The 53,529-nt window shown below is 34.1% G+C and overlaps 2 protein-coding genes across 6 annotated transcripts; one reads left to right on the top strand and one right to left on the bottom strand.

Moving 5' to 3' along the window:
- Nucleotides 1-1,304: 1,304 nt before the first annotated feature.
- Nucleotides 1,305-26,175, bottom strand: LOC149779449 (cilia- and flagella- associated protein 210-like). Its single transcript, XM_089940118.1, has 9 exons — nucleotides 26,034-26,175; nucleotides 16,546-16,754; nucleotides 15,814-15,987; nucleotides 14,135-14,340; nucleotides 12,691-12,901; nucleotides 12,006-12,091; nucleotides 10,369-10,561; nucleotides 6,531-6,695; nucleotides 1,305-3,468 (listed from the first exon to the last, which is right to left on the bottom strand). Exons 1-9 carry the CDS (start codon nucleotides 26,074-26,076, stop codon nucleotides 3,115-3,117), a joined length of 1,641 nt encoding a protein of 546 aa, XP_089796244.1. The 5' UTR covers nucleotides 26,077-26,175; the 3' UTR covers nucleotides 1,305-3,114.
- Nucleotides 26,176-37,998: 11,823 nt separating this feature from the next.
- LOC149779448 (pyridoxal phosphate phosphatase PHOSPHO2-like) lies at nucleotides 37,999-45,069 on the top strand. Of its 5 annotated transcripts, none has more exons than XM_089940115.1 (2): nucleotides 37,999-38,107; nucleotides 44,057-45,069. In XM_089940115.1, exon 2 carries the CDS (start codon nucleotides 44,057-44,059, stop codon nucleotides 44,795-44,797), a length of 741 nt encoding a protein of 246 aa, XP_089796241.1. In that variant the 5' UTR covers nucleotides 37,999-38,107; the 3' UTR covers nucleotides 44,798-45,069. The 5 variants fall into 5 exon arrangements, with proteins under 5 accessions (XP_089796241.1, XP_089796243.1, XP_089796239.1 ...); XM_089940117.1 differs by having other exon boundaries at nucleotides 38,017-38,107; nucleotides 44,352-45,069; XM_089940113.1 differs by lacking the exon at nucleotides 37,999-38,107 and adding an exon at nucleotides 38,123-38,255.
- Nucleotides 45,070-53,529: the final 8,460 nt, after the last annotated feature.

The following is a 53,529-nucleotide window of genomic DNA, read 5'->3' as shown; positions in this document are numbered from 1 at the left end:
AAATTCTATGCAATACATGGCAATGAAAACTAAATTCTATGCAATACATAGCTATGAAAACTGAATTCTATGCAATACAGGCAATGAAAACTAAATTTTACATAATACATTGCTATGAAAACTAAATTTTAATGCAAATACATAGCTATGAAAACTAAATTATGTGCAGTACATAGCTATGAAAACTAAATTCTATGCAATACATAGCTGTAAAACTAAATTCTATGCAATACTTTGCTATGAAAACTAAATTCTATGCAATACATAGCTGTAAAACTAAATTCTATGCAATACTTAGCTATGAAAACTAAATTCTATGCAATACATAGCTGTGAAAACTAAATTCTATGCAATACTTAGCTATGAAAACTAAATTCTACGCAATAAACAGCAATGAAAACTAAATTCTTTAATATTGGGTTTAAAAATCTGCATATATACTCTTCTAATGAAAGTAGAGAATTTTGTATGTGATTACCAATGTCAAGAAATATTGTTTACAGTATATATTTCATTATGAAGATATATTCACAAATCTTGTTAGATGTTCTTCTGTCAAAGTTCTTAATTTTGGAAATATCACTAAAATTTCCTCCAAGTCTATTTTAGGAGATGAGTATATTTGTTTCTCAAATTACAAAGTTATGAGGATGTTTTGAATTGAATGTGTATTTACTTTGTAATTATCTGTTAATGCCCTAATTGACCGTTTCTTAACTTATTGCCTTACTACCTATATTTAGTTTCTCTTGAGTAACCAAGATTTCATTTCTGAGTTTCCAACAAACTGTATTTGACTTATTAGTCAAACAATAACATCCCAAAAAGTCAAATACATGAAAGTTTAATACTGATCAATTTTCACATTTCAGGTAATCATTTTATACCTCAGCCCTAAGAAATAGGCAGTAAATAGGATTAAATTTGTCCCTTCATCCATCCATTCATCTCCCATTGGTATCTCAGCAAATATGTTTTGACCAAACTTGAAATGTGGGTGCGAATTGGGAAAAAGGTACATCAGCCAGTAATCTGATTTGTGGTAACTTAGTTAATTCAACATTTGTCCATAAAATTCATTCTGGGATTTATTCAGTAGCATGTTGTAATATGGGTCTTTCTTGGGATGAGTGTTATATGTATGTAAAGCTGGGTAGTTATGACCTACTTTCATGGTTTAATTCAAGATTAGTCAAGGTTGCATGAACATTCTCTCCTGCTCACTAAAAATTAGTTTTTCAAATACAAAAATTAAGGAAAAGTCCATTCTTGTTCTTACATTGAAAATAAATAAACAAAATCACTTCTTAGTGTGCTATATTTAGCATTTATTTGGTATTTACAATATTATTTCAACAGATATTAAACAATCATATTTTGATTACAGACCATTGTAAACAGCACTTACATGACTTCTTCAAACTCCAGCTCTCATCACATTGTTAGTTTTGTAGTCAACCAATAATACTCAAATACTCTAGTCGAATAATGAGGTTTCACTTCCTGACCCAAAACAGGACCATATTACAAATTTCATCTGTCAAAATATTACTCATAATGTACAAGAACAAAAGAAACTGCTGACCTACATTGTACAGACGAATACTTGCACTTTATTAGCTATTTACAAAATAGACTTCAGTTTAAAAAGTTTGTATCTCCAGTTTTAAAAAAAAATATAACAAAGCAAAACAGTATATTCATATGAGTGTATCTTACTGATGCCCTGTGGGAATATTCTCCCTGTATATGTGCATGTTACTAATCCTGAGGGAATATTTCCCCAATAAGTGTGTATATTACTGATGTCCTGAGGGATTATTTTCCCAGTAAGTGTGTAAATTAATGATGCCATGTGGGAGTATTCCCCCAATAAGTGTGTATATTACTGATCTCTTGTGGGAATATTCCCCTAATAAGTGTGTATGTTACTGATACATTGTGGGAATATTCCCACAGTAAGTGTGTATGTTACTGATGCCTTGTGGGAATATTCCCCCAATAAGTGTGTATGTTACTGATGCCGTGTGGGAATATTCCCCCAATAAGTGTGTATGTTACTGATGCCGTGTGGCAGTATTCACCCAGTAAGTTTGTTTCTTACTTTGGGAATATTCTGCTTATTTAAGTTCTTGCACCTAAGATTACATAATTTGACATGCCTGGAGAGATTTTCTCAAGGTGTCTTCAAGGACTTACTAGTTTTCAAGGAATATTTTTCTTACACAGAGTGGGTCAAGCTTGAATTGTAAATACTATGGTAGCTGAGTCACACTTGCAACTAAATTAGTCATCCAACTTCGTATGTCATCTGCATTCCATTACGCCTTCTCATAAGTCAATATCTTGTGTCATTTGATCCACATAACCATATCCCCTTTTTTTGTATAGTCATTTTTTTTCTTCAAAATATGTAAATGGTATAAATATTGAATTTAAAAAGTAATATATTTCATTTAGTTTTAATGTTTTATATTCCCCTCAGATAAATTCATAGTGTTTGATAAATTCAAGAACTTCTCTACAATAAATCCAATATTTTTATGTTCAAGGTAACTCCTCGGATTCAATGATTTTTCAAGGCTGGACAAACCAGGATGAAAGCTGAAGTTTTTATAAATGCATTATTGCTTACCTAATAATAGATAACCATGGAATTATGAATATCAGGCAGAATTACATGTGTTTGTGATTTTCAGATAAATGAATGTAGCTACAATCAAGTTTAGTTACCGCAAAATAATATTTCAGCTGAACACCATGATTTTGTGAAAGACTAAAAATGCCATTACTCTGTTGAGTGTACAACAAAGTGTAAAAATAATACTTCTAGAATAGTGCATTATGTATCTTCATTAATAATGGATAATTCTGCATAAAAAAAAGTACAACTTCAATTCATCAGCAGACCATGAAATCTCTACTTTAGGAATTTCAAAAAGCTAGTGTTTTCGCTTGCATCTTGAACTATAATGTTTCAAAAATGTAAATGCTGATGAAAAGTGTCAATTCAGGAAGAAACAGAAAAACAACCAAATAACACATTAGTATCCTTTCTTATTTACCACTCTTTACCTTCTCACATGAGTCTCTATTCATTTGTTTATAAATTATCTACCACACAAAGCCAAGCCTTTTCTTAGATGGTACATCATCATTGTTGGCTTTGACAGCTTTTGTGCTGTCTTTTTGGTAGTGGGGCATCTGTTTGCCTGATTGATCAGTCACCATGTAACTGGGTCTTATTCCTCCCTTCCCATGGAACTGGGGACCTTTGCCACCCCCAGCCCCACTCTGAGCTGCTTTCTTCAGTGGGTACACATTACGGCCTCCCTTCTCACAGTGCTGAATGACTTTCTGAGCGTACTCCTGGAACTGTTGTTCCTCTATTTCCAGAAGTTGTGTGTTAGCTGCATCTAATGCTAGGGCCCGCTCTCTCTCCTCTTGCTCTTTCTGTTCCCTAAGAGACTACAAGGAAATAAAAAGGACAAATGAAATAGTGTGATCTGGTTAGTTTTGTATTAAACTGGCATAGGATGAGAAATGTCACTGCACAGACTTGGGGTGGAGTATTTTTAAAGTACTCAAGTATATGTAGAATTATTAATAGTACTTCCTAAAAAAAGTACTCATTACAAATTACCTATATTTCTGATTTCTCTATATATAGTACATTTATCAACTTCTAACTTTTTATAGTGTTTAATGTACAGCATTAGGGTGGAAAAGTTCACAACTTTAATTGCCTAAATTTCTGTTGTACTCCAAAATGTAGTCTGGATTACAGGGTACTTATTTCATTTCAAAGCAAGAGTAAGTATACAAATATAGTAACTCTTTAAAAACAAGAGTATAAGTACTTGCATTTTAAGGACTTCTGAGTACAACGTAATTGAGTACAGTTACTCCACCTCATGTCTGATTACACACTGCTGATTGCTGCAAAGCATGGCTATTTATGTCACAGACAAAATCAAACACTTGAGTTTATCTGGACTCATGAGTACAAAGTAATTGAGTACATCCACTCCATACCATGGATGATTGCACACATCTGAGTCATAGTATGCAAAGTTTGAGTACTCATGTGGAAGGTAAAATCATGCACTGATATTCATCAAGAGTGTGTACATAGTAATGGAGTACATCTATTCTGCCCCTTTCTGATAGCACACCACTAAACGATGCAAAGTCTGGGTACTGATGTCATCGATAGAATCACACCATTCATCAAGATCCCACAGTGTGTACATAGTAATGAAGTACAGCTATTCTGCCATTGTTTGATTGTACATGTACACCAATGAACGATGCAAAGTCTGGGTATTGGTGTCATCAAAAGAATCGCACTAAGGTTCATCAGGACTTCCGAGTACAAAGTAACTTACAGCTACTCTGCTCCATGTCTGACTGCACACCACTGAGTTATGCAAAGCCTGACTATTATCATTGACAGAAACACACACTAAAATTCATCAGGCATGAAATTTATGAAATTCATCAAATAATAGAATATGCCACTGACTACAAGCAGCTTGTGGCATAACACACTGTTGAATATATTTCATAAATTTCACATCTTGAAAATATATCTGATATGAGATCCTCAATAGTTAATGTAGATTAGTTTTATAATGCCATGTGATAAATATCATATACCATACTATGGGCTTGCACATGGTAATGTACAAAGTCATGTTAAGTTTGTTTTCTATTTCAAGGCATGAAATGTGTAAGACTTGTTGAATAATATTACCACTAATCTGCCATTTTCTGCAAGCAGATTGTGGAGTTACTATGCAATAAATTTTTAACTAAAATCTTGTCTAACTTGCCTTTAAGACTGTCTATGAAAAAAGGAAGAGATATATAGATAAAAAATATGTAATGTTATCTGCCTATGGTCATCATGTTAGAGATACACGAGTTCCTCAAATGGACTGGTCTTCTATTGGTCAAAGTGAAATTTCTAGGATTCCATGATAATTCTGCTTATTTTATCTTCTTTTTTTTATCTGCTGAGAGCTGAGTCTATCTACAAAATGCTTGAGAACCTCCAATATACAAAATTAGGTAACAAAAATATTTTCTTACATGTAAGAGTTAACATGCACACAAAATAACACAAAGTGTAGTACAAAGTCCCTTCTCATTGTCATTCACATTCAGCTTGATATCATAAATAGAAGATCCCTGAGCATGGTCAACATACTGGTGGTATGATCAGCACCATTTTCTTTCAGGACCAACTGGATATAATAACAAGTCTTTTGTTAAAATCCCAAGTCTATATGACCATCTGTTTTGGAGATGTAGCAATAACAAGATTTTCAAGGTGTCTACCATGGCAGCCATATTGGATGTCTGACCTGCACCATTTTGTTTAGCTCCAACTGCATATTATAAAAAGTTCTTAACTGAAAATCCCATGTTGCTATGATTATCATTTTCAGGAAAAGTCTTTATGTTAAAGCTCAACATCAATAGATTCTCGAGAAGTAGTGAGAAAAACAAAAGTTTCAAGATGGCCACCATGGGGAGATGGGGCAATACTGGGTATCAAATTGATACCATTTTCATATGAACCAACCAGACACCATCAGAAGTCTTTTAGTCAAAATGCGACAATCCTACAGCCATCTGTTTATTTAGAAAAAGTAGCAGTAACAAGATTTTCAGGATGGCCACCATGGCAATCATGTTGGAGGTCAGATCAACACCATTTTCATACAGGACCAACTAGACATCATTAGAAGTCTTTTAGTAAAACTCCATAAAACCATCCATTTAGAAGAACAATAACAAGGTTTCAACATGGCCACTGTAGGGGGAATATGTTGGATATAAAATTGGCACCATTTTCAGTTAGGATCTACTAGACATCACAAGAAGTCTTTAGTGAAAACTCTATGTTGATATGACCATCGATTCAGGAGAAGTTGTGACAAGATTTTCAAAACACTGTTGTAGTGGACATTTTGTATGTTACACTGCCACCATGTTTTTAGGTAGAACCAACTTTACATTCAGGAGTTGTGGCAGTAAAAAGATTTTCAAAATGGACACTGTAGCAGCCATAACAGATGTCCATGAGGCACCATTTTCATAAAGAGCCAACTAGACCATTGGATAAATAAGTGTGTGTGTAAAATTTAATGGCATTCCTCACTGCAGTTTAGTTGTAGTGATATCACGCTTATACTAATGGTCAGATTATTGCAATCCCAAGCTCTTATGATCTTTAACCAACACAGCTAAAAAAAGTATTCTATACGCAGATATTTACAAGGCATTTTGGTAATTTTTCTGACAGAATTTCCATGATAAATGGAAAATTTACACTATCAAAGTTTTTAAAGTGGCACTTAAGATTTTAATGCTTACAGTTTGGTGCTTCAAATGTATTGCTTGAAAACTTGATTACTCTTTAGTCTTTCATGAAAGTTCAATGAAGTAAGTCTTCACAAGAATACAAGTTAGAGACAAATATAAGGAATTTTAATGTCTGAGAGAAAGTGTGGAAAACTTACAGCTTGATCTAAGTGGAATTTAGCCAAGGACTGTGCCTCCTCTTTTCTTCGTACTTGTTTCTCTTCTTCATTTCTGCGGAATATTTCATCAGCTGCTTGACGGATTCTGATGGTTTCTAGTTCTGAACGTCTCTCCTCCTTCTTCTTTATTTCATTCTCCTTCATCTGTGGAACAATAACATATTTAAATAAACAAAAGTTTTCAATGGGACAGACACTATAGTGGGCATAAAGAATGTCCAGAAATTCAAGATAAGACGATTTCCTCTTTTTAATTGTTGAGTGTTGAAACCATCGCTGATATTCTTCAGCAAAACAAAATTTTCAAATTAGCTGCTGTGGTGGACATGTTGCATTTCATATCAGAACCATTTTTATTCAGGACCAAGCAGACATCATTACAAATCTTTTGGTGAAAACCCCCATGTTAATATAACCATCTGTTGCAGCAGCCATACTGGATATATGATTGGCACCATTTTCATTTATGACCAACCAGTTATGTGCACAGTGTATTAGAAGAAAGTCTATTTGTATAAACCTCATGTTTATACATCCAGGAGAGAAAATATTTTCAAGTTGGAAACTATGGTGGCCATACTGAGGGTCAGTTTGCATGTTTGTGTGTGTGTCTATGTGTGTGATTTGGATTTTTAACGTAGCTTTAACAATTATTTCAGTCATATTGCAGTGTGGCAGTTTGTAGTGATGTCTAGCACTGATACATCATGCCGCAGACATGTAGCATGATGTACCACCCAGTCACATTAATCTGACACCAGGCCAACCAATCCTAACACTAACCTCTTAATGCTGAGCACCTAGCAAGGCAGCTGTTAGTACCATTTTTATAAGTCTTTGGCATGACTCCGCTGGGATTTGAACACATGACCTCCTGCATTCGAGACAGATGCTCTAACAACTAGGCCACCAGAGAGGTGAGGGTCAGTTTGCATTATTTTCATTTAGGACCATCTATTATAAGAAGTCTTTTAGTGAAAAACCATGTTGATATGACCATTCATTCAGGAGTAGTAGTGATAACAAGATTTCCAAGATGGCAGTCATGATGGCCATGTTACATACCAGGTCAGCACCATTTTCATTTAAGACCAACAACACATATCTTATGGTGAAAACCCGATTTCAGCATTAGACTTTCCATTCAGGAGTAATGATTATAACATTTTCAAGTTGGCTGACAAATATGGTGGTCATATTGGAGGTCAGATTAGCACCACTTTTATTCAGGACCTGAATTAGACATCATGAGAGGCCATTTAGTCAAAAGCTAATGTTGACAAGATTCCTGATATTCAGGAGGTCTAGTACTAACAAGATTTTTAAGACCGTGGCTGAAATAGTGGCTTATTTTCATTCAGTACCAACTAGACCAAGGCATGAATGTGTGTGCAAAGTTTCATGGCAACCCTCCATGTAGTTTAGGCATACTGATAATAAATTTGTGCTAACTCCAAGTTGAAGTTTTTATTGAGTCAAGACAAAAGGAATCAAAACAAAACGTGTACAACTTACTGATACTTCTGTCTTTACTTGATAGCTTTTGCCCCTAATTTGCATACTACTGTAAACCAGTCCACATTTAGGCAGTAAGATGAACAATAAATATTACATATTTATAACAAAGGGCCTTATTTATTTAATTGATGAACAATACCTACATGTGTAGCATGAAGAAAATTACCAAAGACTTCCTCACTATAAAATGTATTTCTGCCAAAATACTGAACATAGACAAGTAGTATCATATACATACACTGACTTAATGACATGTATGACTTCTGATATTCATCGGCATCTCGGCAGGAAAAAGAAATCTTTCCACAAATTAGAAACTGTTGTTGGGAACCCTTATTTATTTTATTTCAATGAATAAAATTGAAATCATATATAATATAACCCCATACCCACCCACCCCACTCCATTGCTAGATACCTAAAAGAGAAGTTTATGGTCTTTTAAGAGAGGTGGCTATTAAAAGGAGGGGAAATACCAATAAATCAGACCTAGGCTGGACAGGAGAATGTCAGTGTGAGGTATCCATAATATAGTTGTACAATTCTCCCTCCTTATGGAAATCATGAATGTGACCTGTATTTTATGGCCACTCACTCAAAAATCTGCAGCCAGATAACTGGAAAATACCCCAACATTTTGCCAGAATAAAAACTGGGCCATATTTGTTAAATATGAAGAAAATCATGACCAAAAGTGGTAAATGAAACCTTAATAGATCACTTGTTTTATCCTCAAACACAATGGCTAGTGTCTGGAAACTGGAATCAACATTATGAAATTCACAACTTTTGATGAGTCATATTTTTTGTTAAATTCTTTCCAAACAACATTCTCAGCACACTGTAAATAACAATATTTGATGAAACTGGATCAATGAAAAATGTCATTAATGTCTACTAATGACAACACTTTAAAAAATAAATACCAATTAAATAAATTTTGACAAGTGAACTCCATGTTTTTGTTCTATCTTTTAATTTGGTTTCATAAATGTAATATTCCTTCTTGTATCCAAATGTGAAAAATGTCATTCTACCATCATAGTTATGTCTATGAGTGTTTCTGTGAGAACCTAAATATGTGCCAACCAAGTTTTGATCTCCAACTTGTAGAAGTATTTGTTGTACTGTTACGCTCGTTTAAAAGCAAATCTGCTTTGGATTATCACATTAATAATATCTTTATATCAAATCAAATAAAGTTGTTGGAATAAAGTCAAAAACACTAAAGGCATGCAAATCAAACCTGCATAAGATCTAGTGGTCTTGGTCATGTGTCAAGTCAATTCATTTCAATTGATCAATTCAACACTGCTATAAATATTATTATGTAAAAGTAATAAAATTAAACCACCTTAAATTAGCTTACACATTCACAGTTGTAATCAAAGATAGCAAGCAGCCAATAAAAATGATTACTTGGTAAATAAAGAAGCTTTGTTTCACTGATACAGTTCATTATGGAGACGTGAGTTCCAGAGTTAGTACTGAACTTAAAATTCCTGAACTGGCACTAATAAATTTCCTCAAGAAGGAGAAATTTCACGATAATACTTGCCATGAAACCACCCACGTTTTATTAATAAGGAACATACCAAATATGTTTCAATGTTGACAGTTGTTTCACAAAATAAATGTCTCTGGTTTTGGAAAAAATAAATCTTGTTTTGTTGTGAATGAACACAGCAAAAAGCAATGATGTCATACAGATTTTGTGTACACCTGATGGTTGCTGAAACATCTTGCGGTTATGGTGATAATGATTTTTCAGAGGTATCTTGAAAGTAAAGGTAATTTACACAGAAGTGTTAACAACTTCATCAGGAAAAGCTCTTTATTTACAATTCTTCCCAATGTGATTATAAAAACAAGTATGCAGCCATTAAACGGCCCCCATAACACACCCCCATGCTGTTTTTTATGTCCAGCATAGATGTCATCCCCTTCTTAATTTTTGTAGGTCCTTGGTAACTTGCACCTTCACATTTAGTGCAGTCTATGTTTATGGAACCCACTGTATGTGAGTTATAGAGGGAGAGGTGTATTAAGAAATTCTACACTTTACACCTAGGCATGTTCCAACACAGTTGTGTATTAATACACAAATTGGATGTGTAACGATGTCAAGTTGCACCAAAAATGGTTCTTATTCACTAATAAAATTAGTGAAAATAAATTAAGTAGCATAACATAATAAAATAGAATATAACCAATTTAATGAGATCAATGACTATACATGCACCTGTTATAAATGAGACCACAGTATACTAATGACCATTAATAAAGACAGACCACTGTACCTGTTTGCTCCTATGTTCATTCTCATCCTGGAGTATTTTCCTCATTTTAGCCTCTTTTTCTGCCTCTTCTTGTGCACGTTTGGCCTCTGCCTCCTCCACGGCTGCACGAATTCTCTCATCTTCATCATCAACTGCCTGCTTCATCTGTGCTGCCAGCTTCCCATGGATCTGCTCTAGATGTTTCTGCTTCTCTCTGCAAGATGAAATCCAATCAAATGAATTATTTATTTATTTTTTAGACAAAGAAAGATTAATTTCATAATTCTATCAATCTATTCAAGCAACTAATGAATTCGTCAATGTGTGAATCAACACTTTCTGATCAATTACTGATGAAATTTTATGAGTAAATATGTAAATTAAATTTAATGTTAAAAACTTAAAATAAGCTAGTCAACAGATATGAACCTTTTCTGAAATGTTGCTGAACCTCAATTTGGAAACTCTTCTAAAAAGACAGAAAAACATGTTGTGAAACTGTTGATGATTTTAAACAGGTGATACATGTACAAATAGAATGTGTTGTATTTCCTCCCATCCAAAGTCAGGGAAAAATATATAGCTCAGTCTTATCAAGTTCAAACTTATTGAATGGTAAGCAATTTGCTAATGTATAGACCCCACCCCACCCCACCTCTCCTGCATCACTGATCTGCAATGAATATGAATCTGAAGTCAAAAAAGGACATAACTTTTCTGAAAAAAAGTGTGAGCACAATGACTGGTCTACATTCATATCTTCTAAAGATGGCCTTACTATACATGAAGTTTCACAGTGATCCATTAAAACTGCTGGAATTGACTTGTGTTCAAAAGACTGTCATACACTGCATTCAGTTGCATTTAAACAAAATGGTCAATAGCTCTGGCAAAAATTGGGAGCAGAAAGTAATTTATTGACATGGGCATCAACAAATGATGGACAAACCATGTACAAAGTTTCATGGTGATCCAGTGTGAGAAACTACCAGTAGTTGTGTTATACACTACATCTGGCTCCAAACCTAAAAGGGCAATAACTCTAACAAAAATAATAAAAGCACAGTGATTGTTTGAAATATACATCTTCACATGATTATCCAAACATTTACCAAGTTTTATAACAATCCACTCAAATCTTTAAGACCAGATGCATGCAAAAGAATTCTATCATAGACCGCATTCAGCTGCATATTAGGCAATAACTTGTGGGAACACAGTGATTTGTTAATTTATTGCATATTTGTATCAGGACTGGACAACAGGCAATGCCTACAAAAACCTTCTCTCCCAAACACGCATGCTTCAAGTAAATGACCATGATATTGTTTACAAAGTTTCGTGGCAAAGATTGTGGCATTCACTACAGCATGGTACAAGATAAAAAGGGCAATAACTCTAATAAAATGTGCAGGAACAAATGATCTGTTTATGTATGTATATCATCAGATCATGACTGCAACATTTACCAAATGTCATGGCAGTGTAGCAAAAACTATTGTACTAATGTGTGTACCTGACAGAAGGGCAGATTAGTGGAAATGAGGATTACTGTAGATGGGGTTTAAAATTGTCAGCAATGGTTGTGGATAAATTCCTACCTAAAATTCTGTATGAATTATATAGCAGCAATCATGGAAACAAATTTAATTCCTTACTCATGGATGTATTTTTCTTTCTCAGCCCTCAATCTCATCATTTTTCTCTTGGCTGCAGCAAAAATTCTACACTCCTCATCTTCTTCCTAAAGTTGATAAGAAATATGATAGTGGATTAGCATTTCATTTTAATTATCTGTATATGGAAAACAGAATAGCTATTTCCTGTAAATCACTGAAGAAATGTAAAGAAAAAGTGCAGGAAAAAGTATACATGTACTATAAGCACTCACTTATCAATCAAGTTCAATTGCAAACTGCATGGAACCAAATCTGCCATTGCATAGTACAATGTCAGATCTGGTTCTATGTAGTTTGTCAGGATCCATGTTGTCTGCAGTTGGACTGGACATGTAATTGAGTACATATGGAAAGGCCAGTGTTATGGGAATATGAATGTTCTGGTACCATTATCTTGAAAAATATGACCCAGCTCATATAAATTCTTTTCAAAGATAATTATATATCAGTTTGCTATGGCAACTCTAGAATCATAAAATTACATTTGATTTTATTAATGTAATTTTTATAATCATTTTTATGTGTAGTTTTAACCATATATATGGTAAATATATCCATCATACTTTGTCTCATGACTACTAATGATTTAACTCCTCCATCAGAACTCACAACATTGTAAAAGACCTTCCCACTAACTCAGTTATCTCATGATTTTTCACTGTACCTCTTCTTGCTGACTTTGCATCTGTTTGAGTGTTAACCGTTCACCTATCTGCTTGCGGTTATCATCCATGAGTTGTTTTTTCTCATCATGGGCGATTTTTTCCAGACGTTCCTTTTCCAGCTGGAACTGCAGTGCAAGCTTCTTTAGCTCCTCCCCTTCCTTAATGTCCTCCAGCTGCCCTTGCTTTTTATCTTTCATGTGCTCACGGATTCTAGACAATATGAAAACATAAGGGTTCATGAATAATTGTATTGTTGTGTTGGTGTTACTTGACAAAGCATTCACTGTATACACACAGATCATCAAGAACAGGAGTACTGAAAATGGTATGTCATATGCCACTGGCTTTCAGGATAATGGTCATTGTGACCTTGACTTAAGGATAATGGTCATTGTGACCTTTGACTTAAGGATAATGGTCATTGTGACCTTGACTTAAGGACAATGGTCATTGTGACCTTCACTTAAGAATAATGGTCAGTGACCCTGACTTAAGGATAATGGTCATTGTGGCCTTGACTTAAGGATAATGGTCATTGTGACCGTGACTTAAGGATAATGGTCATTGTGACCTTGACTTAAGGATAATGGTCATTGTGACCTTGACTTAAGGTTAATGGTCATTGTGACCTTGATCATAACTTTTTAATCTATAAACCATCTGGCTTTTTTGCTTCATCAAAGGAAACCTACCTGTTACACTTGGTAAAATTATGTTCAGGAGAAGAAGATATAAGGCAAAAAATTAAATTTTCCTTGGTCACACTGTAGTGACCTTGACTTTAGACTTTTTGATGTAAAATATAGTCAAAGGCTTCTTTATATCATCATGGGAAATATATTTATAAATTTTGGTGAAGGTACATGTTCGATTAATCACAATGACCCTGACTAGAGGTGCACAGTTTTACCAGCATTCAGGTCTACTAACATATTTTCTTCCAGTATGTTGCTGCTGGTACCATTTTTATAAATCTTTGGTATACCTCAGCCGGGGTTTTTAAAAAATGTGACCTCCCGCATCTGAGTTGAATGTTCTAACCACTTAGGTCACCGGAGTGGTCTCACTACTCTTCCCAAACTACTTCAAACAATCCCTTGAAACTTAACACATAAATTTATCCCAATATCAAGTTGATCCTAAGTGAAAATGGTGCCAGTCTGATATCCAAAATGGCAACCAATGCAGCCATCTTGAGAAAAAAAATTATTGTTACTCCTCTCCTCAGCCTTTGCTGAACCATGTAGCAAATGTTTTTAGCCTCATTCTCAGTTCTGAGTTTAATAAACATGTTTATCACATCAAGGGATGACTTTCACAAATATGAAAAACCTTAATGGAAAAAAAAATGTTCTTCTGTTTGTGCTTTTGACGTGACTCTCAAAACAATTCATTCAATGTTTTGTTTATCTCATTCACTATGAAACAACAAGATCAACTCACTGGGCCTTCTGGAAGTCCTCAGCCTCCTTTGCAGCAACCATTCTTTCCATAGCACGCATCTGGTCCTGTTGGATTGCCTCCTCATATTCACGCTGTGCAAGGGCCAGATACTCCTTGTCCTTTCCTTCATTTGCCTTTGCCTGCAGCTTCTTCAGCTCTAGCTGTGCTTCTCGCTCCTTTAAAACCTCTGTCAACATCAATGCACCCTGCCAATGAAATCAAGGGATATTACTGTAGATTATAATCTCTTTGCACTTGAAAATGTAAAAGATATGACAAATTTATGACATATCATTTTTAAAAATTAATGTAATTAATTATTTAACCTACATCTAATTGCATTCTGTCTTTACAGAAAATACTTTGCAATTTTGTTTCCAGATTAATTGTGTGTGATTAACTGAAAATAGAAATTAAGTTTATGTTTTTAAATTCACTTGTTTCCACTGCATCTTGAGTGAAGTAATAAAAGTCATATATATCATGTAGGCATTCAGAACTATTTCCATAATGAATGTCATTTTTTAGAATTTAAATACACATAGTTTCTGATGGCCATTATTCACTTTATTCAGACTATCATACATCCATATTCCTTTGAAAGATAATTATTTACATTCCCCAAGAAGCACATATCGCAAAATCAAGATTAACTGACCTGAACATTTTTGGACAAGGTCAACCTTAAGGTGTGATCCAGCACAAACCAGATTGAATGTTGTGTGCTGTGAAGTTACAATGAAAGCAGCATATGTTGAAAACAAAATTCATACTACACTGTTATTTGCTATGATAGATCTGACTTCCTTTTCTTGACCCTGTTTAGTACCTGGCTATGTGTAAACATCTGTAGCACTCAATAATTTTCTTATGGAAGATTTTTAATGATATTTAAGGTTCAGGGCATTCAAAAATCAGGATTGAAAAGACTTTTATTAAATCATTTTAATATTAAAGTTTAGAGTAAATGCACCTACATGACCACACTGACTTACACTTTAACAAAGATCAAATCTTAATACTTCAAGATTTGTCACAATTCCATCAATATTTGTGCTGGAAATTTGAAAATATGAATAGTCATCTACATTTACATGTTAAACATGATGATCAAATTAGTCACCTAAATTCACAAAGTAAATGGGATGGTCATCTAAATTCACAAAGGAAATGGGATGGTCATCTACATTTACAGAGTACACATGATGGTAAAATTCCTGTGAACTTTTCTCAGTGATGACTGGTCTTGATAAATCCAAGATGCCAGCAAAAAGAAAAATCTATTTAAGTCAAGAAATGCAATAACTTAATCATGATTAACCAAAATGAAGATTTAGATCAAAGGATCATGAATATAAAAAATAGTGCAATGTTCTAAATGTTATCTCTTTGTTACATTTTGTGTAATCATGCTGGATATTGAAGAAAAATGTACATACAAATCACATGTACAGTCATAAAAGATACAGCACAATTTATAATGACATTTTCTGCTCTTCCAAAGGGAGCAAAGAAGAACAGTAGAATGTAAAATGTGAGATAAAATTCATAGTTATCATCCAAAAAAGGATCAGTGGTTTCCCTTGGATATTTATTAAATGATTCCAACTATTATTATCTGCAATCACAATTATTAATTGGATTTTTTTATTAAAAAAACAACAAAATCTATCCCTCACATGAAACTGTTTGACTCTATCAGTTTGGTAGTATTGTAGAGTTTTGGCCTTATCAATGGCTTCTTTCCGCTGCTGGGCCTGATACTTTGCCTCTTCAATGTCCAGAAGTTTACGTTCCTCCTCCTCCTTTTGCTCTCGTAACTTCCGTGCCTCCAGCTTCCTATGCCGTGTGCCCTACAATTAGAAAAGCACAATGGTAGAAAAATAATAATAATAATAATAATGAGGACTTTGTATAGCACCTAATCTTTAGAAGTTCTAAGTGCTTTACAACATTAGACAACACCTATAAGATAAAAAACATATAATAATATTATTACAAAAACAAATACCATGAAATTAGAAAAATATTAAAAAATAAAAAAACATGCTGAGAAAACACTTTCATTACTTTCACATTACTTACAAAAAATATATTTTATAATATTAGACAGTGGAATTATATAATGTTAGCAATAAAAACATTACTCAATACATTTGTATTTACTGTTTATTTTATTTGAGAAGATGGCTTAGTCCCTTAATAAAGAAATAAATGGGGAAAACAAACATAAAATGTTGTAGTGCCATAAGATAATAAATTATAGAAATTTTAAGATTTAAGACAACAAAATTTCAAATATATTATAACTAGCTGATAAAAAAAAGAAAATTATTGTAGGTTATGTGCACAACTATATCATTTTGATGCCCTAGCCTAATGGCTGACTCACTAATAACATGTATACGTACTGCAATTGTGTTTCCCCAGTTTTGCACTACTTCCTTCGATCTGTTTTTTAGGTTCTCTCGGTCTTCCCTCATTTTCCGTAGTTTTTCATCCTCAATTTCTTTACGATGAAGCTGTGTTTGGATTCGCTCCCAGTCTGTTTTAGTTAACACCATAACCTGCTGAAGATCTGTTCCATCCTTAAGGTGCATACTGGACATATCTGGGGTCCCTAATTAGTAAATTATGAAAATAAGTATTTGTTTGATACAATGCACGATGAATTGGCCATTTAGTCTGTATCTCTACCATTTAGTGGTACAGCAGAATCATCAATGAAAACAAAAGTTCTGAACAACATGCAAACAACTAACACTTAAAGCATCTGACATTTCTATATAGAAATAATATCTCAGCAAAGGCAGTAAGAAAAGAAAAGTACAATGGCAGTCTCCTGCATGGTCCCTGTATTAAATACAGATAAGACAAATTTTCAGTAAATGCTGTAATAAAAAAGGTTGCACAAAAAGTTATAGATAAATAACATCTACTGTGTTTGCACTTTTTTCATAATTTGGGTACAAGACAAAAATGTACCTAAATTTTATAACTTAGAAAATAATAAAACAAATCCATCCAGCGCTACTCATTTAAATCTTTCTGGAATATGGGTGAACACGTTAATATTTTTTCTTTATAGGTGGAATCTCAACTTTTTCCTTCTGCATAATATAATGTCTGCAATTCTTCATATAATGTCGAGTCTAATAGATAGAGTCCAACTGCAAAACAACATTGATACTGATCTGTCATTGCACACTGCTGGCATATTAGGGTCTATGTTGTTTGCTCTATTGATGTTTTCTAACAAAATACATAGATCCAGGTCTGCAAGCACACTATGTAAAAGCAGGTCTGGGTTTGTGAAGTTTGCAATGGGACTGAGTATACTTTGAATGGTACTCTACTTTTCATACACCATAATTCCATAGAAATCATAATTATTTTTATCCTCTAATTTTTGATACAATGAACTATATCCTTATTAAAATTTTGTAAATTTATGGTACTTTAAGAGAATTAAAATTAATTTATTGAACAAAAATTATTCATACACCTAAAAGAATTATTAAAAAGTGTATGAAATATTTTCAATTGTTGGTACACATAAAAAATAATTGCCCTGCCACTGATCATTGTACATTTAAATGGGTTACCTCACTTTCCACATGTCACTGTCATCTAGACAAAAAGGTGTGTCTGTGACAGATGTGATACTGATTTAAACAAAGAATTTCCCAGAAAACATGCAATCCTACCTTTTGATCACTTTGGTCCCATTAATGTTATTTACTTAATTATGTTAATTCATGTGACTGAGAATGGTTTGGCTGATCCCTACTAGTCACAGTTCTCACTATCAATTGTGTTTCTAAAATTTGTCACATTATGTCCAAAATGACAGGCAGGTGCCATATTACACCTGTAAAATGAATTCGTCACAAGGAATTACAACAAGACAATTTAGATACCTTCCATTATGAAGTATGTTAAAATTATGAATTCAGATTTCTTATTTTAATAACACTTCATTTTCTGTTTCGAACTCTAGCAGAAGTGGAAAAAATTAACTAAACCCAATTTGCACAATTTATTTCAAGGCTGGAATGCATAAATTTGAGATAAACACCCGACATTTAGTTTGAACTGAAAACAAACTAACTGATTCCCACACCAAAATAACATTATGCAGTTGCTCTTCATCTACTATTATTCATAACAATTCAAATACCCTTCATTGGTCAACCTCTTAATCATGCAAATACCCTTCATTGATCAACTTTTAACCATGCAATTACCCTTCACTGGTCAACTTTTTAACCATGAAAATACCCCTCATTGATTAACTTTTAACCATGCAAAATACCCTTCATTGGTCAACTTTTTAATCATCAAATACCCTTCATTGATCAACTTTTTAACCATTCAAATACCCTTCATTCATCAACTTTTAATCATGTGAATACCCTTCATTGGTCAACTTTTCAATCATGCAAATACCCTTCATTGGTCAACTTTTTAATCATGCAAATACCCTTCATTGATCAATTCTTAACCATGCAATTACCCTTCACTGGTCAACTTTTTAACCATGAAAATACCCCTCATTGGTTAACTTCTTAACCATGCAAATACCTTTCACTGGTGAACTTTTTAACCATGAAATACCCTTCATTAATCAAATTTTTAACCATGCAAATACCCTTCATTGATCAATTTTTTAATCATGCAAATACCTTTCATTGGTCAACCTTTTAACCATGCAAATATCCTTCATTGGTAAACTTTAAACCATGCAAACACACTGTAAACACACTTCAAATCATGCTTCAACACCATTTAAACACCCTGCAATATAATGAAAACTGCAAATGAGAAGAGAAAACAAATGGTTATATGACCACCAAATTTAAGTGTTTTGAAGGGTAATTGATGGGCTGAGTGAATGTTGAAATGAAAGCTAAATGAAACACGAATTGCATGGTTTTGAAGGGTCTAAATATACAATCCTTCACATGGCATAGAAGAGGGTAAAAGGGGGATTGATGGGTTGAGTGTAGGGCTTGAATTTGACTGGAAGGGCCCTTTTGAATGGTCTGAAGGATGACAAGAGTTGAACTAAGGTTGAAATAAAAACTAAATGAAGCACCAGTTGCATGGTTTTTATAGGTCTAAATATAGAATCGTTCAAAACTACATGAAACAGAAGAGTAGCGGTGATTGAAGGATTGATTGCAGGTTGATTTGCATTTTATGACAAGAGAAGGAAATATAATCTTTCAAAATCCCATTGATACAATCAATTTTTCATTTTTTGCTAGTTGCCTTCCTTTAATGCAGGAGGTCTTGGAGTAAAAAGGAAAGTTATATACAGTGTATTTTCATATCAGTTTTAACTGTAACTTTTATTATCATTTTATGTAAAGTAACTATTATGTACCGCTGTATTGTTTGCTCTCATTTATAACTAAAGTCTTATTTTCAACAATTATGAAAATGGAATGTGTAATTCCAACCCCATAATTCCAAGTAACAAGAAAAAAATATCAAAATTATTATTTCATATTCCTTGGAAGGAATAGTCCTTAGAAAATCTCTAACAGATAAAATACTCAGGCATCAAAATTGCTAGCTATCTTAAATGGAACCTCCACATTCAAGAAATATGCACATGAGGCAATCATACTTCATGCCTATTAAGAAATAATTTATCAGCTTGCCCACAGAATGTTAAAGAATTAGCTTTCAAAGACCTATTTTTAGCTTTGACCTATTTTTCAACAGATGGGACCATAACTTTCATGTATTACAAGGTGAACTTCAAAAAGCCCCAGAACAATCAGCCAGATTTGTTATATCAAATTGTAACTACACACCAGGAAGTATGACTTCAATACCAATTATGTTGTTATGGGAGCATTAAATATCAATAAACTGGAAGAAAAAAAAGATTAATACTTTTTTGCAAAGGTTTAAAAACAACTGCAAAATTCCTTGAACAATTTAAAAAAAAAAACTGGTCCAATTTAGCATGAATATATTTTACACATTCTTTATACTCAAATTAATAGTTACAAATTTAGTTTTTTGTCCCAATGAATCAACAGGATTTGATTTTTATTCCCACAGCTATTAATAACAATACTGAATCTTCACAGAACCAAACTGATACGTTTCACACTTAGCATGGCCAAACATTTCTTTTCTTAATTATTATTTTTGGGGTATGCTTTGCAGTGCATTGTGATAAATAAAATCACATATGTCCAAGGGGCTTTTTTGTTGGTTTTTTTTATACCATGAAAGGTTTATAAACAATTAGCTTCACCATACTGAACAAGAACTTATTAGGAACAACCATTTGTTTTTAGGGGATATTCAGGATAATATATGTGACACAAATATTGATAATTAACCATTCCACATTATAATACTAGCAAAACAAGTCAGCAGAGAAGATATGGTATGAGTTAGATTTTGCTTAAAGAAGATAATTTGAGATTTACTATTTACACATTTGTGAATAAAAATGGTTGGGTGCAAATGAGATATCCTGCAACCCCTTAAAAGATAATGGTTGTGCCTTATAGTCCATTGTGTATTATCAGTATGGCACAGTATTAGCCACATGCTCAGCATATCAGAACAGTAAAACCTGTCTTGAGAGACCACTGCTGTTAGACCACCTGTCTTAAAAGAGCTGGTTCTCCATGCACATATTTATTTACTGTATAGTATTATGACCTGAACTGAGACCACCTGACTTGCAAGAACATTTTTTAGGCAGAAGGATGGTCTATCAAGACAGGTTCTATTGTATCAGCATATCTCAAAGTAAAGGAATTCAATGCCAAAGCAAGCTTTGTTTAATGTTTCAGAATTATACATGTTTATTTTGCTGAAATTATATACTTTCAGGAGTTTTATCAATGATTTCTGAATATCATTGTAAAATTTAGCACTTGCAAAAACTGCAGTTGCTTGAAATCTTGGTATGCACTTGAACAAATCAACTAGGATATACAAGCGTTAAATTCAAGTCCTCCAGTACTGAAAGTTCCAAGGAATACAAAATGAAGTGCTGATTGCATGGGAGTCCATATATATATTAATAAAATTAGGTTTTTAAACTGATGGGTGGATACAATGAATGTTTTTGATGAGAGAGAGAGAAAAAGAGAGGGGTGTTTTAGTGTAAACCCAATGTTAATGCCAACATGCTTGCAAAAGGAGTTGTAAGAATATGAATGTTTAAATGGCAACCTTAATTGCCATGATGATAGTCAGAGATAGAGCAATTTTCATTCAGGACCTGCTTCAGCATATTGTTAAATATTGTGTTAGTAAAAAACCTATATCAATACAACTTTCCATTCACAAAAAGTAACCATATGAAAATTTTCAATATGGCTACCATAGCAGCCATTCTGGATGGTAGATCAGCAAAATTTTAATATAAACAACATATTGCAAGAAGTGTTAAAGTTGGTGCTCTACACTTTTGTATTTTGCATAGGGTCCAATTTTTAAAGGTAACAAAGTTTTCCTGTTTTCTAATTGGTTATTTAAAAAGACCTTGTATATCTAAGGTATTGTTATTAGAACATTTAATTCCCTTTATTTTGGACGATGATTGATGGGTGTAATATGGGTTATAGATTAAAACAGCTTGGCGTAACTGCAAATGTGCACCAATAAAGAACTGCTAGCTCTACTTTGGCATTATCACTTCCTGGACTTCAGAGGTATGTTGTAAAAAGAAGAGCTGATAACTTGTTCACTTTTTATATGTTTGGTAATTCATTCATTGCACTTTCAGAAGCTGGTATTGTCTAGTCTGGCAAAATGTACTTTCCCTGTTTTAATAACTGCTAGAAATAGCGTATGTTAGATTAATTCAGGCTGATCTTTTGAGCACATGGGAGCAGTCATTTTGGTTAGCTGTATGTACAACATCCACAAGTACAATATCCAAAGAAATTTCAACAACATTACATTAAAGACATGGAATACCTGCTGATGAAATTTACCTAATTTTTTATCAAAGAGATGTAACTCCAAATGTTATGGCATTATTATGATTATCAAGTATAATAATAATAATGACAATAATGAGGACATTGTATAGTGCCTAATCTTTAGAAGCTCTAAGTGCTTTACAACATTAAACAACACCTATAAGATTAAAAACATATAATGATATGATTACAAAAACAAACACCATGAAATTAGAAAACATTAAAAAACATGCTGAGAATATTTAAAATAGGAAACATTATTGGGTCTTTAAGTTTGTTCTTGCAGTCGAAATAAGTGAGTTTTGAGAGCACTCTTGAATGTGATCACTGTGTCTTTGTGTCTAAGTTCAGTGGCCAATTCATTCCATGTTGCTGGGCCCTGGTATGCAAAAGAACGCTGTCCATATGACTTTGTTTTCATAGTGGGAATAATGAGTGTACGATTGTCAGAAGAGGAGCGTAAGTATCTTGCTGGTGTATACACATGGGTGAGGTTTGACAGGTATGTTGGACTAGAGTCCGTCAATGAAACGTAGCACAGAGAACAAATTTTGTGTTTGATTCTGGATCGAATGGATAGCCAGTGTAGGGTACAGAGCAGCGGGGAGGTGTGCTCTGATCGTGGTACTCTAAGTATGATCCGAGCAGCTGTGTTTTGAACTTTTTGAAGTTTCTGGAGCAGATATTAAGATGAACCAGACAGAATTGAGTTACAATAGTCTAGTCTTGAAAGTACTAATGAACACACAATTGTTTTAGTGGCATCAACTGAAAGATATTTGCGAATTGAGCTGATGCGTTTCAGCTCAAGATATGCAGCCTTGCATATGTTCATGACATGTTGGTGCAATGTGAGAGTACTGTCCAAAGTAACACCTAGGTTTCATACTGATTGTGTGAATTTAATGTTGGTGTTGCTGATATTTATTGTTTGAGGTAAAGGATGTGAATGAGAAAGTCTTTCTGTTATAATCAGAATGGCCTCAGTTTTATCATCATTCATCTGCAGCTTGTTACATGTCATCCATGATTTCACATCAGAAATGCACCTCTCTACACCTTGGACGGTAGCATCAACTTCAGTTGGGTGGCTAGATTTGTATATTTGGGTGTCATCAGCATACAATTGGTGAGACACTGGATGATGATCTATGACACTTGAGAGCGGCTGAGTGTACAGAATGAAGAGAACAGGTCCAAGAACAGACCCCTGCAGAACACCACAACATAGATCAACTGGGCTGGTGTGTATTCCATTTGCAGGTACAATTTGTGTCCTGTTGACCAAGTAGGACTTGAAACACTGTAAGGCTGTATCATGAATGCCAAATACATGCTGGAGACTGTGAAGTAATATATCATGGTCTATTGTGTCAAATGCTGCAGACAAATCAAGGAGGGTGAGGACTGTAATCTTTCCACTATCCAACGCAGAGAGAATGTCATTAACTACTTTTAGAAGAGTAGTTTCAGTACTGTGGCAAGGGCAATATGCAGATTGTACATTGCTAAAAAGACTGTCTGAATTTAGATGAGATACAAGGTGGGATAGAACAACCTTTTCTAAAGAATTTAGTTATAGTGACCTACATCACATCTGTTTCTTGAAAACATAGACTCAATCAGGTAAATGTGATGATGTGTTACTAAAGAAACTCCCATCTTGATTTGAAATGCCAACAAGCTGATAGTTTTAGGAACCCCCTGGCAACAATCAGGTGGGAAATTATAAATTTATGAATGACATGACTTACCAGGTAGTTTTATGGGGTTTTTTTTATATCCTTTTGTTTTTAAAATTAGTAGGGGTTACAAACAAACAGGAGGGTGTGCAGATACTATAGTGTATGTGGATGTGGTAATATAAGAGCATTTACTCATCTTAAATTAAATATTAATTGTTGTTCTAAAATTTAAATACTAATAAACAAAGTCTATTCAGTCCTGATTATTTAATGCCCTACTGCTTAACTGTCATCAAGAAACTTCCAGATGCCAATTTTTTTATGGAGAAAAGAGAGCATTAGGTCTAATTGTCACAATATAGGGTAGCAAAAATTCTATTTTTAACATGCATAGGTTTCATTGTGATATCAGAGCACATGACATTCAATCAGGTTTGTATTGGATCATACCTTTAGGATGACCTTGTCCAAAAATCTCCATGTACTTTAACAGTGGATTTTGCTGTATGTGTTTATCAGGGCATGTAAATAATTTCATTCCAAAGGAATATGGCTGTAGAAGTGATGTGAATAATTGCCATTTAAAGGTATGTGTAATCAAATTCTACAACAAATTATACCTGTTAATGAATTATTTGGTACTGAATGAATACATGACCTGTACAACTTTTACAATAATAATAATAATAATTATTATTATTATTATTATTATTATTATCATTATTTAATAATAATAATAATAATAATAATAATGTGGACTTAGTACAACACCTAATCTTTAGAAACTCTAAGTACTTTACAATATTAGATAACACATAAAAACGTATCAAATTAAAAGTTTACAAAAACAAACAACATTAAATTACTAAACAAAAACATGCTGACAATAATTAAGGATATAAACATTATTAAGACTTTCAGTCTGTTCTTGTATTTGAAATAGATAAGTTTTAAGAGCACTCTTGAATAAGAACACAGTGTCCTTGTGTCTATGATCCATGGTCAATTCATTCCATGTAGACCTTGGTAAGCAAAACAATATTGTCTGTATGACTTGATTTTAACAGTGGGAACAAAGAGAAGGTGAGTGTTGGAAAAGGAGCATAACTTTCTAGTTGATACTGAGATGAACCTGATAGAAGTGAATTACAATATTCTAGAGTTGAATGTACTAAGGAACACAACATGTTGGTGTTATGCTGTTATATTTAATTTGCATTGTTTGTTAGTTTTTAATTTATTATGTATGTGGGTTATCTAAAATTGTACTTTGTAGTGAATTAACTGGGCTGGAATGTTTTACAGTCACAATTTGTACTGTTCTGTTGACGAAGTAGGACTTGAACCATAGTAAGGCTGTATGATGAAAAATACCAAATACAGACTGGAGATGGTGAAGTAATATATTATGGTCTATTGTGTCAAATGCCACAGAAAAATCAAGGAGGGTGAGAACTGTAATATTTCCACTATACATGTAAGCAGAGAGAAGGTCGATAACTACACTCAGAGGGTCCGTTTCAGTACTATGGGGAGGGTGAAATGCAGACTGTACAGTGCTAAAAAGACTATATGAATTCATATGAGATACAAGCTTGTATAGAACAACTTTTTATAAGTTTTTTTAATGAATGAAAGGTTAGAAACATGTTGATAGTTCTTGAAATTGTTTGGGTCAGATTCTTCAACAGAGGCTTAACAATGGAAGTTTGAAAAAATGATGAGAATACCCCGGATGAGAGAAAGGTATTGATAATAGTGGTTACTGAAGGCAATATTGAACTAAATCACTCAAGTAGCAATGATGTCGGAATAAATTGAGTTCCCATTACTTTTGACTGATATAGAGTCCATCAAATCTGAATCAAACAAATAGTTCTATAATGTAAGATGCCTCACTTTATATTTATGTTGGTCGCACTAACAACTTGAATATCAAATGAGGTGTCTTAAATTGTATAACTAACGCTTAGTGATATTTTAAAACAAAACTGCAATCAAACTTCGCTTAATTCTCAACTGCTATTTTAAATGTAAACTTAGGTTTTATTGATATGCATACGAAAGAGTACAAACTTGTTCACGAAGCTTATAGCAGCATTCTTGCTGACCATACTGTGGTCTGAAAATGTCAGCGACAGTGACAAGCTAGAGTACTGTAACCTTACTGGGTCATATACGATAATCATTCATTTAATCAGTCATATCAGTACCTCTAGTGCTACCTTTATGTTGAGAAAAGTTTACCTCTAGCGCTTCCTTTCCTTCTGCCGTGCATTACAGTCGCCATATTTATTGTTCAAACTAATAATCGTGATGTTGTGTATAACCCCTCCCCAACCATTCGGCTGATTTTGTTGTCAAGCAAATATCACTATGCAGCAGTCATTTCCGCTCAATCGTCAAGACTGGTTACGTTAATTTTCATATATCAGTTAGTCTGGTACTCTTATTTCAATATAACGGACACTACTTGGTAAACTCTAGTCTAGACACTATCCAAGGAATACGTGCCTTTCTAAAATATTTAAGGAGCAGCTGTTGAAACGATCTGGACGTATCCGTGTACTTTTCATAGCTTAAATTATTCAGCAATTTATCCAGTGATTGCCCCATAAACCAGATGTATCTATACACCTAATTGCTTCTTTAACTTATCAACTATGAAATCCTTGCAGAACTAAATATATTTCAAATCATTATTCGGTCGGTATGGTCGGTATCTTCTGATCAAGACCTTGTATAACTAACTCCTTGATAAAGAGGTGACTGCCATGCCAACCTGACAATTATGAAGGCGGAGTGTGGTGTATTTTTTATATTTGTAACTTAAATTGCATTAGCTATGTGCTGGGCCTGTATATGTTTGTGTTAAGTGATTGCAACAACGAACTTTATTACGCGTTATTGTACCTATGATGCTAGCTGCCTTTAACAACACAGTTTTATTACAAATATCGCATATATTTATTGAATCAAAGCCACTGTCATCTTCATCTATGATTATCATGGGTTTTCGTATTTTAATTCTTCATGCACAATTTTTTTGACTTTACCGAATACATAGTAAAATATTTGAATACAAGCTGTTTCTCTGCAAGCTAGTGAAGTATGTATCCCATGGATTGACTTGAAGTGCATACAGAAGGCAGCTAGAATGTATTTACTGGTCTCTTATATTTTCCATGACATCTTTACATCTTTATTGTCGCATTAAATAACAACTGATGTTTAACGTTTTTTTTAAATTTTTAGTGTGCTACGTAAGATATCGCTTACTATTTTTATTCTGCTAATGTTTCTTGTATATTACAAAAAAAAAAAATAAAACATATTTTACATGTATACTTATCTTGGTGATGGCTATTTATTTGGATTGACGCTGATTTGAAAAGAGCCAGCGTATTAGTACTTTCTTTTTATTTTTATTTTATACTTTCCTTTTTTCTCTTTCGTTTCGTCCTATGGTATCTTCTGGTGAGGGAAATTGTCTTCTTCTGACTTATGGTATCAGTTTAGTACCATTCATTTTCCCCCAAAATGTAAGTTTCTAGAAGACTTTTTTTTCCTAACGTTTTGCTTTATTTGACCAAAGAATACATAGGTCTTCTCAATTACCACCAGAAAATGTACATTTGTATTCATAAAAAGCAACCTCCTTTAAATTCTAATGATATTTTGTCCTAGAAACACCATCTTTTGTAAACGATGTTTCTATATTGGAACAGACGTTGTAACACGTTCGAACTAGTTTCTCAGTCTAATTTATAATAATAATAATAATAATAATAATGAGGACTTTGTATAGCGCCTAATATTTAGAAGCTCTAAGCGCTTTTCAACAATTGGCAACACCTATAAGATAAAAAACATTCATAATTATATGATTGCAAAAACAAACACCATGAAATTAGAAAACACAGAAAAAACATGCTGAGAATATTTAAGGTAGGAAACATTATTGGGTCTTTAAGTTTGTTCTTGCAGTCGAAATAAGTGAGTTTTGAGAGCACTCTTGAATGGTATCACTATGTCTTTGTGTCTAAGTTCAGTGGCCAATTCATTCCACGTTGCTGGGCCCTAGTATGCAAAAGAACGCTGTCCATATGACTTTGTTTTCATAGTGGGAATAATGAGTGTACGATTGTCAGAAGAGGAGCGTAAGTATCTTGCTGGTGTATACACATGGGTGAGGTTTGACAGGTATGTTGGACTAGAGTCCGTCAATGAAACGTAGCACAGAGAGTATGATCCGAACAGCTGTGTTTTGAACTTTTTGAAGTTTCTGGAGTAGATATTGAGATGAACCAGACAGAACTGAATTACAATAGTCTAGTCTTGAAAGTACTAATGAACACACAAGTTTTTTAGTTGCATCAACTGAAAGATATTTGCGAATGGAGCTGATGCGTCTCAGTTCAAGATATGCAGCCTTGCATATGTTCATGACATGTTGGTGCAATGTGAGAGTACTGTCCAAAGTAACACCTAGGTTTCGTACTGATTGTGTGAATTTAATGTTGGTGTTGCTGATATTTATTGTTTGAGGTAAAGGATGTGAATGAGAAAGTCTTTATCTTGTGATCAGAATGGCCTCAGTTTTATCATCATTCATCTGCAGCTTGTTACATGTCATCCATGATTTCACATCAGAAATGCACCTCTCTACACCTTGGATGGTAGCATCAACTTCAGTTGGGTGGCTAGATTTGTATATTTGGGTGTCATCAGCGTACAATTGGTGAGACACTGGATGATGATCTAGTGTCTTCATTTAAAAGTATTCAGTCTGCACTGGAATTCCTATTACCCTTGCTATAGTTTTTATTAAACTTCGTACTGATTCTTCCCTTTAGCCCTACTCATATGTTGGTCATCTATCAGAATTCGAAGTTAGACCCTGCTTCGCTGTTGAATACTTCATTAAAATGTTAGACGTTCTAGTATTTGAATTTCAGATTAATTTGTAATTGTTGTCAAAATATTGGTGCTTGAGTCTACGTAGTTTTTGTTTAAGATTTTTCAGTTACTCGATGTTTTTTTTCTCTCGGTATTCCCATACCTTTTGCTCTAGCCGTATTTACATTTATTTTTGCTTTTCGAATGTTTTTCATACGCACTAGAAATCATCAAATGTTGAATCTTATTACCCAGCTGTAAAACTTCATCTGATTTATGAAGCGTATTTTTTTAACCTCAGTTTATTTGCTTGACAATTCATTAAACTTTGAACGTTATTGTATGTCAGTGAAGAAATCCTTTGATCTATATAGCAAACCTTTCGTCAATTTATTTGAGTAAGAATTCATCAAACTTTCAACACTAATAATATCGGATCTGCTGAAAGAAATGTTTCAGACGTTAATTTATTGTCGGTTTATTTTTACTTTAAATGACATTTCATTGTATAAACGCTTATTTTTCTACGTTAACACTGAACATTTTTCCTTTCTTTTTGCTTCTTTGTAAATTTGACCTCTCGTCCAACCATCTATCATTTTCTTTAATTCATCTACAAATATGAACATGACACAGTCTACAAGTCATTTTGATAATTTTGCATAATGATTTGCTATTGCTGCGAATTTTCTATGCATCCAGGACCATTCTGACTTACAGTTTTCCAGCTCGATTCACGATCGATTAGTGTAGACATAAGAAATATCCATTAAACTTGGAACTGGCACAATATTTCTAGATCAGTGTGAGATGTTGAAATTTCCACTGGCATCACTGATTAGCAGATTTATTCCAATCAACAACTTAGTTTACAGAACAAAATGAAAGATTATTGGGCATCAAATGATAAAAGCTACTTAGTATGATTTTTGTCATTGAAACTGGGGTTACCTGTGTCTACAATGAGTGCTAGCCTGATGGCATTGAATCTTTAAACACGTTTGTTTTTAAAGCAGGAGAGAATTAGGACGACACAAATTATTTTTTTAAACTCCTTCATAAAGAATAGATACGTTAGTTGCTTTGTTGGTGATGTGGTTGTGCCTTTGACAACAATTGATACAATCGTTGTCACTACAGAAGTAGCGGCTTGCCATTTAGTAAAGTAAATATAAAATGCAATATTGTTCAATATCATACCTTACCATTTAGTGAAGTAAATATAAAATACAATACTGTTCAATATCATGAATTATGCACCTCATGCCAGGGGTAATTTGTACTGGCACAATCTCCGTAATGATAAAGGTAGCCCTCTTGAATGATTCAAGTTTTCCATATGATTTCTGTTACATCTTGGCAAGGAATGTTTTTCTCGTTTAGTTTTTAACTAATAGAATCTTAATCTGGGGTTTGCACCGAGACTAGAGAATCCCGCTCAAGGGGTGACATCATTTGTCTCCCCACGAGGCTCTGCCGAGTGGAGAAACAAATAATGTAACCTCGCGACACCAAGCGATGTTGTCGTATCTGGTATACGTACGGTGGACTCTCACCGAAGGTGGACGCGGAATGCAACACGGTTATATCCCATGATGTGCAAGCTTTGCATAGTGTGCCTTCACCATATTGACACATGGGTCTAAGGCACACGCGCAGAACACGGCATAACTGTCAATGACAATACATTTAGACCGCCTAAAATCAGCGAAATTAAATTTGATTTGTTTAAAGATAAAGAATTATTAAGCACCATACGAAGTTTGAATTAGATACCGAGATTGAAACAGTGTTTCCTGTTATAAGTGTTTCTACAGCTGGGTTGGGTTTAGCAGTTAAAGGAATACTAATGGCTCTTTTGGATTTTTTTCTGGTTGATAGGCATTGTTTCAAAAGCTGTTAATGGAAATTTATTTATAAGAAAATATTAACGCATGATGATTTATTTACGTATCTTGTTAGCAAATTAAATGTAATAATGATTCCGTATCCAACGCTAAAAGTGACAATGAGATCAACCATGACGAGTTTATTTAAATCTTCAACAAAAATATAAACAGATACAAGGAAATAAAAAAAACGTCAAAAGGAAGAAAACGAACTATATAGAAAAACTTAGACTGCAGTGCGTTAAATAAGACGTAGACAAATTCAAACAAACCCTTCTGGAAGAAAAGACAGAAGAAGAAAAAACAGAAGAAAAAAACAACAACAACAACAAACAAACAAACATCCCAGTTTACGGTGTACTGGGTGAGATTGACACACTAGTGAATTAAGACTGAAATGGTAAAATCTATAGTATTCACAAACAAAATTAATTCAACGAATAATAATAATAATAATCTACTTTAGTCAGTAATTTAGGCCACTGGCTCATATCACAAAATACAATACACGTATATATAATGTGCCCCATAGTGTAAAAAAGTTAAATATGGTGTTCAACATGAGTATACATACATAATTTTCTATAATCGGTGCATAATATCATAATGATGTTAATATCTCAAAGAAATTTATTAACCATTCGTTTGAGTTATTAAAGATTGTCTAAGACGAAAAGCCAAATAGCAAAAAAGATTTCTTATTATGAATATATTGCTATGATTCATGAGGGATACAAATTTTTATACAGACGGATAGAGATAATAAACTTCATTAAAGTATTTTTTTCTTAAATGGTCGTAAGCTGAACGAACACAAACAATATGGAATTCATCTTCTACCAAATAAACATTTTTCATTAATAATTCACAATACCTATTATTTCTCATCCATCATGCTATGATTACCTGTTTCTGTTTTCAGCGTATTCGTTGAGTACCTAACTTTAGCAAGTATCTTTCTAAGAAAATACGATAATCCACATGAGCGGTATTTTCCCGATCCTAATTCGGTTTTATACATGCGGAGTGCAACACGGTTATACACATATTTATATGAATTGTTAATATCACTTTGCCAGTTTTGTAGTGTCGAATCCTTATTTCGTTGCAAAGTTAGTGAGAAAAACAATGTTTTTCGTCTTGACTTAGCCAAACATACCCAAAACAGAAGCGAAATGACATGTCTTTAACTTTGGTAACCCAGGTGACAAGATTAGTTTTATCTAATTTTTTTCAACATTAAATAACACTGGTGTGGGTATCGAATTGAAGGTATTCAACATCTCTACTAAATTCATATCCCCAAATTTCTGACCCATAGCAGGCAATTAGTTTGATTACCGAATCAAAAATTTTAAAGTAATTTTACACTAAAACTATGTAGAGGGGTTACTGACATAATTTTATGCGTGTATTTTCTAATCTTTCTTTATGCATTGTTGTAAATGCTTGCAAGTGCTATTTTCATAATTCTTTCCATGAATATTGTATTCTTCATTGATGTAAATTGTACATAGAAGTTACAGCGCCATCTGTTGTCATAATGAGCATTTTTTATGCTAACTCCCGTGATGCTGACTTGCAACGTGCTTGATGCTACATTATAATCATGATTTTAGAAAGTGTAATCTGTATTACTTGTGGTATAGCAAGTCTATAAATAGAATATCAAAACTTGTAATAACTAACATAGTATTTGCCATACGACAAACTAAATAATCAATTCAGTAGTTGACAAATTGCAAGATACGATGACTCAGAAGGAAAGTACATCTAAGCACTTGCAAGCAGCCATTTACAGCTTGCATCAATGAAGAATGGAAAATTGTGACTAGAATTATGAATGTAGCACTTGCAAGCAGCCACTGATAATAATGCAGATGTAAAGTAACACTTGCAAACTGCCACGTACAATTTGCATCAGTGAAGAACACAATCTACATATATAAAATTATGAAAATAGCACTTGCGAGCAACCATTTACAAGAATGCACCAAGGAAGATTAGAAAATACATGCTGAGAATTATGGCGGTAACCCCACTCCATATAAAACAGCCGAGTCGTTTTTGATAATTCAGAAACTTTGAAGTCGCTTTCGTTGCCTGAGCCGCTAATATCTGCTTGCATTTCGTCCAAACGAACTTTGGAATGAAAAATTGACCCATCTACATGTAACAAGATTCGTACTCAATACGACTTTCTTTGAAAAGCCATACTTTCTTTTGCATTAAGATATCCCCCATTTCTGAAAACAATAATTTTAGTTTTTCGAGATTGACCATCATACCAGTTTTATCACACAAACGTTCGATAATATTTTGTTAGTTCTGAAGTATCTTTATTGTATCAGCACAATTATCAACATTATCAGCGTAAAGTATTGCAAAAATATCATAAATATCTTCTGAGATAAATATACCTCTGTTGCAGTCGAGCTTCATGTGTGTAAACAAATCATTAATAAAATCAGGTAATCCTGGTTCAAGATTGCCCAGTTGGCTAAATATATATAAAATGAGAACAACACAGTCCCATGAACTGCACATTACAGAAAAAAATATTGGACTGACTGTTTATCACTATTATGCTGTACATGCTATGTTGTTTATACAGACAAGTTGTAAACTGACCAATCAGAAAGTTACTTATTACCTGTACCATAATATAACAAATTAGCGTGAACAGTAATCAACTAGCCTCATTGCTCAGAGTGAACAAAACTTGAACAGGTAATCCTGGTTCAAGGTTGCCTAATTGTGTGTACAGTGAGAACAACACAATAATTGCAACTGGTGACTTTATTTCAGTTAGCAATGAACATGAATAATATAAAATAATAAAATACCGGATTCTGTCCAATTAAAACATGAATATCTAAAATTTAAATATGATCCTGCTAGGCACAGCTTTTCAGACTTCTATACATATCTATTGAAATGTTTGTATCATTCATATCCTTTCTTATTATTGACGACCATAATTTATCATGCTATGCTTTGTCAAAAAAAAATTATTTTTATAAATCTCCCTTTTCTTTTGGATATATATTTCTGAGCTCCAGCCTGAATAGTTAAGATATTGTCGCATGTGGAGCATTTTTCCTAAAGCCTGCTTGTGCTTCGTCTATCAGACCACTGTCTTCCGTCCACGTGTATATACGAGTATTCAATATATCAGTAAAGACTTTGCATAGAGTATCAAAAAGAAAAATACCTCTGTATTTGTTTGTATCACTCATGTCACTGCAATTGTATATAGAACAGATAATATTCTTCTCCCACTTTTTAGGGAAATTGTCGGATTGAGCGTTAAGGAATGGTAAAATCGTTTTAAACAATAAACAATTCGGTATCGTATGAGGTCCAGGGGTTTTGTGTTTGATTTTAAGTAAACTTCTCTAATTTCATAAAATGATCGTTGTATAAATTTAAATATAATTTAAAAAAAACTATTTTAGCGGTCCTTATTATTTCACAACACCCGTGTGTTCTATAAGCAAAACTACAAAACAAAACAAAAACAAAACACAACATCATCAGCAAACAAATAAACAGACACAATTTGTAATTAAGTGCTTTAAAAATAAGGATGGGGAAAATGGGTGGGAGAAAGACATTTGCGATGTTTCGGATAGGTATAACTACTTGTCACAAAATAGCAACTCACCAAAAACACCGTTTCTTTGTTATAATTGCGGTTTACATGAAATGCATAAAAAACCCAAAACCCCAAAATTAAAATTAAATAAATAAAAGTATACCATTAGTATAATGAGTTTGGTGTCATCCTATGCTTGTTGAGAGAGAGAGAGAGAGAGAGAGAGAGAGAGAGAGAGAGAGAGAGAGAGAAAGTTTGGCTAGAAAATAATATACAACTTCCTCTGATATGTATTTGCAATACCAACAACGTATGAAATAAGTTTGGTGAATTCCAGCGGTAAATGATAACTAGAACGTACAGACGGACGGAAGGAGGGAATCAATAACACTGAGTCGTATTCTAAGTTATGTTATAAACAAGTATCTAGATCGAATATTCTTCCGGCTTTAGTCAGATTACAATGAACAATCCCGGATTCTCGACCAGTCTGTTAAGAGAAATAAATAAGTAAATAAATAAATAAATAAATAAATAAACAAATAAAAAGTGAATGATGTTTTAAAAATATAGTTGGACTGAGATTGCTAGAACGATAAATACTAAATAAGAGTGTTCTCTCTCTCTCTCTCTCTCTCTGTTGCGAGGTTGGGCAAGTTAACCAATATTTGCTGGTAGAATAGGAGCTCCGTGGCTGTGTCCTCCGTGCTTAGAATCTGCCGTAAACTGGCCCCAGGACAGTTGTCTCTCATTAGTGGTTAATCTAACAGTTCCATCTGTTGTCAAAAATTGTTAGTACAGCAATGCCTTATTATGACAACAGTCCGCGTTAATTACAAAATTACAACTTGCATTATGTTGACATTTTAGTCGTAACTTTCACTATGCTACAATGTCCGCCTCGGATGCGGGAGGTCGCGGGTTCGAATCCCGGCCAAGTCATAACATAGACTTTAAAAAAATGGTAATAACAGGTGCCTCGCTAGGCACTCAGCATAAAAAAGGTTAGTGTTAGGACTGGTCGGCTTGGTGTCAGGATAATGTGACTGGATGGGATATCATGTTACATGTCCGCGGCATGATGCCCCAGTGCACACACACTAGTATGTCAACATTTTAGCTGTAACTTTCACTGTGCTGCATTGTAACTTCGACAATGTTAGGATTTTTTAAAAACCGTTATGGTTATTAATATGTAACCAAATAAACGATCACAATGCAACGAGGAGATTTAGACGTGGAATAATGTAATGTAGAATGTTGACGTATGTAAAATACTGGAAAATATGAACGTGGGATTTGAAGAAAAAAATTAGAAGAAAAAAATACTACTGGCAAATAGATGCAATCTTGAATGTACATCATAAACACATAGAAAGTGAAAAGAAAAAAATAGAACAATGCAGAATAAAATATATGTTATGTCTATTTAAATTGCACTGTTTGCTAGTTACATTTTTTTAAATAAATTCTTATTTCATTATATGTTATTGTAATGTAACATTGTACGTTGGACTTAACCTTGTCCAAAATCAAGTTTATTTCCTACTTGACCCTGAATTATCGAGTTTAAGAAAAAGTCTATAAAGAACTACTACATAGCTAAAATATTATCAGTGTATGGGTTTAATATTAGGATCATTATTAAAATAAGCAAACATGTTTATTTGGGTCTGGTTCTAGGTTGTTTTTTTTTCTTTTTTTTTTTAATAATTGGCGTACCTAACATTCCAGGTTCTAAATTATAATTTTAGCTACAGGCCGTCTAATTAAAACCAACATTCTACCTTGTAAACATTTAGAACTTTCCAGATTGAAATTTTCCATTAGGTATTAGAAAATGCAAATTGCGACCTGAAGGCAATTGGAGTAGTATATAATCTTGTAACTGAAAAAATTATTCATTCGTGCTTTAAGATTAATTGTGTTATTTTCGTGTCTTGTTATTCATTTGGGCTGGAATTTATTTCTTCAAATTATTTATTTAAAGTAATTTTTCTCTGGATATACAGAATGCTCATAAATAATGTTCTTGGACAGGGACATCCACTGTGATTTATAGTGAATTCAAACTTTGAATTATATTACTGTAATTCAACAAAAGAATGTTGGTAAAGCACTATGATAAAGGCCACCGCTGGCACAGCAACGCTGTCAGCGTTGAATTTAATTTGGATTTCCACTAAAGGTTGTTCAGAACTTTTATTATTAGAACTTGTGTCTATAATTCTAGGCTTATTTGAGATTTACGGAATAGAGAGAAGCGCAATAGAGACGGCCAGGATAGCAGACTAAGTCGGCCTATTCCAGATTCGGTCCATGCAATTTTTTTTTATATCTATCTATCTATAAATACGTTGACGCAGTCACACTTGACTATTAAGCAACGGGTGGTACGTGATCAAAAGATAAACTAAAGATGGAAGTGATAGGACAGTCAGAAGAGTAATGATAGGAAAGGCAGAAATAAGTAAAAGTGTGTCAGTGTACGTTTTCGTCCCTTCATGCTCAGATCAATCCGGCTACCGTAGCGGCAATGAGATATGGAACCTCAACCGGCATAGCCCTGAGAATCACTAGGTCTTACTTGTAGCTGACTAGTTCATTTGAATGTGATTTTGGAAAGCTCCTGCTTGTGAGATACCAAATCAGGAGCTTCTGCAATTATTGATGGTAATTTGTTCCAAGTCCCTATTGTACATGGGAAGAAGCTGAACTTGAAACAATTTGTCGATGCTGACTTTAATTGAAACTTTTTCCTGTGGTTTTCCCTAGTTTGGCTATATGCCAGGGTCAGGTATTTGTCCGCTGGTATGTTCGCTAGGTTGTTCGCAATCTTGTGCATCATGGTTAGCTAGGCCTTGGTTCGCCTGGATTCGAGTGATAGTTATCCTTACCTGCACATACCATCAAAAACAATGCCGATTTCAGTAGAACAATTTTGGTTAATTGCATTCAATATTTAAAAAATAAATTTAATTGCGTTTTTTTTCCGGCAGATGCTGGTTTTAGTTTGATTATCAACCTGGTGAAAGATTAATAAAGCGAATCTAATAAATACGTCAATAAATATGCTACACTGTGAGGCGCGGATCAAGGATTATCGAAACGTGGGCGCAATTTATTGTTTGCTGCGAAAACGTTGAAGATACAAAGACGTTTCTAGAAATTATCCAGGTTTATTCAGTAATTTGTATGAAGTTTAGAAGGTGAATTTAAGTCACGTATTCTCGTCATTTCAGCATACTGATCCGTGCCCTTTATTGTTTATTCTATCTTGTCAGTCTGTTCAGATTAAATTAGATATTAATTGTTCTAAAATTCTCTATTAATATTACGCCATTTAAAGACGTGTTTAATCAAATTTTAGAAAATTACGCTCATAACTGAAAGAGTCCGTACTGAATGTATAAATGACCTGTATGATTTGTTCTTAAACCCAATACTAAAAATCGTATACATATGCAATGAACATAAAGAAACATACATATAGCATTTTTTTAAAAAAAATTAAATTACCGTTGAAAAAGGAAATCACAGCCACATTACTATTATATAAATCGTTGACCGAGTACGTAATGGGCCTAGTAAGTAAATGAGTTGATTTGGGTACTCCGAGGTCATTGTGAGCCCATGGGCGCGGGTACTTGACACCCTCCCTCATTCACCTCTAAACATGCTTTGGCCTATATCAGTAAAACTTAATAGCTGACCAGTACATGTTTGCCTTCCCCCCAAATGATAATTCTGCGACCGCCCCTGCATGGGCCGAAAATGTTATTTGGCCGACTCTGCTATTTACCGAGTTTATTCCCTTTGTAACGTTGTTTAATAGAATCAAGCTCGCCATTGAGCTCTTCTCTTGACCTGAGCAAAGGTAACAAAAACTGATAGGTTTCATTTCCACAACGCCTGTTTGTAAATCAACATGAAAGGTGAGAATATTCTCATTCGAGCTGGGCATTTACTGAATCGTTCACTGCTGCTAGGTATTGTCGAGGTGGGATACAGAAGGCTTAAGACGGATGTTTTATTGCATTACATTTTACAGTACGAAATATAAATGATTCTGGCACTCAGATGGTAAGATACTTTTCAATGTGTGAAGGTCAACATGGTTATATTTTTGGGCTCGCAGAGAGTTCCGGAAGAGGCTTTCTGCCAGAATTGTCATTAAAATTAAGGGTCGTCAGGATTCACCATAAGCCCAAAAGTTCACTAATGGCCTGAAAATACTAGAGAATGAGCTTGTACCTAGTCTTATGATGTTTCTTCGTCACGTCCCTTTCATTCTTAATGTTGTGACAAGTCGCCCTGTCGGATTTCGAATTATAGTCAATATCAGGCAAGTTGTTACCTCCCGAATTGTGGCAATCATTGAATGATACTTGTAGATTACTTTCATTGCAGTTTTCATAAATTTGTTTTTTCTCTGTTTTTTCTTCTTCTGGGTCATGAACTTCATGCGTGCCAGTTACCTTGGTCTTTCTAATACATCTAAGAAACATTATATAAATACAGACTAAATAAAAATAATAAACTAAAAGAACTCAATTCGACTGTCCGATAAGTCATTTACCAGAATGGCAATAACGTTTATATTACTTACCATTTATCAATCTTGATTGTAGAAGAATGTGTAGATTGTCACTTATTTTTGTCAAATTGTGGTTAAATTGTGTTCAGATGGAATTCATTTGAGCCAACAGTATCTCAGAAACGTTGACAGTTAAATTAGTATATTGAAATCCAAATGGCTGACTGCTGCTGGTACTGTGGAGAACAGGGCCATAACTGTTGTTGTTGTTGTTGTAGGGTTTAACACCATTTTTCAGCACACGATAGGCTATGCATGGTGGCCAGTATTAATGGAGGAGGAAGAACCCGGGAAAACCCTGGGAAGAAACACTTACCCACGAGAAGCTACTGGCAAGCTTTCTCATCATACCCACATTGGCCGAATCCTTGACTCGAACCCACGCAGACAGAGGTGAGATAGCAGTGATCCGTAACGGAGAGTGCTTTAGACCACTCGGCGCCCCGGGCCATAACTGAGGTATGTCACTTTGGGATTTGATCCTACTCACGTAGCATGTTTGGTTGCAAATGAAACCCTTGTTCTTACTTCAGCAGGTATTAGGAATGTGGCAAGAAGTAGTCCACATTGACTAATACCATCCTGTCATAACATGACCTGTGAAAAACAGGATATTTTATTCACACACTCCCAATATGGTTGTTTTAAAAAAAAAAAAACCCACGATTTTTAGAGATCTTAGAATAAACAACAAAAATAAACATATAAATTTTGTGACCACCACTGTACACGTCCTGAGATTGTACCAGTGGTCTGTATAAACAGTAAACGGTTCTGCAATGAACCCATGTAAAACTGTCCTTGAGGCAGTTTATAAAGTAGATCATCATAGAGAATATTAAAAGGTAAGGTGGTCACACATAAGCAGCTACCATTTTACTTATTACTTTATTAGCTATGCATAATTTTATTTTGTACTTAACCTTGTCGAAAATCAAGATCACTGTGTTCCTGACTAAAGACACTGATGTTTTTTTTTGGTAATGTGTGTATGTGATTTTATGTCGCTTTAACAATTTTTCAGTCACATTGCTAAGTCTGCATTGTGGCAGTTTATAGTGATGTCTAGCACTGGGGCATCATGCTGCAGACATGTAGCATCATGTCTCACCCAGTCACATTATTTTGACACCAGGCTGACCAATCCTAGCATGAACTTCTTAAAGCTCAGCGCCAAGTGAGGTAGGTTCTAGTATAATTTTTAAGGTCTTTGGCATGACTTGGCAGGGGATCGAACCTGTGACCTCCTGCATGCAAGGCAGATGCTCTAACCACTTAGACTACTTTTGGTAAACAAATAATACATAGCTAATATTTTATACAAGTATGGGTTAGATATGAAAATCATTATCAATTGAATTAAACATATTTATTAGGTTATGGGTCATGGTTATTGGAATTCCACCCCAAAAATACATATTTTGGGATTTAATTTGCAATACTTAAGTTCTTTTTAAATTTTCACTTTGTATTCTAGGGAAACAAATTATTTGTTGAATTTTACAAAACTTGGTGGTTTTCGCTCTCTTTTATTTGTTTAAGACCATAGTCATAATAAAACTATCAAATTAGTTGAATTTAACATTAACTACATGAAAACACTACCACTACAATGGATAAGTATGGTAACTTTGAAAGTTACAGCTTTTACCCAAATGATTACAGTTCCAGTTTAAGTAATGGATAAATTGCTACTATCATTGATCACGTTTATACTATTAAACCTGAGAATAAAAAGTGAAATTGATGTGCCAGTGTATGCATTGAGTGACCACTAACTGGTCTGTATGACTAGACTTGTTCCCAGAATGTCTGAAAATGGTCATCACGTTGAAACACGATATAGGGACTGGATGAAAAGCTTGTATGTCCTTAGAGAATAATTTACAACTGGATGACCATATTGATATGCTTTGTTAAAAAACTGTCACCCTAAATTGTCCTACTCAGCAGAATTAAGAAATATTTATCGACAGAAACTTGTATTCTGTACTATAATTCATATATTCTTCAAACAATGGATTATTGTTCAGCTGTATAGGGAAACTATACCAAATCTCAGCTTGACAGGATTTAAAGAAAAGGACAGCACACATTATTTTACATGCATCTATTGATTATTCAATAATATAAGCATTGTTTACAGAACTAAAATGGTGTACAATATATGAAAATTTTGATTTTCACAAGACAGTTCTTGTATATAAATGTCTGCATGGAGCAGTCGCAGCGTATCGTCTGTATTTATTCATTATATTACCAGTAGAGATCAACATTACATGGAACCTTCATCCACCAAATCCAAGAATAGAGGAATTTAAGAATAGCTTCCAGTACTCTGGTACATTTCTATGGAACAAGCTTTTACTGCATGTAAAATGTGCAGAAAATATTACAGAATTTAAGAGGAGACGTATGTATGTGATACTAATAGATTATAGTAAAATTTAATAATATAATACTAATGACGTGTTAAAATAAATACTGTAATAATTACTGCAATCTTTTATATGATGCAGATTGTTATATTTTTATTAACAGGGCCTCGAGAGAGAATAGTCTGACAAAGGAATCACCTTCTATCAATATGCATTCTTGTTATTATTATTGTTATGGCATTTTTATGTTCAATTGTTGTTAATTGTGGTAAATCATATTGCCAAAAATTAAGTATGGTAGTTTCATATGATATCACTGGCTCTTTGGTATAGTGGTATTTGAGGTTTTTGGTAATTTTCTGCATAGTGCTACCTATCATGTGCTTTTCTTATATACAATGGATGACCATAAGTTACTAGATCTGTATCACCAGTTTTATTTTGGGAAAATGTTGGAACTGTTGGTGAGTGCACTATTTTAAAAATGCACCCATGAATTTCACTTTTTTAAAACATGGTTGTACATCATGTTCTCAGATAAAATTTATATCTTCCTAAAATCAATATCACTTTAACAAATTGGTTAACCAGTTTGTCGTCTGATAATGTTCAGTGATTTTATGCAAGAGATAACATGACTACCATATTTACCATGAAGCATGAGATCAAATCCATGGTAGCAATCTGTGTCTGAATAGGAAGGATGTTAATGTTGTTTTCTGGTGGCTTTCACAATTGACGGGTGTTGACTTCAAAACTTCATTGTACACAATTTATTCCTTTTTGTTGTAGCACCTGGTTTTGTTTACACAGTAATGCCCCTTGTATAATCTGGAATCTACATAGCGTTTCTTTATTGATGGTTTCCCACAATCATCTGATTTAAACTGGAAATTAAATGTATGTTAAGACAGAGAAAAGAACACCAAAATAGACATATATAAATATCTTGATGGTCAGTGTCTTTATTTACTTGTTCGTTTCTTGCTAACATTAAGACCTGTGATACCATATCACTCCAGTATACTCTATGCAAAAATATATATTTTATTATTATTGTAATATACAGATAATGATAATTGAGACTCCACTGGCATCATATTTTGACAACTTCTTAAAAGACATTTGGGTGTTTGTCAACAATGTCATTCATACCAGACCACAAGTTTACATTTGGTAACTGGAAAGCTTATAGTGAAATTAAGTGGATGTTGTTCAGATGGATAAATCCAGGATTAATCTAAACATTTCAATTATCTCTCTCTCTCTGTCTCTACATGTTGTGAAGCTAAGCACTTCATTGTTTGTTGGATGGCTTTTATCAAGCTAGTCTGTCAGATCATGAACTTGCAATGGGAGCCCCAGTGGCCGAATGGTCCTAAGTGCTCACCGTTACCAATCACTGCCAGCTTACCTGTCTGCGTGGGTTAGAATCTCAGGCTTGGCCAATATGGGTATGTGAGAAAACTTGCCAGTAGCTTCCCATGGGTTGGTGGTTCTTACCAGGGTTTTCCCCATTTCTTCCTCCACCAGTTACACTGGTTGCCATGTATGGCCTAATGTTTGTTGAAAAATGGCATTAAGCCCACATCCTCAACTGCCACAGGCAGTTTCTGCAGGACTGACCATTGAATTTTTTTAAGTGGGAAGGGGGTTGGAACCTGGATTTTATTTGGGTTCATTATCCTCAAGATAATTTATTTTGTTGTTTTTATATAATAGTTTTCAGCTTAAGAATATGGGGGGGGGGGTCAGGCATTATGTCCAACCCACCAAGAGAAATTAAATGATTTGCCCCAGAGTAGCTGGTCCCGGTCTAACAAAGTTCGACATTCCCCCCACCCCTTGCAAATCGAGATTTTTAAACAGTTTTTGTGACAATTCATTTTGACAGTAATAAGATTTTACACAGTCTTAAAAGAAAGGTTGAAAAATCAGTAATTCAACAGTGACAAGAACTCTTAAAAACTTATTACATTCATTATACTAAATAAATACCATTTGAAAATACTGATTAAATATCAAAGGCTTATGTTTGTCATACACCCTTCTAAAATACCTATTGTTTTGTCAACCACGTAGCAGTGTATCCATCCACTGATGTATCAGTATATTAAAATCAATAAACCATACAAAACCTTCATGCAGGCTTGGTGATTTAAAACAGGCCTGGTGTGCCCTCATGCATAAGAAGTGACCAATGGAGACAACCATTTTTGCCCTGGAATATGTTCCATGATGATATCTGAGCTGAGAAGGCTTTAGAAAATTTCTTCCCTCAGTCATTGTTTTCCATGCCTTTCCTGGGATACCTTAACTTACTCTGCTCTATGTAGCCAGGATTGTGCTGATGTGCCAATGAACCCAGTAAATGAATAATTTGTAAATTAAATGCATAATAAACAAGTTTACAATAAGGCATTGATGTTGGGGGTTTTTTAATGACTGTCATCAACTCCTAATCCAGAAGTTCTGTTGCAAGGCCTGATTTACCTAACTGAAGACAGAATTGCAGATTGGAAAAAAGCCATGCTACTGCTTCGTTGGCCTAGTGATCAGAGCTTATGCGGGAGGTTGTGGGTTCTAACCCCTGCCGAGTCATACCAAAGACTTATAAAAATGGTACTAACATCTGCCTCGCTAGCTGCTCAGCATTAAGAGGTTAGTGTTAGGACTGGTTGTTCTGCTGTTGGTATAATGTAACTGGGTGGGACTTGTCTGCAGCATGATGCCCATTGTTAGACATCACTATAATCTGCCACACTGCAGATATCGTAGCAACATTAGAAATCCAAATCACACACTCACATACACACAGAAGCCAAGCTGTTTCATTACTGCATAATGATGATTATTACAGAAGTTGGTCTTATTTTGATATCAAGCTTACATTTTCCTTTCTACTGTAGATGAGTGGGCCGATTCTAGTTGCATTTGACTTTGACCACACTATTATAGATGAGAACAGTGACCTTTCAGTGATAAAGCTGGCCCCAGATGGGGAACTTCCAGAGGAAATCCAGGCAAAGTATAGTGACAATGGCTGGACGAATTACATGGGTGCCATATTTGAATATCTACATAAAAATGGCAGAACCAAAGATGACTTCGCCAAATGCATGTACGATATACCATTCACAGATGGATTTCCAGAATTATTTCAGTATTTGCATGATGATTGTTTTGAAGTCATTATCATTTCAGATTCTAACATGAAGTTTATTGAATTCTTCCTTGAGAATGCTGAGATTTCTGACGTAGTGTATGCAATCTATACAAATCCTGCACACTTTGACAACTCGGGTTGCCTTCGAATTCAGTATTACCATGAACAGGATTGGTGTGATCTCAGTACAGTTAATCTGTGCAAAGGTCACATTCTGCAGGAGCACATCAAACAACGAGACAGAGACGGAATCAGATTTAGGCATGTTGTTTATGTTGGAGATGGCTACAATGACCTATGCCCAGCTTTGACCATGAAGCAGCATGACTATATTTGTCCACGAAAGGATTTTAAACTTTGGCGTGAAATGAAAAGGCTAGGTATCTTAGATGGAGAGGCAAGCGAACTGGACTTGAAAGCAAAAATTGTGGAATGGGATTCTGGGATTCAGATTCTTGATCTGTTAAAAACTCTTAAAGAATAAATTTTGTCTGAAATGAGTGGAAATAATTATGTCTCATTTACATCATAAAAAACAATTTTTTTGTTTAGTTAGTAATGTCATTCATGGGTAGGCTTGTTCCACCTGTGAAATGCATTTTCTGATCATGAAATTGGATACTTTACATTATATTGTTGATATATTAACTTTTAAATCATAATCTTGCTTAAGAAATGATGATGTAATAATTGATGACTTTTCATTTTTGAAATGCTTACCTACTTTCAGTGTTTAATTAAACTATTTTTCTATTAGACACATTGTGATTTGTACCCCTGTCTATATAGGTCAGGATATTGGGAAATTTCTACCGGGTACCTGTCAATCCTAACAATTGGTCACCCGATCAAAAATTGTATTACATGTGAATCTGAACTGCTTTTGTTGTACGTTTTGTTGCCGACCCCTAGAGTGGTATAGGCGTAATTTATTACTAATCATAATTTATTACTTATATAAGCATAATTTATTAGTAATATAAGTGTAATTTATTACTAATATAAGCATAATTTATTAGTAATATAAGCGTAATTTATTACTAATATAAGCGTAATTTATTACTATTATAAGCGTAATTTATTACTATTATATGCGTAATTTATTACTAATATAGCGTAATTTATTACTAATATAAGCATAATTTATTAGTAATATAAGTGGCAAAAAAGCGTAATATGAGCATAAAAATACCACTCTATATACTACATACCATAATTTCAGACAACTATGAAAAATGTATGCATTTATTTTATTTAACGTACATTTATTTTTGCTACTTTCCTGGATCTGCAGTTAAAAAAATTTGTCACAAACCTGCTAAATCTATGTGGATTAGTAGTTAATACAAGAGTATAGACATAAAAGAAATGGATAAACTTTTTATGCATGACACTCATTTTAACTAGTCTTCATGTCTACAGTAACTGTTACGAATAGTCGTAAAGTCCACAAATGATGACTGTTGTAGTATTATTGACCTGCCATGACTTGTCCCTTAATGATGGTCCAGTGCAACACATCTTTAAGAAACTTCCTCTCCTCTACCATTTTTCAGTCATACAACATCCAACAGTCACTTTGATACAGCTTGTTTGTTTCGATGTTTTTTTTATATCTGGTGCCATTTATTTTAAATTTAGATTGGTCCGCTAAGTATGTAGTATCAAAATAGAATAAATCTACGACAAGTAGTTTCACATTCAAGAATCCCATCTGATCTCTTGACACTGTTTCATGTAAAATGCAAATATACCATATTTACGCATGTGATCAATTTTTATTAGATTTTATTTAGAGTCATTACACAAAAGATTTCCCTTATATTTAAATATTTTAGTGAAAAATTTCATTCTGTATAGTTGTTGATTTCATTCATGGCACAAGACGTGCATGTTATGGTAACAAAGTTTTTTTGTGTTGCCTTCGCTGTAACAAAAAATATGTCATGGGTTTCCCCGCTAATAAAAAAGGTCCAGTAAACAAATGTGAATAGCGGCCTTGACTTGAACAGCTAATACTCGCTTCAGGGCCATAAATTTGAGGAAAAAATGGCATTAGTTAAACATTTATATTGTACTTTCTTTTAATTGAACTGTAGTAAGTATTTAAATTTTATTTTGTTGAATATTACTTATTCAGTTCTTACTGTCACTGTTGACGAAAGGTTTTGACCTAGTTAATGTCATCAGTATCTCAAAATGTGCATTTCAAGTCACGAGAAAAATGGCTCAAGAACAATGGGCAGGCACAAAGTTAGGACGGTCAAGCTTTAAATATCAGCGCCGATTCTTAAACAGGTCACGCGAGAATGAGAAGTGTCGCCCCTTGTATTGTTATATAGTACATTTATGACAAGTAAACTATAAGCAACCATATGAGCCCCTGTGATGAATAAATGCGAACACAACACAAGCCTCGAACTGTAATTGTTTTTCTGCATCTGGATCTGAACTTGGAATACTGTATTTTTAATGGGTACCCGGTTATTCATTTTATTACCCGTTAGCATCTTTGGCCGTCTATATCAGACACAGTTGCTGTACCCCTGTCTATATCAAACATTATTGCTTAAAATCTGCATGAAAATTATTCTCCTCTTAAAATATTCTTAATATTTAAACAAACTTCCTGTATCTCCAATCATGCAGAAACTGTCATATCAGTTTTCGCTTCAAATAAACTGCAGGGTTTCTTTAGTACATCATAGGGAGAGTTTCTGACTCTCAGAAAGTAGAGGATGTGTATTTGGGACTCTGAATTCTAAAAGTGACATTTAAAAAAAGCCTCAATGTCAAACCTGCATAGAGTTTTGACATTAATATAGATTATAACCTACTTCTGGTGGCAAGCTGTTTTTTCCACCAAGACACATTGACATTATCAAATCCCATGACTGTGCCCAATAGTATTCAAGAAGCTGACAGAATGGAAAACTTTCTGGCTTAAATCCTGACTTTGGATAGAATTAAACATTAATGGGAAGAAATTGTTAATCGAAGAATTCAGAGTTGCAGTGTATCTGTTTGGGAGCATCTTGAATTAAGTATAGAGAGCCCAGTCCACTAACCCTATTTAATTTTAATGAGACATTTTAATGAAAACTGCCTCCTTCCAAATAACAAAATTTCACTGTTGTGCCAGTCAAGTAATCTTCATCAGTTAATAACCAACCAAACAAATTATAAAGACCATGATATTTTGGTATCAAACCCTGACTTTGTTTACTCTGCTGCTGTTTTGGACCCATTTCATGCAGAAGGCATTCGTTACCAATATCCTGTACATGCTACTTTTAAACTACCATCTGAAAACTATGATGTTGTGAAAGAGAAATCTGGTTATATGGCCAAGGGAATTTTGCTCTTTTGAACTCAATACTCTTTTGCTTTGGATAGTGTAATTAACGAAAATAATGTCGATGTCATTGTTGAAATTTTTATAGATCTCCAGGACACAGTAAGAAAACGTGTACCACACTAGCGTCATTATTTCCAATAATGATCCACCTTGTGTGCATAATGAAATTAGGAAACTAATAAGGCAGAGAAAAAGATTGTATGACCATGCAAAACATAACCAAAATCCCAGGCATTGGTTTTTCCATAGGCAAACAAATGAATCTGGTTATTAATGAGCTTAGGGAGTCTAATTATTAAAACACTGATGGAAATAATCAGGTATTCACATGGAAACCCCAAAACTGGTGGAAACTAATCCGAGAAATGTAAGGAAGGTCAAAAGAGAAATCTTGCAAATATTTGATTATGAATGACAAGGTTATAAGTTAGAATGAAGAACAAGCACAAGTTTTCATGATTTCTTTTGTAAGCAGTCAAGTATACAAACTGAAAATTTGCCTCAAATTTGCAAATTAGCTCTAAGATTTAATGTATCCAGTACTTGATGAGATTACCAATAGGGGATGATATTTATACTGTCTTAATAGGTTTAAGTGTATTGAAAGCATGTGGCCCTGACTTGCTGCATTTGCAGTCATTTTAATATCCACAATGTCGCTTATTCAATATTTTATTGCAAACTTCAGTTTCCAGATTGCTGGAAACTAGCAAACATGGTGCCTGTGCATAGGAAAGGCTCTAAAACTCTTGTCAAACTATTGCCCTGTACTTTATTATGTACTTTAAAGTTTTGAGAAGTATGTATATAAATACAATATATACAATTACATTGTTCAACACGATATAATTTTGCATCAGTCGTGTATTATTCCTGCGGTGAAACTGAGAATGCAAAACACTTTTTTTCTCAAGACTTCCAAATATTCAAATCCTTTACACACTCCCCTACACTCTTAACAGCTGGAACATTATTTGGCGACCCTATGTTAACTATAAAAAAATAACAAATATATTTTTTAAGATGATCAAGAGATTTAATTAATTGCCTTAACTCACAACCTTTTGAATCACAATTAATTAGTTCTTATTCTTTGTTCTGTTTTGTACGTAAGTTTATGCATATTTTCTGTACAACCGTTTGTACTGGCATAAAGATCATTGATGTTGTATTTTGTTGTTACTGTTGGGGAGAAGATGCTAATAAGCTTACGCTTTCTACTGAATCCCCCAAATCACGTTTGTAATTGCCTTTGACAAAGTTTCTAAAATAAATATGGTTTAATCTAAATCTAGATCAAACTGACCAACTTTTCTGTGTGATTCGGTAGGAAGATGTATCCACAGACTAAGTTGCAGGACTCCCTAAGCGAATGTACACAAGAAAATGAGGTAAAACAAAAGCTTCAACCAAGTCTGAGAAGTGATAAATGTAGGTCACACTGACCTCGTAAATAGGTGTTCTACAGACAGATATAATCCACATACCAAGAAACACTGCTGTGTGGCCAACTGCACTTGAAAAAGTGGCCTCGTTACTAAGTGTAAGTGAAGTAATAAAAGTTAAAACAGGTTACAGGAAAATGAACTCTATATTTCATGTGTCTTGAATTAATTTACTTTATGAACTGACAGGTATATAGCAAAATTTTATTCAGATCCACTGTTGAGTTTAAAAGATTGATTTCAAACATTCATAACCTTAGATACGAAAAAATACCATGACAGAAATAGTTACTGCATCATTACGGACATGAAAAAAATAATCATGGAAAACAATGAAAGTAAATATTGATTTCCATACCAGTCCAAGTATAGTAAATTAATGAATATGAATTTGGATTATGGAGATACATTTGGAAACAGATTTTAATGCCAAGCCGTGTCCTGCGGCCCACAAAGTGATTGGCATCACAAGGTGTCATGAGAGATAACAAAGGTTGGATGAGAATTATAGTGCATTAAAAAACAATAACAAAATATCACATTAAACTCTTGTGTCAATGTAAAAAAATAGTCCAAGTTTTAATGAAACAATAATAATTTTTAATAGTAACTTGTGGTTGATGAAATTACACTTCCTAAAGGGACATAATTCTTAGTTACTAACTGTACTTATTTTTTCCCCTGATGTTCCAAGGTTTTGTGAAGCCCTTAAAAATAGCCATGATGTCGAAAAAGAAAAGAGCACTTGTGGACAGAAAAGGTTTTCCAGGATAAATGGGAGAGTTAATATTTTGTGGCAGAGGTTAAAGATAAATTCATGTTTGTCTTCAAACAATAGCTGTGCTGAAAGAGTATGATGTTTGTCATCATTACAGTGTGATGCACAGTGAAACGTATTATGTAATAAACTGGACAAATGAGGGAGAAAAAATGTATGAAACTGAAAACAGGATTAGCTAAGCAAAAACCATTATTTTCAAGCATTTACAAATGAAGTGGAGATGCTGTAAGGGTAAGTTTCCTAATAAGTGAAATGACTACTAAATCCTCACAGCTATTTACAGAAGGCCTTTTTTGTTAAAGAGCGTCTTCTTAAAGCAATTGAAATTTTATGTCCTGATAAAAAGAAGCTATTTTTGATGGTTGTTGTAGGGTTTAAAGCCATTTTTCAGCACATGGCAGCCAGTATTAATGGTGGAGGAAGAACCCAGGAAAACCCCAGAAAGAACCACCGACCCACGAGAAGCTACTGGCAAGCTTTCTCACATAGGCTGAATCCAAGACTCGATTCCATGCAGACGGGTGAGATGGCAGTGATCCGTAATGGAGAGCACTTTAGACCACTCTGGGCCCCTATTTTTGATGGAATAAGCTTGTCTGCTAATACTGTTGCAAGCAGAATTACTGAGCTAGCAAGTGATGTGAAACAACAATTGATTCAAAAGTCAAAACGCTTTGAAACATTTTCAGTAGCTCTTGATGTGAGCATAGATGTTTCTGATACCACATGTGCAGTGTTCATAAGAAGTGTGGATGTCAGTTTAAAACGTAAAGGAAGAGTTGCCTGACTTGGTACCACTGAAGGGCACCATAATGGTATGGGACCTATTTCAAGGACAAGAGAAAGCTGCACTACCATGGAACAAACTTGTATCCTTGGCTACCGACGGTGCACCAGCAATGTGCTCTGAAAACATTGGGGTTGTTGGGTTACTTAAGTCCAAACTTAATAGTCTGATACCACCAGGAAATAACTTGACCAGCATCCATTGTATTTTGCATCAAGAAGCACTGTGTGTTAAAAGTCTACAAATGAAAGTGATGGATATTGTTGTTAAAACCGTCATTTGTTCAAGAGTATTAAATCACAGAAAGTTAAAATCTTTCCAAGAAAACGGAAAGTGAATATAGGTAACTTCTATAATCACACTGAAGTTAGGTGGCTGAGTTGTGGAAATGTTTAAAAGGTTTTTTTCACTTAGGAGACTGAAACCTTCATGAAAATGAGAAACAAGGATGTTTCTCATTTCTTAGTTTCAATGTTCATCTGTAATCTCGTCTTTTTTAAAAGACCTAGTTGATCACCTGAATAGCCTCAACTTGAAACTTCAGGGCAAAAAGCAGTTGATAACACAGATGTAAGACTAAGTCATTCAGAGTTAACTTCACTTTATGGTAGAAGCAGCTAACTGTAGGCAACTTGTTCCATTTCCCTACAATGAATTCCTTGTGAAATGTTGAAATCAAATTCTTGAAAGAATATGCAGATATAATTTTGGACTTGCACACACAATTTGATGATTGGTTCAAAGATTTTGAGGCACTTGATCCAGTTTCATCTTTTTTCTATACCTTTTGCTATGGACATTGACAAAGTTTCTGAAGACATGCAAATGAAGCTTAATGAGCGTCAGAGTGACACTGTTTTGAAACAAATATATGGACATTGCAGTTCCAGAGTTCTATAAGTTTTTTTCTCTCTCTCTCTCTCTCGATCAATCGAGATTCCCCAAGTTCCTCTCTGGATCTACCAAGATCTTGGCTACATTGGGTACCGCTTACACATGGAAACAGTTTTTCTCTTCTATGAAAAAAACAAAAACAAGACAGTTTTAAGTAAAGGATTCCCTGACGAGCATTTGGAAGCAACACTGAGATAGGCATCATCTCAGGATATCAAAGCAAACACTGATGTGCAAGTTGAGGCAAAACTTTGCCAGCTGAGTGGCCAAAAATAGACTTCAAATATGCACGTTTCCAAGTACTGATTAATGTTCATTTTGAAACTTTGCTTTAAGTAAAATTTGTTTAAAACTTTAAAATTTCAAAACATTAAATGTTTCATATTTTACTAGGTGTTCTTTTTTAAAAATAATGATGTGTGTAGGTGTGGTGCGGCCCTTGGGCCATTTAAAAAAAAAATGCTGTCTTCAGAGTGGTTTGAATTTGAGATCCCTGATTTAAGGAGGTGTAGCAATAGCATTTTTCAAGATGGCTGTCATGTTGGTAGCATTAAGATTGTTATCGTTGTTAGAAAAAACTCCATATCAATGACCGTATTGGCGGTCAGATGAGTATAAATTTCATTTAGGGCAATTAGATATCAAGTCTTTTGGTGAAGACACCATGTATAAATATGACTGTAGAAGGATTTGTGATATGATTTCAAGGTGGTTACCGTTGTGGTCATGTTGGAACCATTTTAATTTAGGAGCAACTAGACATAAATAGAGGTCTTGTATACAGACATGATTTGGGTCTTCCATAAAAAGAAATTGAAAAAAGTTTAAGGGGGTTTTGGGGTCCTCCCCCCAACGGGGTCTTGTGGGGCAGCAACCCCAATCCAGGGGTCCAGGTGGCCTTTGCCCCTGGCCTAAAACACATTTTACACTCATAAAAATCAGCTCCTGGTGCAACTTATGGTCATAAAATAAACCGAAATAATCATTTGAAAAACTAATAAATTTCCCAGAAATGTTCAACCTGACTTCAATAATTCACAATATTTAGTCACATGAATTTGTTCTCCAATACTATTGAAGTTATTTCATGAGCATGTCAGTTTTCACATCATAATTAAGTCACAATAATTTGTCAAGTTTTGCAGCAAATATATTATACTTCTCTCTTTTCATAACAAATCTGTAAAATACACATGCAAGTACATCAACTATATACAAATAATCCCATACATTCACTTGTCTTTTTCTCCAATGGACACAACCGGTTGATATGCCAGTCAAGCTCATTTTGCATCTTTGGCAAAGATTTCTTTAGCCTTCCTTTTTGTCACCACTGACTTATTTGGCTCAGTGTGCAATCATTTCTTTTCCTTCTCAATGAGAGCCTTTTTCTTTCAAGATGGTGCTTGTATTGGTGACATGCAGTGCACATATTCTGACAGAGAGCTACATCTGTTCTCTCATGCTGCAAGAAATCTTTCTTCTTATAATTAATTACACTTTTTCCAGATGCCTTCTGAACTTCAAGTTTTTCTTATGCAGCTTCTTTTGTAGGTACTGTTCCAAACTCTTCCAACAGGGATTACCGTAATTCAGATCTTAATTGTAGAGGTCACAAAATGCCAGTCCTCTAGCGTTCAGTTTTCTTGTAAACTGACCAACTAAATTTCTGTAAACTTTCTGTTCCAGCCATTCCCATTTCCATACATTTTGTAAACATTTATCTAAACTTTTTGTGTCATGGTCTCTCTCAACAACTGGTGATGCAATGTTTTGCAAGCCTGGTTCTTCTTTCCATTACCATCAGTTTCCATTACACTAAGATTCATTTAATGAATTTAAACCTCTGACCAATCAGAATATTCTTTACAAGAGTCGTGTGCCAACTAATATATGGAACGAATAATTTACGAGGGTTGTTTTGGAATGGAAGCAGACAGACCGTTTTAAA

Source organism: Sinohyriopsis cumingii, chromosome 17 (genome assembly GCF_028554795.1).
Source record: "Sinohyriopsis cumingii isolate HCF-2022 chromosome 17, ASM2855479v2, whole genome shotgun sequence".
Taxonomy (NCBI): Eukaryota; Metazoa; Mollusca; class Bivalvia; order Unionida; family Unionidae; genus Sinohyriopsis; species Sinohyriopsis cumingii.
This window is presented reverse-complemented; position numbering and strand designations above follow the sequence as displayed.

Coding starts and splice junctions, on each gene's coding strand:
- LOC149779449 (XM_089940118.1), bottom strand. CDS start 26,076: ATGGCGACTGTAATGCACGGCAGAAGGAAAGGAAGCGCTAGAG. Junction 16,755..26,033: donor AAGGAAAGGAAGCGCTAGAG/GTAAACTTTTCT, acceptor TTTACTAATTAG/GGACCCCAGATATGTCCAGT. Junction 10,562..12,005: donor AAAGAAAAATACATCCATGA/GTAAGGAATTAA, acceptor TTCATCTTGCAG/AGAGAAGCAGAAACATCTAG.